The 72089-nt window shown below is 46.8% G+C and overlaps 1 protein-coding gene and 1 pseudogene across 3 annotated transcripts in view; one reads left to right on the plus strand and one right to left on the minus strand.

Annotated features, from left to right (window-relative positions):
• Nucleotides 1-19956: 19956 nt before the first annotated feature.
• On the plus strand, nucleotides 19957-40729 carry LOC144175322 (acid phosphatase type 7-like; annotated as a pseudogene).
• Nucleotides 40730-71099: 30370 nt separating this feature from the next.
• The window catches only part of LOC144174832 (uncharacterized), a 365599-nt gene continuing 364609 nt past the window's right edge, over nucleotides 71100-72089 (minus strand). For all 3 annotated transcript variants that reach the window (XM_077703752.1, XM_077703751.1, XM_077703753.1), the window contains exon 4: nucleotides 71100-72089. This exon is cut by the window's right edge. The gene's annotated coding sequence lies outside the window, so the exon portion shown is untranslated.

Consider the following 72089-nt stretch of genomic DNA (forward strand, 5'->3'; position numbering starts at 1 on the left):
GGTCGGAACACGAACAAGTGCAGCATGCGGCGCACTGCTCCGAATCGATTCAGTTCAAACAACTTCGTCAACAAACTATAAACACTAGCCGCTGTTTGCAACATTTCGCTCACCGGTTAGAAAAAAAATATAGGGGGGCACATTCCAGCATTGAGTCTCGGGAAAGGTCACTGTTTCACGATGCCAGCGAACACTGCAGTGCTTTCGTCGCAGCATGGCATCATTATCCCCTTTAACCCTTTAACCCTCTAATCCTTGGGCACCCTCTAACAGGAACAAACTGCAGATGTAAACAAACATCTCCCCGCGAGGGGGACTCGAGTAAATGCGTCGCATAGGGGGTGGGTGTATTGCGTTAACGTTTAGTGTTTGGGGAGTTGGTGGTAGTGAATGCGTTGTATCAGCAGCTTCTTGACGTAGTTTGAATGAGTCAAGGATATAAGGCGCGTTCGTAGCCTTTCATTCTGTGTCGGTTTTGTGGCGCAGTGGGAAGAGCACCATGTACCTCGCGTTCCGCCCACAGGTAGTGAATGCGTTGTATCAGCAGCTTCTTGACATAGTTTGAATGAGTCAAGGATATAAGGCGCGTTCGTAGCCTTCCATTCCGTGTCCGCTTTGTGGCGCAGTGGGTAGAGCACCATGTACCTTGCGTTCCGCCCGCAGTGTCGTGGGATCGAAACCAGGCGCCGGTAAGTATTATTTTTTTATATAGTGTAGGGGGAGGGGTGCGGACCTGTTGTTGAGAGCGAGGAGGGTAGCGTGATGCGGGAGAGGAGGAGTGGTGGAGCGGGCGCACCTGGAACGGCTGTTGCGGACGCCGAGGCACGCCGACAACGCCGGGGGACATCGTGAGTTAAAGAAATGCTCTGCATTTAAAATAAGAAAATTCTGGATTTCCTCACTCCCAGCTTCGCCTCTATGCCTCGCGACGCCTGTGTTTTCGTTTACCGGACGATTATAGGCGCGCCTCAGCAGCTCACAGCGAAACAATAATGGTTGCATGAAGAAATTCTAAACTCCTTTTCGTGCATGTTTTAAGTGTTCGAAAAAACGGACGACGCGAAACACATGGTATGCGCGCCGTCTTCTCGTAGGCAGCCGTGGGAGGATCCGCCGGCTGCGCCCACTCGATTCCTGAGTGTAACGTCACTTCCGGCCCTTTTTTTCCAGTTCCGATTTGAAAATAGCATTTTTGATTTTCGTTTACGATGCAACGACGCATATTTGGGCCTTGAAATTTTACAGGTAGCACGATTTAAGGTAAAACTACCAGAAAATAGTACATTTAGGGAGCCGAAAATTTCGTTGCAGTTGGCCTTTCAGCACAACAGTCAGCTTGAAATGGTGCGAAAAATTTGGCACACGGGAAAAGCGGAAAATGCTCACACTCCTATCATACTGCACCGCATAAAGAACAGACTTCAGTATAGATTTGAGGAGGGCGTCAATCTTGTTTTTCCAAAACGATGAACAAAAATAAAAGCAACATAAGCCATATCGCACAACACTGTAAGCCAATGCGTGAACAATTTGCTTGCGCACATATACCGGGCAGAGGGATTTTACAGATTATAACAGACAGGACACTTTTCGAAGCTGTGCACAAATAAATGCAGCATGGCTGTTCCAGGACAGGTCACAATCAAAAACTCCCACCTCCCCTCGCGGGAACCCTTGTGTAGATGCGACGCATAGGCGGAGCGGCGAAGGGACCGCGTTTTATAGCGCGCATAACGTTGAGGGGACTGCGTAAGCCGGTCCCAGTCGATGACGACGTTGGCGTACTTGTAAAGCGGCGTGGACTCTAGGTGTTTGAGCCAAACGTGGATGTTGCTTCGCTGGAGAACGGCACACCGGTTATATGCGCAGCGCGCCCGAAGGAGAGGAGACCGCGGAAGAGAGAGTACTGCACATGCGCCGGCCTCAGCGCGTCTGCCGCGGCTATGACGCAATGTGCCGCGGCTATGACGCAACACAGTCCAACACAATCCAATCCAATCCAAGCCAAGCCAAGCCAATCCAAGCCAAGCCAATCCAATCCAATCGAATCCAATCCAATGCCCCTCGCGAGAGAGTGTTCGCTATCGGAGAGGAGAGTGGGTGAGCGGCGGAGAGCGCAGCTGGCGCGACGAGGAGAATGGGGGAGGGGCGGACAGCGCCGACGACGACGCCGGAGGGACAAGGCGAGTGAATGAAATGCTCTGCATATAAAAAGTACGCCTAAGTACTCCACAGTTGATACAGGTGCGATGGGGGAGCAGGATGGGGACAACCTTGGTACAGTCGAACACGGATCTATCGAACACGGATACATCGAATTGCCTTCTATATCGAACAGTGCAAACATTCCCTTGGAAATTCCACGCAAAAGTATAGCCCTGTTCTACGCGTCTATCGAACTCCCCATCACGGGCACATTCGATACATCGAACGCTCCGCCACAAGTGCCCCTGCAAGTGCGCTTCTCCTGGCGGAGTGGAGCGATGATGATGACTTCTCGTGTGCGCTGCCGCGCCCGGTGAGAAGAAGGCGCCCTCGCGTCGCTTGGATGGCCTTCAACGCCTGCTGCTCGCGCGCTAGCATGGGGGCCGGCTGCATGACAGCGGGAACGCGGGGAGTGATTTGGTGGGAAAGGCAATAAAAAAGGAGAAACCGACCAGAAGCACCAGAAGCACTGGGTTTCCGGCATTTTTTTTCTATGTGCTTGAGCGGTTATCAGGGTTGGCTCGCGCAGGGTATCCGATTCGGCGTGAATGTTTATTTTGTCCATGGCACGCGGTTAGGAGCCGTGGTCGCGAAAAATGCCGAGGAATTTGTATTCAACGACGAAAGCGGACATCAATCGACGGGTACCGGACGGTGAAAAGATGTCGGTTGCGGAGGTATTCAAATTCTTGGAACCGGCCCGGCCACAGCCAGGGCGATCCGGAGCGTGTCGTGTGCAAAGCGGGCTTTGTTGGGAAGCTCCAGACGGGAGGTGTGGGGATACCGAAGACGACGGCGCTGACTGCCTCCAGAGTGAATTTTGAGAGCTGCCAGCGTTGCCGTGCGCCATTTTGAATGACGCAACAGCACACGAGTTCGTAAAAGCTGACGACGATGTGCAGGCTGTGGCGGACATCGCCGATGCCGAAAAAGTTATGAACGGCAGTAGCTCATGTGCAGTACATGTACAGTATAACTCCGTCTAAACGACGGACCCGGATGTCAACAAGCGCGCGCTTTCTGAAAGGAGATCGCTATGAAAGCGTGATATCATCTGCGTTTTCTCTCGTAGTTTGTCGTCACTGCGGCAATTTATAAGCATATTGAGTGCAAAAAATCATGGGAACGGCTCGTTGCTATGTTCAAAATACCCCCAGTAACGCAATACTTGTGCCGCACGGAGTAACGTCCGGCTGAGGTGATTAGGCACAGCGGCAACTTCCATTACCGTTCTTAACTTGTACGGAAGTATAGTGGACCTGACGACGTTCGCAGTCGCCCGTCGGCTGCCGAGCTTGCGTCAGTCACCAGATTCGCCACTGTTGTGGCACCGTGTACGACGGATTTTCTCATTTGGACGGCATTGGTAAGTTTGAAGATAGTGCGGTGAACTTTATGACGCAGAAGAAGAAGCAAGCGCACTTCACAGACTTCTTCTATGTTAAATAAAATGCGGTGGTCGTCGCGCTGTGGTTCGACTTTTTCGGGCTGCGAGGAACAGATCGGTAACGAACCGCTTGTCGCGACTTTGAAAAGGTCTCAGGGATGGGCAGAGTAATCAGATAATCTTCAGACACTGAGCATATTTTATATTTCGTATTCTCGATATATCGAACTATTTTGCGGTCTCTTTGGAGTTCGATGTATGCGTGGTTGACTGTATACGCTATCAACGGTGGTTAGGAAGAGAAGAAAAAGACTCTAGGGGGCAACGGTGTTGATGACAATGAGCGTATGTGTTCGTCGATTGGGCACTAATGTTTTCACTTCCCTACATCCCCGTATCACTACATCAAAATGAGTGCTTAGATGTTCTCACAGTTTTTTGTTTTAATCGCAGACAAATGTTCTTGTTGAATGTCGTACGAGAACAGTGTTTGCACTCTGTAGGCAACAAGGCCACTTTTGAGCATTGTTCGGACGAAGGCTGTTAGCGTCACTGGCAGGTCATGCACAAAGGCCGTCTAAGGCCTTTGTGCATGACCTGCATACTCACGTTCCTGCCTGCTTTGGCTTTCGTGTTATTGAGTCTGCTGATTCGCAACTTCCCAAAATGATGTTCCAGCTTCCCGGTAAGTCATCCATAAGAAAGCCATTTTTATTAGCGAATCGAAACACTGCAATTTTCCGGGATCGCGGACAAATCCCGATAGCGGGCCGAAAAAGTGGGGAGCTCAGCTATGAAGTTGTGTGTGGCAGCAGCAGCTGCAAATAAATTATTATATGAGGTACTTTTAGACGGGGTACATTTACTAGCTGTGTTCATTGCCGTGAATTGGGTTGGATTGAATAAACTTAAATTATTTAAGCCGGCAGAACGACGTTTTACGCGCCGCGACGCTGGCCTCGGCGTCGTCCTGGTGGTTAGCTACTATGTTTAGCCGAGGCATGAGCTCGCCGTTGCTGACTCGCTAGCCTCATGCCTCTCGAGCGTCCGCAGGACCTGCTGGACGGCCCAGTGTTGATACTCGTAGGTGTAGCTCCTTGCGGCTTCTGCAAGCCGTGGCGGGATGGCTTTTGACGTCGCTTCTACAGGGTTCATGAAACACAGTCCCACAAGATGTGCTTCTGGTCTGCAGTCTGCCTGCCGCAGAGCTGGCACTTGTCCGTAGGGTACGCCTTCTGATATATTCGGTGCCTCAGAGCCTGGGTAGGTTGGGACCCGGTCTGAAGCTGTCTTAGTAGCACTGGCTCCGCCCTGCTCAACCCCGGGTCCGGAGGTGGGAAGGTCCTAAGAGCCAGGCGGTAGGCTTTGGTGATTTCGCCATAATCCGTCATTCGGTACTTAGCCACGAACCACGTTAGACGGTGAGTTTCGGGGGCGCGGTTGGTTAGTGCTCGCGCCTCCGCGTGTACCGTCTCGTTGCGGTTTGCGTTCTTACTCGACGCGTCATTGCCCGCCTGCGCGGGGTCCACTTGGCTCGAACAGTTATTGGGCCTTGTAGACGTGTATTGTGTATTGCGTAGCACCTGGAAAACATCTTTGCAGACGCGCCCCTTGGCGTAGTTCTGAACTGCCGTTGTTAAGTCGCTGATCACCGACTGGCAGCCTGCGTCGGTAATGGCCAGGGCGATCGCCACCTCCTCTGCGCGTTCTGCCTCGGTGCACTTGACGCTTGCCGCCGTCACAGTGTCTCCTAGTTGCTTCTATGACAACGGCAGCGAAGGCTTCATGTTGATATTCCGCCGCATCTACATAGTGAGCATGCTTATCCTGGGCGTGTATGTCGATGAGGGATTTAGCCATTTCCGCCCTCCTACCCTTGTTGTAGTCGCGGTTCATGTTTTTAGGGGGAAGATCTACCCTGATCCGGTGATGTACCTCGTCCGGTATGGTGAGTTTCTTGTCACCTTCGGTGGGGCGTACATATCCTAGGTCCTCTAGGATCATCCTTCCAGTCTTCGTTGTAGATAGACGTTCGAGCTGGGCCGCACGTTGTGCTTACGCTCTCTTTGAGCGTATTATGGACTCCTAACTTGAGGAAGAGCGGTGTGCTTGTAGATTCAAACAGACCTAGCGCGGAGTTATAGGCCTTCCTAATTATGGCGTTTATCTTATTGCGCCCGTGCTGTAACCAATCGTGGTTGGCCGTGACACGTGATGTGGGTGATCATAAAGCAGTGGACTAGTCTGATCACACTGCCTTACTTCATGCCAGCTTTCCGTGATGTGACTCCTCGGATGAAAGCATCACCGTATATTGGCACGGGAGCTTTGAAGAAGCACAGATTGGAAAAACAAGACCCATTTGCCACTTCGGAGGTTCGGTGTATCTTGCTAACCGCTCGGCCACAAGTCCTGGCCAACAAAAAGTTTTAAAGACGGGTTTAGAATTCAAATTTTGTGTCTTGCATTACGTGCTACGAGGCCGAAGCATAATTATCGAAGGCTTGTAGACTTTAACGCATCTGCAAATGGAAAATTCACAGATACATGTCATCGTTTCTCCAGACCCATACTTGCTCACACATAACACATGGCGCATAACCCTGTGCGAGGTTGACCAATATTGATAAAGCCACTACTTCGCCTGTATATGCAAATGGCCATTTGTACAATCCAGTACCCATACATGGACACAAGACACGTGCCCTAGCTTTTGCTATTTTCTTTTTTAAAGCTATAACTATGGCACTTACTGCACAAAACAATACTTTGCAACCACAAAGCTGCAGGCTCTATCACCTTAGCTTACAGTGACCATCCGCGAATATTTTTATGTAATTCACACCATTCCTGAAAAACGTATTCTATTCACATGCACAAAATTTTACCCTTAGGCAGTTAGTTTAATTGCTTTATCTAGCTCGCGAATCTTTATCTGCGTTGCCCTTGATAGCGCTCCTATACAAATATACGCCCTTGGATGCAAGGCCAAAACTGAGCGCAAATGCCCCACCCCCTTCCGAACGGGCCATGTGGCTCATGGGAGAACTTTATCGGGTTTTGTGAAGTGACTCTTTTCTCCTTCTATATCAGCCCAACGAGAGATATGGAACAGTGCCTCGAAAGAGATTCTCGCAGAAGTTGTTCCTATAGGGATACGGACCATCTGTCAGCAGCTAACGATAATTCCTTAAATCATATTCAGGCAGTCTGAGAACAAGCACACCGAAGCCTTTAAGAAATAGGCTATGAGAACCCGCGTTTGACACAGATACTAAGCGGCCCCTCAGGTGTGCGACCAAACTGGAACGTCTTCGGCATCCGAGCTTCATCTTTGGTAGTGCGGTCGCGCTTTGGTGCCTGCGGATCGTGCCGTCAGGCTATGCGGCCTACACGCAACCTCAACGGGTCCATCCCTCCTATGGAGTAAGAAAGAGAGAGCCTGACGAATTCCCTGATTGAATAAAACTTTATACTTCTCTCACTGTCGTAAGTGTGCTTTACTGAACAACTTCTAGCTCTGCTGGAATCATATCAGCTCAAAAATATAATGAACATATGTACTGCAACTGCAGCTGCATAAACTAAAATGGGGCGGCTGTACATACCACCTAGCAAGTTCCGCCCCCACGGGCGTTGTATTAAAAATCAGTATTCCTTGATATCTTTGCGTCACCCCGCACATCATTAAAAGTAGGCATCGGCTGATTCCGGATTAAGGGTTGTCAGAATAAAAAACACATCAGCCCTGCTCGCGTCGGAAGAACAACCGCCAAAGTTTTGTTCTATATACTATTGGTGTCGTACAGACTCCTAATTGTAACATGATGATTTAGGCCCTCTATTAGGCTCGCTTATTGTGCTTGTATAGTCATGCAATTCTTCGCGCATACAACAGCTGAAGCAGTTGTAAATAAGCACTCCGAGAGCTGTCTCCGCGTGATATGCACTAATATGAACACCAATTTTCCGCAATCATTTCCGCAGCCACCACCGCCACCACCGCTCAAAAGTAATAGAAAAACAGCAAAAATACCAAAAGCCTCAAGCACACTTCCGAGCATCGAAGGACGAAGAAGCGGCATCTAAGAAGGGTCGGTTTATTCAAGTGGAAAGAGACACTACTGCAAGGAGTGAGGATGGCGGCAAAGTAGTATTTTCTGAATGTGAAGAGCGACGAATAAATACGGACAGCCGAACGAGCAAAACACACGGGATCTTCAGCGTTTGTTTCCTTTTACACCGCGGGGGAAAACTGGCGCGATGCACGGACAGTTAGCAAAATGAAGATGGAACCGTTAATTTTTAGTTTTGCGGGCCATATCGCCCGCTGCTCGCCGTTTCTTCAGATCGCTGGCTGTTGATTTAATGGTGTAACTGCTACGTCGTGCAACTGCTGTGCACAGCACCAAAACTAGCTGACACGATGTTCTTAAGTGCAATATTCACTACGCCTCGGCGGACACGGGAAATGTGTTTGCCAGCTGTCCTCGGTTCTTTTTTTTCTCTCTGCTGAATCTCGCCGACATGTGCTTGCGCTATGACAGCTGAGATGGGATACTGTTAGAAGTGATTGAATATTCAGATTAGACGACTGACGCTTTTTATTTAATGTTGGCACTGCTTTGGAACTAGGGATATTTACAACTGTCGGCAAAGCAATGGCGAAAACACTGCTTGAGACGACGACGAGTGCTCGTTGCGTATACCGAGGGGCAAAAACGTGTGGATTGATGTGTTTGTTTTCCCACTGTACTCGTTGATTTGCATAAGCGTTGCTTTCTTCGGCCATTAATTCCTCGTGCGTGTGTGAAGTGTGTACACTGAAGGGTTCTCGGAAGTACTCGTACGTTTATTTAAGCCGTTATTTATGTCCGTGACCCTGCGCATTAACTACAACCAAGAACGCAGTGGGACAGTAAAAGATAATTTCGTGGAATAGTTCCTGTCACGTTCGTAATGGCAACGAAATAAACGTCCATTTGGCACTAAGAGAAAGAAATAAGACCTCGCGTTAGTTTCATGAAACTGAATTCTTGCATCCGCATTTTGTGTTGGTGGGGTTGCGTATGTCATTCATAATATTTTTGACAACAAGCTCAAGTTTTACAGGTTTCACAGAACTCAACATAGAAAATCGCTGAACCGCTAGTTCGTACAAAACCATATATTTGAATAAAGCTCTGAACGCGAGTCTCCCATTGTGCCTGCCATTTTTATCTCTCTTGTGGTGTTCCCCCGCATTGTGTATTCTCTTTCTGTTGCTTTCGCTGTCGTCTTCACGAACATTTTTTTCCCTTTGGGCCGGCATGTGCCGTGTAATGGAGTCGCGTGTATCAGTGGTTGGATGCTTCCCCACGAAGTAAAAGTACGCCTATTCTTACTCCTCTAGTTTTTTTGCTCGTCGACACCAGAACGCTTCCTTACTTTCGTAACTAAAACATTAACACTAGTTACGTTCTGCTGTGCTTCCATCAGGGTAGCGTGTGTGCATTGGGCCCCCGGCAGAACAGTTTTACTTGCAAACGAACATACTGTTGTCTGCTTTTATATTAGGGAATTCACAACACTTTAAAGTGTTTTCCAAATATATTGCGGACGACTTCATTACGCAGGCTCTTGTGGGATCTATACCCAAGAAAAACAAGAATTGCGTTCCGCTTGGCTGAATTTTTAGGCTTTCTTAAAGGGGCCTGAAATTGCTGTATATTTTTACTTTCGGTGTGAGCCAAAGCTGTCTGCCGTGGCCATCAGGGGATGATGCATGCTCATTTAGGAAGAGGAGCTCATAAGGCCCAACGCAAGTCCGAAGTGCATGCGTGCTAAACAAGACCTGAACCAGTCCTTGTCGCTTGGGTACGGCCTAAATCGATACGCTGCAGTACCTGACAGCGCACTAAACTGCCGACTCACCAACTGACCGGCCCCACTCTCCTACGTACAATTTTCTTGGCCGCGTTGTTCTCGACATGCCTTGGCTTAACAAAATTTTCGATGATGGCAGAATGCACTTCTCAATCGGTAACCGAGTCACCAAGAACTCCCGGGATTAGTCATTTTAGAATCACGCTTACGGCTCGGCTGTCCGTCCTAATTAAACCCACAGCACTTCCTAGTGTTTCCCAAGCAAGGAAAACTATTAAGAAAACTTAATGGTAAAGGCTTTCTAGCAAATTTAAGCTTAATTGGAGTTTTAATTGATGAAGTTTGAGAGGAGACGCCTAGGTCTCGTTTGGTAAACCCGTGTCGAATTGACCTGAAATCAGTGCGTGCGAAATGTTCTCAAGCAGTCTAAATTATTTCGTTGCCGTATACTTCGGCCCGCTTCATAGCCCATTTCAGTGTTCAGCATGTTTGAACGATTGCTGTTAAAATGTACTGTGTGGGCGAAGAGGTTGGGAGCTCAACTAACCGAGCTCAGAGGTCAAGTTGGCTCCGTAGTGTTTTAATATTTCGTGCGAAATAAGATTACCTTTTGATGAACTCCGCTCTTTTGAATACCAGCACGGCCAGGGGACAAAAAATGTACTTTCTGACTACTCTAGTGTGTTTAGGATGTTGTCATCTTGTATGGGACATGGTAAGTTAACATCTCTACCCCCAATGGCCACCAACTCCTCTCACTCTCAGTTAACGTTGTATCCTATCAAGAAGCTTGTTTTCCCCCAGCGCTGTTGGGTCGGCCTCACGGTATTTGCTTCGCCAGCAGAAAGCGTACGCCGTCCTTTTAATGCGAATAGTCTGTGCTTGTTAAGTCACGGAACTACACACCCAAATTGCAGTTGAAAAGAAACTGGATAACCATAGGAATCATCTGGCTTCTACTGCTTTATTTCGCAGCCTTCACATATTTCTCCATACGTACCGCTTGCATTGTTACCGCTCTATAATCCTTCACTGCAGTAACGACTCTGTACTCCTTCGTAATCACGACAATAAAAGTATGGATCAAATGCAAGACAGCAATTAAGCAGACATCTACGCTACTATGCGCATGGCTGATAACAATAACCAATGAACTTGGACGACAAAATACAGCTTGCCTGTATAAATCCGCAGTATCGAGTCAGATTTTACATTTTTAGGACGACATGTATCATTAGCGTGTCTGACTTCGATGCTACTCCAAAGCAGGGACCCATACACGGAGCGAAGCTGTAGCGAACACACGCAGACGTGTTCATCAGCCTTATTATACGCTTTTTCGCCCCACTTTCCGTCTTCCTGATCCCCGTTTCCGCATTTCAAGGGGCCTGTAACGAAAACTAACAAAAGCTGTCACCTGAGGGAGCTTTCTATCAGTCCGAAACACACACCGCTGCGATACCCTTTGTTCATATTTTTCGGCGTTCAGGCCGATGGGTTTGATGACATCTTTTGGAACGGGATGTTACCTCACCCGTCCAACTCACAAAAGGCGAAGCCAAAAAAATGGTAACCTTTCCACAATTTTGAAGATGGATGATCACAGAAGCAGAATTCGTGGGTAACTATATCGGGTTATGTTGTGCGGTCTTGCTGCATACATACAGAATAAAGACACTCATAACTTTCATAGAATTATTTCCAAATAAATCCTCATGCAATTTGTTTCGAGATAGTTTGGATCAAACAAGAGTAACAGATGGTTCCTGTACCCATAGCCCTCTCGTACACTGCCATGTGTTTACCATCGCTCGGCAGATCTGGACGCCACTTACTCACTCAAAAAACTTTACCATCCCTTTCTAACAAAAGCTGAGAGAAGCGTGAAAGCTTTATAAGATCAAAAATGCGTCAAAACATTCGCTAAAAAATGTGTAATCTTCGCTGAAATAGCGTCCAGTCGATCTTCAAGCCCTCAAAGACCCAAATGGCAAACGAAGAACGAACTCATGCGACGATTTTTCGCGCACTAAGTAAGCGCATCTACGAACGATCTAAGTGTATATCGGCACCAGGTGTGTCAGATGGAGGTGTACATTGTGCTCCTTCTTCGTGATAGATGAGTGCATCGTCTTACCTAGAATCGGCCCTTTTTCGCGATTTTCAAGTAATCGTTCGGATACAATGGCAGCCCGGTTTCATGCACGCGCCGTGGGTACAAAGATCTTATCAGAGCTTTTCGGTCGTCCAACTATGGGCAAATGTATTAGTTTATTTTATAGGACACACGCCACCGGTCCCTAAGAAAGCTTTCGCTTCAAAATATATTTTTCCGCAGGCAGTCGCTCGCACTCACGCTCACCACACGCACAGGCAGACAGACATGCACAGCCAGCAAAATTTTCGGATTTAAGTAGCCCAAGAACGACTACCGTCTTTCAAATTCTTCGTACAAGAGCGCTCACGTTCGCGAAGCGGTGCTGCTAAGGAAGGAACAGCATTTAAATGAAGGCACGCAAAGCCACCGATTGTCTGGACACCAGTGACGAAGCGGCTGCGCCCCGCTCAGGAAGCACTTCATCTGGCACATTGGCGTTCCACTCAAAGCCCAATGTCGCTATGTCCCGGGGGTCACTGAAATTGTCACTATCAGTTCACGAGGTATATATGTTCGATATAATCTGTATGTGTAGAAGTTTAGGCAAGAGTTTGTTGGAGCCATTTTCAACTGTAGTAATAGGCTTCCAAAAACTTACATGTGCTGACACTTCTATTCTAGCCCTTTCTTGTGACCCACATCCAGTTTTTTTTAAAGTTTCCAGAAATAAAAGCACCAGATAACTGTGCAGCCTTTCGCCCCGTGCTTGTGGGTCACAAACATGGCCGATATGGTGACGTCAGTGCAAGCCATCTATAGGTTAGGGTGATTGGCGAACGCATTCACGGAAGCCAGAGCCTAACAGGGTGCACACTGTGCAGCCAGAAAAGTCTTGATATTTTCCGAACCCCTAAGCAGCAGCTAATGCGGCTATTATTAATTTCCTATTAGCGGAATATACACTGTTTCTATTCAGGGGAAAATGACCATAAAAATTGTAAGCTCACCGGCAATCTTGGTTCCATGCTGATCCATCCTTCAAGCCATCCGGCGGCCCCCAGCTTCCATAAGAAACTTCTTGTGTCATCGTCATCATTAGTCGACGCAAAGTCTAAGGTGGTACACGTTCTCTAAGTTTCTGGGGATCTGTGCAGTCTCCACCATCGCCACTGCGACTGGCGCAAACACGTACCTTACGCGCACAGCAGCCCCCGAGGGGGAAATATTTCCTTGCGGCCAACTTGCCCACCAACATCTGGTTTGCAAATGGTAACCTAAGGAGTTGTTACCTCTTGGTAGCCCCAAACAGCATGAAAGACCTTTTCACCGCAGTTTAGAGGGCGGCGAATACCGACAGAAACGGCCTAGGGCCACCGACGGATATCAATCGTCGTTTAGTCCACAGGGAATGGCCTTGACCACCTCTTCTCTGTCACTGCTACACATGTCCGCGAAACTCACACACCCATCGCGGAAGGTATGCCCAACAAGGTACACGACGTTCCCACGCAGGCAACCACGTAAAAAGGCCCGAAATCGAAGCGTGGCAACGAGGTTATCCGCGTGTCTTAGGGTTGCAGCAGCTGAAGCATCGTCTGCGAGCGAAGGAAACTGGCTCTAGACAGAATGTGAGAGGGAAAAATACTCCCGGCCTCCGCCACTACCGTATCGCAGGTGACGTGGCCAGGCGTTTTGGCGCGGCGGGCGGCGCACCAGCAGCGGCGTTGGGCAGAAAACGCAACTTCACCACATCATGGTATCGCCGGCGTCGGCGCAAGCTGCTCCCAAACTCAAGCATTGCAAGTCATTGCAATTACTGATTAGGGCAACCATTTTCTCGTCGGGACGAAGAGCAAATCGACGGCTCTTGGCCCGCGTTCGGGAAAACTTCGAATATTGTGCTGGATGAAGACGAAACAACAAAAAAGACGCGATAAAGTGGATGTCCAGTGCAGCTGCTGTAAACCACTACACATGCTGACAGCGGAGGGAATGAAATGTTCCTCGTCTCGGCGAGCTTGTCGCTTGCGCTCGGCTTCTCTGGCGGCATATGATGGGTCCAGACGCCTGCGCTCGGCTTCTTGGGCGAGAAATTCTGCGTCCTGCCTAGCCTGACGCATGCGCTAGCCCTCGAATGAAGTCAACCACCTTTCCCTTTCGAGAGCAGCTCCAAACATAATCTTTACAAGAACGTACCGAGGTTCACATTGTTCACAGGCGCCTTATCATCTATCATGTGGCTTTGTTTTTGTGGTTTTTCTTTAAACCCTGGTACTCAAAATATATTACAACATCAGGCACGCGGACAGCATCTGTGCGTGCTACGCGCAAGTAGGTAGTGTTTCACGGTCCCCCACCTCACCCTCTCCCGTGAAGCTGTATCTGTGGTCTGAAAAGCACAAACCTCATCTCTTGTCGCTCCACCCCTTATCCACTACATGCATGGCATCCTCTCGCGTCCCACTTGCCCTACACCCAACTGCCCTTCCTACCCATCAGCACGACACCTTTACTGGGAGTGCCATCCGCCAGACCTACCACGACACCTGCGTTCCCGCATCGCTTCCTGGGAGGACTGGTTGAACCCGGGTCCTGGCGTAGATGTCAAATCGACGCAATCGGATTGGATTGGAAAAACGTTTATTTGACCTGCAGTAAAGCGCGCGCGCTTTAGACGCGGCCTACGTCGTCTTCTACATACAACAGCTGGAATGATAGCGATGATGCTGAAACTACGACATCTGCCACATGTATTTCCGAGTCAATTTTTTTAAGGCCTACTGATTCTATGGAGGTAGAATCACTAATAAGAAAGCTTAAACTAAACGTCGCAGCAGGAATTGATGACATCGGGCCGTCCGAGATAAATTCAATTGCACCGTTTGTCTCCGAAGTTCTAGCATATATAATAAACCTTACCTTGAGCACTGGTGTCTTCCCAAAAAAGTTAAAAGTTGCAAAAGTCACTCCCATATTCAAGAGCGGTGATCCAGAAAACCCATCAAATTACCGCCCTATCTCCGTGCTAACAACGCTATCTAAAATTTTTGAGGGTGTTATTTTGGACAGACTCGTTTCTTTCTTTGATATACACGGTATAATAACAGACAGCCAATACGGTTTTCGGAAAGGGCGTTCGACTGAGCAGGCGTTACTTCTTATCAAGGACGCAATATTAGCTAACATGGAAAATCGAAAATACACGCTTGGACTGTTCTTAGACATTAAGAAAGCCTTTGACTCCATACAGTATGACCTGCTGCTTAATAAGTTGTTCATTTATGGTGTACGTGGAATTGCCCAAGATCTTATTAAGTCATATTTGCAAGACCGTTACCAAACTGTGAATGTTGATGGCACAATGTCTTCAAAATTAATGTTGAAACAGGGTGTCCCACAGGGCTCGATTTTAGGACCGTTCCTCTTCCTTGCATATATAAATGACATTGTTTCGGTACCCAATTCACCACAACTCATAATGTATGCAGATGACACTAATATCTTTTTTACGTCTAATAATCTTGCGTCACTTGAAAGCAGCGTTAACGATTACATGCGACGCCTGTCAAACTGGCTGAAAAATAACAGGTTACAATTGAATGCCAAAAAAACTACGTACATCATATTTCGCCCTATAAATAAACCGTTATGCACCACTTTTAAAGTTATGTTCAATAACCAGCTCCTTGAAAGGGTTAGAGAGCAAAAATTCCTTGGCGTTTGGTTTCAGGAGGAATTATAATGGAAAGCACACACGTTGAACACTTATGGATAGAATTGGCTCGAACTGTTGGCACCCTGTACAAGTTAACAACATTAATTCCGCTTTGGCTAAAAAAACTCCTTTACCGCTTTTTGTTCTATTCGAAGCTCTGTTATGGATTATTAGTATGGGGAACAACGACGTACGGCAATTATAGTAAAATAATTGTGCTACAGAAGAAAGTGCTTAGATGTTTTGAAAACTATCACGGAAACTACCAGAGTCTGCCGACATCTCCCCTGTTTTTGAAACACGATATATTAAAAGCAGACCAGCTTTACTATTTTAAGCTGCTACAGTACATACAACAAAATAACCTTTGCAGGCCAGGCGTAGATCACGATTCAGGTTATTCAATACGACAAAAAAAGAGGAGAATGCCGAAAACCAGGACAAATTATGGCAAACACACAACTGAATATCAAACACTTTCTATACTTAACAAATTAAATGGTAAAATAGATTTCACGCGTTCGGTAAGTGCGTTTAAACAGCACATTAAGAATGTATTGCAGTCACTCGGTCTCCACTACAGCAATTGATATTGCCTTCCATTTTTGTTCACGCAATCTAGCTGAAATTTTCTGGTTTGTTTTCTTGCTTTCTTTTTGTGAATGGCGTTAGCGTGCTTAGCGAAATATTATACACGTGTGTATAGTTATTCACTGTGTCATGAGAAATTCATGTATTATTGTTGTAACAATTTGATCAGTTGTAAGCGTTTTTTTTTTGTTAATTATTATTATTTTTTTGGGTATCGGTTGTATGAACTGCTTTATATTATGATGTGAACTTGCTCGTATATATTTTGGATGTAGTTATTTTCTTGGTGTTCTTTTACTAGACAAGTTGTTCTAGATTTTTTTTTTTGTGGCAAACTTTGCTCTGTACAGATACCCAATTTGTCAATATCTTTTGCGTAAAATGTACACGCAACGTTGTTGAACTGCAGAGGGACAGAGTCCTCGTCAGGCGATTTAGCCTTTAGTCTCTGTCCCTGTAGCACACGATGTATTTTGGTTTCTTCCAATAAAGGATTGATTGATTGATTGATTGATTCTTGGCGCGCCTGCAAGTGTCTCGACTCGCCTTTTCAGGCTCGCCGAGTCCCTGCCTGGCTAACGCCTCGATGATTGATTGATTGATTGATTGTGGGGTTTAACGCGCCGACGCAACGCAGGCGATGAGGCGCACCGTAGTGGAGGACTCCGGATTAAGTTTGACCACCTGGGGATCTTTATCGTGCGCCGAAGTCTCGTACACACGGGCGTTTTTGCTTTTCGCCTCCATCAGAAAAGCGGCCGCCGCGGCCGGGAATCGAACCCGCGACCTCGTGCTCAGCAGCGCAACGCCTTAGCCACTGAGCCACCGCGGCGGGTGCCTCGATGATCCGCTGGATGGCCTTGAGTTGCGTTTCTTGGTCTTCTGTCCGCGTCGCCCATTCGAGCGATGGCGGGAACATCCGTCTTCGTGCTTCATCCGGATGCTTTTTGCAATCCCACAGAATGTGTTCCATGGTGGCTGTTTCGTCACGGCACACCTCGCACTTGTCGTCTGGGTACGCGACCGGGTACACCTTGTGTAGAAGTTCTGGTGACCTACTGCCTTCGTGTCAGTGAGGATTTCTGGGAGCTCTACGGACCAGCCGTCTCCTAAAGAAGAGACTGGGGCACCACGGCCCAGACTAGGGCTGTTTAGAGAATAAAGTTTTTTTTAAAGACGATAGTGTTTCTTGGGCTACTTTAACCAAGAAATTTTGGTCTGTCTGTCTGTTTGTCTGTCTGTCCGTCTGTGACTCGATTCAGCCACCCGACCAAATCAAAACAATGCCTTCGCAATAGTCTTATAGTCACAGCTAAATCTGCCCGTCTAAGACCGGTGTAATGTTCATACTTGTCAACATTGTTGAAGAAGAACAACACATTACGCAAATATAAGACAAAAAATTAATACAGAAGTGATATTTGCAGTGTTCCTTTTAAAAAGTCATACATGCTTGAATTTTTCAAAATAAATACTTCATCGACTGCAGAAAAAAAATTCACTCCGCCGTCGCCTGCTGTCGCCCGCGCAACTATAGCTTCTGGCGCCGTTTGAAAAAAATCAATCGGCAACAGTTACAAAAGGTTCCACTAGATAGGTTCCACGTTCTGCTTGCAACGCACGTGAAGTAGGGAAACGCGGTTCTATAAACATTGAAGTAGGGCGCCTCGATTCACGCGCGTCTTCGCCATACGGCAGCGCTGGCATCGAGACACCCGGTTTGGAGCAGAGGAACGCGGTAAATTTAAAATGATTTAAGCAAACCTTTGGCGTCTTTACCTTGGGAGGAGCGCGACGCAATAGGAAAAAACATGAGAGGAGAGCGGGAAAGCGAAGGGAGGCATTTACTTGGCGAAGACGATAAAGACTATCGTCTTTTGTCGACATTTGCAACGAAAGGAGCAGATACGCGGCCAATTTTTTTCTCTCTCTCCCTCTTTACACGAATACTGAGCTCTATGCTGCACCCTGATTGACCTGACGCATACGCTAGGCGTCCTGTGGCTGACGAATAATTGTAACTAAAGCGTATTGATATGATAAAAAAATGGGAAAAAATTAATGTTCCCTACAAAAATGAAAGCAACCTAAATAAAAACGCGAACAACCCTGCACCAGCTGTGCTATAGCAGGTTAATGCCCTTTGTCGCATTAAACACCGTACATAGCAGGCACGTCACAGGAGGGAGGAGCTTTGCTCCGGTTCAGACTGTCTTGCATGCGTAATCATGTGAACGGCAATTAAACTTCGCCGTTTTATATTTCGGACTATGGATGCGCTAGAAGAATTCTGCCCATTGAAACTGCTTGGAAATATGATTGCGTCTAACTTTCCAATACAAACATTCCTGGTTACTGTAGCCACTAAAAAAAGTACATTAATAAATTTTAGTTAGTTAAGCCTCCGAAATCAATAATTACCTCCTACTTATGTGTCCCCCTGGGTGCATAACCTCACTGCAGAGGTAGTCTTCGCGTAAATCTGAGCTCCTATTTTTTTAAAAAACTTGTCGACTTAGCTTTGATGACCCTGTATAAAAAAAGTCTGCATTATTTTAACTGTGTTCCTGTTGCACGGAGGAAAAACTAAAACAGCCTTATCCTTCAAAGCAAATTAACTCTAGCAACCGTATTACCCGTCTTTTGCCTATCATCCTCGGAATGGTGAAAAAACGTTTCGTTTGTGCGTGCGTTTTGGTTCTTGCTCCAATAATTGCAATAAACTGAATAAGTTCAGAAAATTATTCGTTGACAGGCCGACGCACTCTTTTAACAGAACTGAAAAAGCACGTTTCTTCAACTCGAAAGTTTATTGCTCTAATCGCAGCTCATGCGGAAGCCGTGCTCTTTCTTGGAACAAATTGGGAAGACGAACGTAACACGTCGAGTCATTCGAAAACACACCTTATGCCGCACAGACATGATTTACTGCCTTTACTGCTTCCGTTTCTCCTTCGCAATAATGGCGCTGTTTAAATTTCGGGTGGATATTTAGATTCGATTGCTTGAAACGCACTAGGCGCCCTCACACAGCCATTTGATCCGTAATTAAAGCCTCCAACTTGGTCCGACCAACTTCGCGGGAGAGTAGCGACCGCTGCCGGCACGGCCGGCGAAGCACCGACGAACCCCGCTTATTAATCTCGCATGAGTGGATTTGCCTCGAGCGCATCTTTCATACGGGGGGAGCCAATCATACGGGCTGGCGGCCGCCTTCGCCGGAAGGGCCGCTTCAGACACGTGTCAACTCCGAGATTACTACCGCTAGACGCACGCAGCTTCGCGTGGAGTTTGATTCCCCGACCACTGGCGTGGTGGGATATAGCGGCGGCCGTAAATCCGGTGATAATTCCGCCCTAGGACATAAGCGTCTGCGTAAGCCAACTCCCCTGGCCTGGTCTTTACTTACAACTGATACGCTGCGGCGCTTCCGTCGCGAAGGCACCTAAAAGGTGCCTTCGGCGTTCCTCAAAATTTGAATAATATCGCTTTTCTTTTGCTACGCATCCACGCAAGTCCCGATTTGACACTTGCCTTTTTGAAGGAAATGATTACCTCCAATCTCATTCATTGTTTTTCCTGCGGGCGTTCTCTGTACCGAGCACGTGTATTTTTGCGAGGAGCCATTGGGTACTCTGCGGGGAAAGTCTTACGGGGTGTCGGAAAAGGACCAGGGCCGCCAATCCCGCGAGACCGCATGAGAAATCAACCCCACCAGAATTTTTCCGGCACCCCGTGGGATTTTTCCCCAGGAGAGTTATTGAACCGCCACATTTTATGCTCAATGTAAAAACGATTCGTGCAACCGAAGAGAACACGTTCACTTGCTCCAAACGTGAAAAAATATATCGTAGGGCAAGGCGGCGCCATTAAAATATCTCCCGAGCCCAAGGAATTGGTTGAAAATGCTGCGTATCAGCCGTAAACGTTTTTAGCAAAAGGTTAATGGTAATCAGTACTTGGCTACTGCGCTCGCGATCACACGGTCCCAAGGTCACGTGCGGCAAACCTGTTCGGTCTGTTTGTTTTTAGTCGATACGAGGTTCGCCAAGCTCAACACACACAATACCGGTGAAGGAAAGATGCAAAGATAACATGAATCTCACCCAGGACTCCCAAGAGGCTAACGCCATTGAAAATGCACAGCTGCGTACACAGTGAACGCACAGTCATATACATATAGGAGCGCCGTAGAAAACCTGCCCTTCTCTCACGAAAACAAAGCATTTTTAGGAGCGCTAGCTGTTTCTAAACAGCTAGTGCTTCTATACTAGCACTACTTGTTAGTGCTAGCGTTAGTGTTAGCAGTACTTGCTAGTGCTAATATGCAAATTGCTGCACTACACACGATCTCAGAGAGAGAAAGGCTCAAGGACCAGCGCAGCACTTGATTAAAAACAAATTTCGCATAGAAATCAATCTTAGCTAGTTCGTGTATCGGGACAAAAAAGTGTGAACTGCGTAAATTACATACGCACACAGATAAAGCATACAACGGCCGGAATAGGGCCCGATGTAGAACTAACATGATCTAGAAGGGCTTGTTCGGTGATGTACACAAAAATGTTTGAACTGCGCAATGTACCGACTACCACCAAGATCTTTCACAGAGCAAAGAAAAAAAGGACCGGTAGTTGTGCGCACAGATAATGCCTTGAACCTGCAGAAGCCGGGTTAATTATGTTTAACGGTGCGAAAAACGGACGGAAGAAGAAAACGAACACTTTAAAAGAACGTCCACGTCTATTCGAAGGGTTTTTATTTGTGTATTATTTTGTGAGGTCGTCCTCGTTAATAACATACAAGAGAGAAGGAAGAAAAAGCTTTGAAGCATGAATAAAAGTAACTATAATTGTTTGTTTCTTCGGCACGGAAATTTAGTGTGTACATTATTACCTTTTTTGAAGCTAACGAAGACCAGAGGGTGGTCACCTGGGTAACCTTTGGCGGTTCGAGGACGCCGACCGTTGAGTATGGTGTCAACGGCTTCGCGCACAAAGCCGAAGGCTCAACCACCAAATTTAAGGATGGAGGCAAGAAGAAGAGGGTTCTGTACATCCACAGAGTGCTTCTGAAGAACCTTACGTGCGGTACCCAGTACTCTAAGTTGTTTCTATTGTCTTGCTTCTAATTTCTCGTGCACGCGACAGGATGCCAATATTACAAGCCCTCCTGAGGCATCAGTATTAGTAAATGAAGGTAAAATAAGCAACGGGGTTCCCCTGATGTAAGTTTCAATATGGAGTAACGTTAAGAAGCGACATCACCTATTTGCCTGGCTTCAGTCACACCACCAATTTCGTCGTAGGCTGACCTGTAAACCGAACCAGAATGACGTTGTTACGCGGAGGGTATCACGTGGGTCTCGCTGGTGACGGAGCTTTATTACAGAGGATACGGATCATGTAAATAATCACTCATCAGCTGCTAAGTGGTTCTTCGGTGTAAGCTCTCTTGTTTGCCAAAGCACACTGCACAATGCCATCAATGGCATCGGCTTTAGAGCAGCTGCAACCTAGAATTATCGTAACTTTTCTATTACCAGTGACATATACGTTTAACGTCTGAATGTGAATTGCAAAGTACTGCTGGGACAATGCTCCTGCGTTTTGTTGAAGTAGCGATTGCGGGAAATATTGTGCTAATCTACCACTGTGGCAGCGCTGACGGCTGGAGCGCAATCTACAAATTCAAGGTGGCTCCCCAAAACTCCAGCAGTGCTACCCTTGCTGTTTACGGCGACCTTGCGCCAATGGTCGCTCTCTGTCCGCGCTGCAACGGGAAGCTCAGATCGGCAACATTGACGCCGTTCTAGATGCTGGTAAGTGGCCACAGGAAAGTGCCCTTTGAGGAAAGGATATCTTGGCAAACCCTGACCGGTTTTTGTGACGAATTTTCGATGCCGCCCCTTTTCTTTGAAGCAGTCTTCAGGGCAATTGCAACATGATTTTTGCTAAAACAAACACAATGCAAACTCGACGTACATATATGCAAGACTTTTTAGTTATTTTTCTCTACAAACAAACGTGAAAAGTAGTTATAAATGAGCTGTCTCTAGTGCAAAGACCACAAGGAGTTATAGATCACCTTTTCCAGTTGAACGGCCGTATTTTGTCAATAACAGTTGATATCTTTGCGTATACGGTGTGCACGTTAATTGCTTTGTTTTTTAGTCTTTCAAATGCCAATCTAGACATTTAGGTCACCAAGATGAACCTCGCGCAAACTGAATAAGTAGCGCACGTTTAAGCTATCTCTTAAGGGTCATTTGCCTGAAACACTTTTACAATGCTGTCACGCGATCCTTTTGTCTCTTTTAGGTGACTGCTTACGACATGCACTCGGTAAGTTGCTCCTTTCAGTGTAAGGTGCCTCTTTCATTAAGTTGCTCTGCAGAGTGTGTAAAGAGCCGCCAAAAGCTGCACAGATTAACCTAAAATACTGCCAACAAGTTTAGGAATAGAGGGCGGCGCAGAAAGCCTAGCGTTTATCAATTCCACTTGCAGCATTCACGTCGGCAGTGTTGGATCTTTGGCTAGCACAGAAAATCCCTCATCGCTCTCGGAAGATAGAGAAGCGGACGCGCCGCAGATAAAGAGTTCACGACGATGGTCCTGAAATGTGAATGGAACCCGTTGGCATCATCTGTCTTCCGGAATATACGTCTCTTTGTAAAGACAAATGGTTTTTGCTGGCAGCCGCCCATGCAAATGAATGCGCAGTGTCCTCATTAATTTCTTTCATCCACCGCATTCTGTATACCACGACTAAATTAATATGTCTAGCGCGCAGAGGATGAAGATCAAAGCACAGGCGTAGGCTATACACAGTGTCATTGCAGGATCGGCATCCATTAATAGGCACTTCAACCTCTATTCGTAAAGAAACGATGGTATGTTAGCATGTCGAGCAAAAGGAACCCGCTTCGCCCGTATCGGCAAAATACAGTGGCACACTGCGTTCTGTAATTTTTCTTCGGGGAAATTTTCCTTAGAATTCTTTGCAAGGAAAACGAAGTGAAGCCAGTTATTGATGCCTCTTGAGAACGCTCGAACTGACCAATATAAAAAGCACTGGCAGTTTATTACAACCTTTACATTTGCATTATTTCAAGCAAACGCTGACATTGCAGTGTTTTTCTGTCAAATAAGGGAGGACTACGGCGTGTAGAACCGGTGCAGCAGCCTCGTCGTAACTTGCACGTGCACCACGTCAGTGCTTCTCCCGCTGTGATTTTATGCATCGAAGAAAACCACGTTTCATTGTTTAGTTAGGGCTAACTGTTGTCTTTATCGTGACAGTAACTTTCTTATCTAATTAGATAAACATACAAGTAAATATTTGTTGTGTTATGCAGAGCCTAACTACTGCGAACAGGCTTTAACAGTGATCTTGGAAGATGTGAGTCATTCCCAAGGAAGGTGAATTTGGTCCTTCTTGGAGGGCTGAGTCTTTGGCTCTACGCCACAGCCAATTTAGGGCAGACTTCCCGCCCAGGCTGTTTGAGGGTGCTACGTAATTACATCGCGATTAACATGGTGTCATCATTCAGGAAAAAAAAACACAATAACGACTTCAAGGTGCGGCAATCTTGTCCAGTTGAGAAGCCAAACTTACAAAAGCTGTTCTCCACAAGCTGGAATTATACATGCTGTTCTGAGAATAAAAAAAGAACAAATTATTGTACTAGCGAAGTCAACAGCCGAACATATTTTTCTACTCTTTCTAAATTTGTCTTGATCACATTGTTGTCTAAGCAGTCTATCAAAAATTTCATTCAACAGCGAGCTTCGACCGTTCTTCTTGTCGGCGGCTTATAACAGAGTCAAGTGGCAAAACAGGCCAGTGTGCACGATCGTGCAAAACGCCCTCTCCAGTCCACTGGTTGTCCTTTAGCGGCATATTCCCTGCGATAACATCCACGCGGGGTATATACAACGCTACAGCGACCACATCCGCATCGGCATGCGCGATCTTCAATATTTGTTACATATCGTTTGCCCGCGCGCTGCTACAGAATGTAGAAGCTAATAAGGCTAACTTGTCAGGGTAATCTATCTAGCGCAACTGAGGGGGCTGTTGTTGCTCGTTGCGCAGTGGCAACATAAGCAATCATGGAACTATAAACTGCAAACGCAGGATGTGGATCGCGCTAAACAACAGCATTAGCTGACGACTGTTGCGCAAGAGAGGGCTTTTGCGCGTCCGTTCATTCGTGTTTACGTCGCCGCTTGACGCCTTGTGAAGGCGCTGACATATCGATCGGCGAACACTCCCATGATACTACCGGGATTTAAAGAGAAGCTTTCTGTCTCACTGAAGGCGTCCATGTGAACCACACAATGCACTGAAGCAAAGCCAGCTTTTTCGCATGACTACCTGATCACAATTGAACAGAAGAAAAAAAAAAACCCTTCCCGTTGTCGGAAACAAATCTGCTTTCCTCGCGTTATGAAGCCGACGCCTATCTGCTTCCGCCATTCCAACATGGTCATGGAAGTTTCGATTTGGAGAGGGGCGCACAGACATGCAAAATTAGACATAAATATTATGCACCCCTGAGCATAACGACGGTGACGGTTGAACGCAAAGCCTTCTTCGTGCAAAATACAATGGCGAAGGGTCAAAGTCAAGGCCGCTGCGAACAAAAGTCACAACTGCGGGCGAGTCACAGTCGAAGCTCAACAAGTCAAAGTCTAAACTCAGACGACAACCAAGGAATCTCTCACGAGGAATCTTCGCGTTCAACCAATGTAGTCGTTAGATGGAGGGGTGGAGGATTTTTTGGGGAGCTCTCTGGGTGCGCATTGTACATTTCTCTATACGTCGAATCTCACGGCATTTTTTAAAGAGGCTGTACTCAACTCACAATGATCGCGAAACACGCTTTTTTATAAACATGCGTTAAGAGTGTACTCGCTCTATAAATCTTCGTCCATCTTTCATTATGAAATAGAAATGCATTTATTATTTATTTTTACGGCATTTGCTTCTTTTTTTTCAGTGCTTGCGGATTTGGCAGTCCCACAACCTTTCAATTGCGCGGAACGTTTTTTAACTTGTATATTGGATAAAGTGGATTTCCTGAGTAACGAACAATTAGGTTCGATGCTGTGTTAATGAGAAACCTAAGGGTAGTGAGGTACAGTTTGTGATCCGTGAATGTCTTTTCAACAGAACAATGAGAAAGTAGAAGACGTGTTCATGCGTCTGATTGAACCCATGGCTGCCTAAGTTCCGTACATGACAGCTGTGCGAAATCACGAGGAAGAATAGTAAGTATACAAGAAGGTGCCGTAAGGCTAGCCAAAGTTTTCGGGCTACAATAGCGCCGCAAAACTACCATGACGCTCACAAGAGCTGATCTTACTAAATAATGCCATCCCAACTACTTTTGTTTAGCATAAATGTCAGGACCAATTACTCGCTCGTACACCATCGCTGTAACCCGTAACCGATAATGAAGGAACTTTCCGGGGTCCGCTGACAACAAAAAAATGCTACCAGCAAGAAACAAAGCAGTGAGACTCCGTTCGTAATAGGGAGCAGCCACAAACAGCAGTAAAAACATTCTGCAGAAATTCAGAGAATTATCTACTAATGCGTACCATTCTTTTGCCGCCTGTCTTGAGCTTGAGTGTGAGTTTTTTCCAGCCAAATTTTTGGTTGTTTGTAAATCCTGCTCGACCAGTTATCTCCAATTACGCTATGATAACGACTGCAGGTGGAACTTTTGTGAAATCTGCATTATTGTGGAAATGCCATGCGGTGAACGTTTTGACATTTTCCGTAAGTTTTTTTATATTTTTGTTATTTTCTAGTTTTTCAAAATTCGTTATCTTCATCTACGTTATTCTAATGATTACATTTGGAGATTTCGTGAAATCAGCATTATTTTGGCAATGCAGGGTGTTACACGGTTCGCCATTTTACGTAATTCTTTTATATTTTGTTTAATTCTAGTTTTTCAAAATTTCGGTTGACCAATTATCTCCGTTTACGCTATTACAACGATTACAGGTGGAACTTTCGCGAAATCTGCATTGTTGTGGAAATGCCATGTGGTAGACGTTTTGACATTTTCCGTAATTTTTTTATATATTTTATATTTTTAGTTTTTCAAAATTTCGTTCGACAAGCTTTCTTCATTTACGTTATTCTAGCTATTACAATTGGAACTTTCACAAATCTGCATTTTTGGGAAAATGCAGGGCGTTAGACGCTCCTGGCTGGGGGGGTGGGGGGGGGGTACTCGGCAAAGAATGCTACGCATTAAAATAATTTCATAGAGTTGACAGCGATGAGCCATTTAATGATAATGAAACCGTGTTAATTTGACATCACCATCTAATCTGAACTGCAAAATGTCAGGGCTCTACATAGAAAATCCGGCATATCGAATGTAGACCTATAAAATGATGTTCAGAGAGAGTATATTTAGCCCACAACGTCAAACAGCATCACTGAGAGGCCTTTTTTACTTTTTAAGACCTAGCTGCACAGAAAGAAGTCAGCAATTCATTAGCAACTACTAACAACTTAGCAGTCACCAGACTAACGAAAAACCCTGATGCCTAATGGCTAACGACTCAACTGGCTAATGTAAATTAGATCGAAGCAAGCTATTACATTATATTTAGGTGTGTGTGTGTTCCTTTTTTACAACCAAAATTGTGTGTTCGTCCCCCAGCAACTTCTCAAACTACAATAGTCGCTTCACTATGATAGAAAAATCTGGAAATGTGAACAGCTTCTTTTACAGGTGAGAGGCCCTTCGCAAATAAGCTTGATAAAGTGCTACGTAAAATGGCCTTTTATTTATTGAGAAAAAAGGCAGTTCACCCTTGTATCACTTTATTCTTGTGTAATGTGTGCGGTAAAAGTGCTGTAATCATCCTTCGCGGCTTCGAGGGTGCACCGAAAAAACTTGCGTTGAACACCTATTTTGTTTTTTTTAATGATAAAAACTAATAGTATTCCGAACCAAAGCAATCTGTGTTATGTTTATATCGTCATGCCACTATTCTGGATTCTATCCATCTACACATTCTGCGGCTCTCCGAGTTGTTGCGTTGAACACCTCTTTTGTTTTTTTAATGATAAAAACTAACAGTATTCCGAACCAAACCAATCTGTCTTATGTTTATATCGTCATGCCACTATTCCAGCTTCTTTCTATCCATCTACATATTCTACGGCTCTCGGAGTTGTAACATCAGCTTAGCAAATACATAGCTGCCTGTTGATTTCCAAGTACGTGCTTTTTATTCTGCAGAATAGGATATAAAAGAGACGGATTTAAAAGAAGATGCTTAAAGTACAATGTTTTGTTCTCCCTAAAAATATACAGAAGAGCCTTCTCTTTGTTCAACTTACTGACAAAAAGGTATTTTCAATGGTGTTTTATATTCAAGGTGTTGAATTCAGCTTTCCACAAGAGTGAGACTTCTTCAGTTACTAAAACGGCATAAAAAAGAGAAGAAAGTGCATCGAGGCTAAGCGCCTGTTATTTCATTTGGAGCATGCAAAACGCGTCAAAAAAGATCCTTGACTGGAGTGCCCTAAGTGCACTCATTTCAAACAATGCGTCACCTGAATAACGTTGATACAGGCTTGAACGTCCAACATTCAAGCATTTTGTTCCTTACTCGCAGAACCTAAGGCATCGCTGTATCAAGAATACCATAAAAAGGCAAAACTGCACCAAGCCGGCAACCAACACAACTATAAATTTCTCCCAAAATGCTGATTTGATATCTTGAACACCTCTCGAGGGTGCACAAAAGGCATAAAAATAAGTAAATAAATAGAATAAATATTACCCAATACAAAACTAAAATCATGTCACGGGAAGATTATTGCTCCACCCGTCGTCTGTCATCAGGCTGGTAGAACAAGAGCATGTGGAACGATATTCCCCGTCCACCTTGAAATTTCCGGCCCTGCCAACTTAAGCTGTATGCCAATGCGGCGAAAACAAAATAGCAAAAGAGCTTTGAGTAGGCCGTGGAATTTTCAAAAGACTTTGACGCCACTATTAATCGAGTGGTAAGATGAGATATCGAGCATTTGAAATTGTGACCATAACAGAGTGTCTAAAAAGGGCATATCATTTATTAAGTTTATTCTAGAAAAGGTCACGTATGAGCTGAAGAAGGAAACCAATAGGAGCTTAGAAGGACAAGCTGTAATATGGTGCAACAAAAGCAAGCATTCACCGAACTACCGTAAAGTTCCGAAAGAACGCCCTCCCAAAGTAGAGAGATATCAAGTGGAAAATACGGGATGGGCAAACTTTCGGGTCAGGTGCGAAAAAATTACAAAAACGTGGCCGCACCGCCAACCAAAACTGCGGAGATATCAAGAACAGATACCATATCAGTGAACCTTCGGAGCGAGTGCGGGAAGCCCAAATAATTGACCGCATCAACACATGAACATTGATTCTCGCTAATTTTGTTCGCTCATCAGCGCTGAAGCCATCGACTTTAGGGGGAGGGCTATCTTTGCGGTCCTTTAGTAAATTGAGTATTTCGCTCTTAAAGGGGGTGGGCGGTGTTTAAGGAGAGGGCGTTATCTCGGAACTTTTCGGTATATAATAACAAATGAAAACACAAAGGGCGGTTCAATAACATCACAAGCAATTCTCTAACGGAAAGCAAAACGAGCAAAGAATGCGTATGCTTCAATTTTTCTCATTGGCGTAGATGCTGGTTCCGTAATCTCACCAGTTTGCCAGGGCCGCTCAATCCCCGCTTCCAGTTTCTGCGGCCTCACCGGACCCGGCGCTAGCCGCCCCACACGACCAGAGAGTGGTGTCCTTTTGCTCCACGGACATCACGCCCCGTGAACTGCAAGCCGCCCTGAATCGCTGCCCCAAGAGGCGGAGCGCTCCTGGTATGGACGGGGTGACGTACCAGATGCTGCGGAACCTGGACGTGACTCAGCTGGAACCGCTTATCCGACTGTTCAATCGGGTCTGGCAGACTGGTGTGCTCCCGCCACACTGGCTCGGGGGGCTCATCTCGCCAATTCTCAAGGTCGGCAAGCCCCCGACAGAGCCAGAGTCCTGCCGGCCCGTGTCTCTGACGTCGGCTGCTGGGAAGGTCACGGAGAGTGCAGCCCTGGCCCGTCTTGAGTGGATCGCGGACCACAGCAGCGTCTTCCGGGAGCAGCAAAGTGGCTTCAGGTGGCACCGCTGCGTGGCTGACTCCCTGGGGGACGTCATCTCCATGCTGGAACAGGCCCGCCACGACAAGGAGGTGGCCTTCCGGCTCCTGCTGGACATGCTGAGCATTCGATATTGTCGTCCACGGGGCCATCCTGGAGGCCCTGGACAGCATGGGCGTTCCTGCGTGACCGGACCCTGCGGGTGAAGGTCGGCCTGAAGACCAGCAGTCCTCGAGACGTCCACTTCAGGGTGCCCCAGCGAAGCGTGCTGAGCCCGTTCCTTTTCAACTTGGCACTGGCTCCTCTCCCCGACTGCATCTCTCCAGGCTTGCGACACGAAGTGGAGGTGGCGTTGTACACTGACGACGTGTCACTCTGGAACCATGGCCCTACCAAAGACTGCCACACAGTCAAGGTATGCCTCCAGGAGACTCTGGGAGCAGTTGCAGTCTCCCTGGAGAGTCGTGGCCTGCAGCTCTCGGAGGCCGAAACGGAGGCCCATTTGCTACACCCAGTAGGATGCAGGGCTCGACGGGCAACACCGTCCATCACACTCAACGGACGTCCTCTTCCCTGGCGGCGGACCGTGAAGTACCTGGGGCTGCTCATTGACTGCCGCCTCACATGGCTGCCAGCTGCCAAGGCCCTCCGGGCACGCAGCGCACGGGTGCTCCAAGGGGTGCGGCAGCTTCTGGCTCGAGGCAATGGCTGCTCACACCAAGTGGCGCAGCGCGTGTTCCACGGCATGGCCTCCGCAGCTGTGTTGTGCGCGCTTCCACTGGCCTACCTGGAAACTCGACACTGGCAGGAGCTGGATATTGACCAGCACCGCGCCATCCACCTCTGCCGGGGCCTCCCCAACACGTCCCCGGTGGAGGTCACTTGACCAGAGGCGGGCACCTGGCCCATCGAGATGCGGGCCTTGCAGGCGGGGCTGTGGCACACCCAGCGCCTGCTGACCGCACGCGACAGGGCTGCGCTCCTGCAGAGGCTCCGTAGCCGGCCCAGCTCGCACATGGGAGCGCTGCTCACTATCTTCGAGGAGGGCATCGAGGTTCCGAACTGACCTCGCCTGGAGCCGCCACCACCAGACACCGGGGACGCCCTGCAGATCACCACGACACTCCGCGGGATCCGCAACAAGCGGACCACACCACCCCAGGCTATCTACCACGAGGCGGCCACCCTGTTGCAGGATGAGCTGAGCAGATACCTGCATCTCTTCACGGACGGCTCCATCCAGCACAGCAAGTGCGAGGGGGCGGCTGCGTGCGTGGTGCCTGAGCTGGGAGCCAGCTGGAGCTGCCGCCTGCCCTTCCCCACTTCCCCCTTCGCCACACGGGCGGAGCTGGCAGCACTGCACCTGGCCGCCGACCTCCTCCTCAAGAGGGGGCCCCATAACCACCCCGCGGCAATCATCCTCAGCCTGCTGTGGCTGCACGCGGCCGATCAGCCCACGAACAGCAGCGGCTACCCGAAGCGCTTCCTTGCAACCAAGCTGCGCACTGTGGCCTCCCGAGGCTGCGACCTGCGGCTCCGCTGGCTGCCGGGCCACAGTGGCATCCGGGGCAACTAAGACGCCGACTCCCGAGCCAGGGAGGCCCACGAGGAGGGCACCCCAGCCTCCCAAGACGTCACCGCGTTCGACGACGCCTGCACTGTCTGGCCCGTATGAGGCAGACGATGCACCCCGACCCTCGGGTCGTGAGCGGCCTGGCGCTCCGACCGTTGCCCAGTGGCCTGGCGCCCCGACCCCGTCGCCCTCTGCCTGCTTCTCCGCATGCGGCTCGACTTATGCCATGTAGCGGAGCGTCTGCACCGACATGGGCGCAAGGACTCCCCTACATGTGTGGACTGGCCGGAACCACAGACGATGGAGCACCAACTCTGATTCTGCCCCCACCACGCAGGGCCGAGAGAAGAGCTCCACCAAGCGCTCTAGCGTCGAGGCCTTCCCAGCGCCGGCATGGAGGACCTTCTGTTCCCGAAGGGGCCTGCTGCGACCCAACGGGAAGTCTTCGCCCATCTGTTCCATTAGCTGTAGACGACCGGCGTCACGCAGCGGCTGTAGCCCGGAGTGCAATGATTGACTGATGTGTCCGGACTGACAGCTTTCTAGGACTGACAGCTCTCTTCATACCTTCCTCTCTCTCTCTCTCTCTCTCTCTCTACTTTATCATATCACTCCCCCTCTACTTCCCTTCCCCTGCACTGGAATGTATGCAGGTGAACTCCCTGCCGAACTCAAAATATCCCCAGTGCATTTCCTTTCCTTTTTCTGTCGCAAACCACAACCATCACCACCACCTATTGAACATACAAAGACGGTATTAACATTTCTTGAAGACACTGAACACGACACAACACGGTAAATCCTGCGGCGTCTGATTTGTTAGCCTGGCTGCTTGGGCCAGTTTCAAGTGTGTTTCTGTTTGTATATTCATGTTTGTAAAGATACAGCATGTTGGTCGTAGCAAAGCAGGCGGCTAGTCTGACTAACCTGGACAGCTACGTAAGGAGTTTTCTTTCTCTCTTTTTTTCTCTCTCTCCGGCAAAGGCGCCTCGTTGAACTGGGTTGATTCAATAAGATTTTAGGAAGCATTTGCTGTTGTTTTTTCCTGCACGAACGCCAATATTCAAGCATCTAGCTGATACGTATTTTCGATACACTGGTGTAATGGTTGATTGATTTCTTGACTTAATAGCTTGAGTTACTCACTGATTGATTTTTATTGATGTATATATATGGATATATTGCAAATAAAAACAGATGAATTCTTATAGATTACGTTATTTGTTTAATTATGTAAATGAATATTCAATTTTCGGCGGCATTTCTTCGTGCCGGACGTACAGTCGAGTTGCTTGTGGATCAATAGAGATCATTTCAAGATCGCCAAAGTGCGCTGAAATCATGACACACCGGCCTTTCAATTTTTTCACCTTCATAAAAAAAAACTATCACCACGGCCGGGACGAACACTCGTCCTCGGGCTCAATAGCGCAGCGCCATAGCCACTGATTCCCCACAGCGGATGCAAACGTGTGACTGCTTAAAATTTTGTCTGAATGAATAAGCAACAATAAATTTAAAAAATATAGATCTCTAAGCACACGCGTGCACAGTAATGAACATTCCCGTTGCAAATGTTTTCGTATATGTACGTTCTTTTTTTGTGTGTATCCTTGAGACATGCAGTATAGTTTTCATCTACACGCTGTCTTTATTCTAGCATCGCGACTGAAGCATCCTTCTTTTCGCAGCTTCGACATTGGGCCGGCGCATATTATAAGCTACTCCACAGAGTTCTACTTCTTCCTCAAATAGGGTTGGCGTCAGGTTCCGCAGCAGTACTATTGGCTGGAGAAAGATTTGCAGGTATGCGCTCTTTTATATCACACTCACTCACTCATGCACACACAGTAAAAACGAAGGAAGAAATAGAGAGCGCAAAGAAATGTTTGCTGACTGCGGATAAATTTACCTGACAAAGTCTATACGCAGTATGGCTACACTGATGCGTCTGTTTTAAAAACATTGGGGGTTAGCTTCGGCTGGCATTTGTGTGTGCTCAAAGTTCCTTGTGCCATTGGCCCCTGTTCTTCGTCCTTGGTCGGATCCAGCTAAAGTTGCGCGGGCTGCACGGCTCTTTCGGGTCTCGGCAGTTTTGAGAGGACTTCTATTGCCTGGCTCTGTGTATGTGCCATCACATCTTGGGTGCGTCACGCGACATCTTTTCATCTTTATTTTTTACTGTTTTTTGTCTTCTCTTCTGGCGTTGCAAGCTAGCCGCAATGGTGCGGATAACGTTGTCGTCACTAATAAACAGATTCTCTCTCTCTCTTTCTCATCGTTCAGTAAGAAGTTTGGTAGCGCGTCTTTACGTCAAGACAGACTCAAAGCATGGCTTCGCAGGTTTCAACGCTCTCGCCTCATGACGAAGTCCCCTACAGAGTACATGCCTCCCTTATATTACCCTCTAAGCTGTCGGCGCACACAGTTTTAGCTTTAGCAGAAGGTGAGATGTAGGATAGCGAGATTTAGAGAAGACTGTGTGATAGTAAAATGTTTCTGTTTGCAGTCTTTGGAGTGTATCTGTCGGTAATTTGAGAGTGAGCGGTGTCGTCGAAGATGTTTTTCTGTGTGTGAAGTGTGGGAGTATAGAGTTGTAAGAGGGGCCGACAGGTGCTGGATTGAGGGTTATGGGTTTAAAGCCGCTGGGGGTATCTCGTCTAGAACTTAAAAATTACCGGGTGGCAACTTCGTGGGTGGCAGTGTGAGCTGCCTCGTTCCCTGAGCGGCTCGGGGCCCAGACGATGGTGATTTTAATGTCAGCGGGAAGCTTTCATTGAAGGTGATCAAATTTGAAAAACATTTGATAAAACTAAGAAAGGTGATAAAAAGGTAAGACGTCAGTTTTAAAGAACACGTTTCGAGGTCCTAAAAGGCAACTTTAAGGCCACCGCACAGTTATTCAAGGCCAATATTCAGTCCCCTGCCCGAAAATTACCCATTTGTTGGCGGGAATGTACAGGCGATAAGTTATTAGCTGAGTTTAGCCTTCTCCTACTGAGTTTTGTATCATGCCACGGCCGGTCTCAAGAACACGAGACCACCAGGCGCCAGATGTGTGATGATTGAACACTTAATATAGAAACAAGAAACAGCTATATACCCTCCCTATGGCAGATGCTGTGAGATTTCAAATTGCATTCTGCGGCGAAGCGTTGAAGGCATCACAGTACACAATCTTTCCACCGTCGTTCCAGGAAAAGTTTTATTTTCAAGGCCCACTGCACTGCAGAAACGCAAAAAATCTTTAAATGGTCGTTGTTTTTATAAATAAAATTGTTTCGCCTTGAACGCAATCAATGCATCTCTGTCATTGTCTGTCTGTCTGTCTGTCTGTCTGTCTGTCTGTCTGTCTGTCTGTCTGTCTGTCTGTCTGTCTGTCTGTCTGTCTGTCTGTCTGTCTGTCTGTCTGTCTGTCTGTCATTTGTATACTGTCTGCCATTGTATACCAGACCCAAAAACAGTAGAATATTTGTTTAAGAGTTCAAGCGAGCGAACGTGTGGGCTGTTTTCCCGTAAATGTAGTTTCGATTAGATCTCATTGACAGACACAAAGGCTCTCACTTCTGGCGTTCCTGCGTTTCTAAAGCTTAAAGAAATAGGCTTCCGCGAAGGTAATTACCATAAAGCTCTTCTCTATTTCCTCATTTAGGAAGCACACCTGCCGGGAAACAGAGCCAGAAATGCCGTGGATCATGACAATATCGCACAGGCCGATGTAGTGCAGCAACGCTGACTTCAGAGAATACTATTCAGAAGCAAGCATTGTACGTTTTGCACTCCTCCTCTCAATTTCCACGCACGCCTATTCGATTAAGCTAGCTTCACTCCCTGCCTTATTTCGCTTGTTATTTCTTTCGCAACATAGAAAAATGATTAAAAGGAACAAGAAGCTGGTGCTGGGCCTTCTTAGTGGGATTGTTGCTCCCGACTTGATGAAGACTGGTCGGTGGTCTTTTATGCACATGGAGAATTTAAGATTGCCGTAGTAATTTCTTTGCGTTTGGCTTTGGGCTTTTCCTTTTTATTTTTATAGTATTCGTTTGCTAGATGGCTATGTCCCTCGTCTTGCTCCATCACGGAACCTGCGTGGCGCTGCGTTTTGCAGAAAACATGCTTAATGTTCCGGAAAAGAGAGATTGGAAACGCGTTGCCCGCAACTCACGTCGGCTTCAATTAGGTGCGTCCGCCATTTACGAGTACGGCCATAAAACCCAGGGCACTTGCCTCCTTAGGGTTTTTGTTTGTTTGTTTGTTTGTTTTTCAGACGCTATGCCGTCTTCCAGTGCCGTCTGTTGGCCTGAACGAGAACGTGAATAAACACCATGCCGAATTATGCTTTATTTTTTAACACGGGCGTCGTTACTTGCCTGCTGCCGCAACATAATTCCCCCACGGCCCTTATTGCTTTCCTAGGCGCATTCAGTTATTACTCGCATCACAAATTCGCACCCGTGAGTACTATTTTCCTTCGCTTGTCACATATTGTCCTGGAGTTTAAGAACACGCGTTTGTCTTCGTATGTCGCTTAATGGCGGCTACAAGCAAATTAAGGAGGTAATGGACGCCATTTAGAGAACATGTTTTGTTGGCGCTGGGGATGTTTTACAGTTGTAAGCACTTGACGTGATGCTGAAAATAGCCCTCACGTCATTTCCACCTAAGGGAAAGATATGATTCGGAAGGCTTATGTGCTGTGTTCGGCATCACAACTCCGTCTTTCAAAGGTGGTGCTTTTTAACAATGTTTCCTTTTTATAATTGATGTCGGCCGCTGATCTTTCCTCCGTAACAGAGACGAGCGCTCAAATAGAATTTGACCCATTAAATGAAAAAAAAAAAAAAACACAAAGAACATATTCTGGCCGTGTGTGAGGAAATGTGTCTCCAGGAGTGTCTTTATTCTGACAAGAATACACTTTACTTTCCATTCCACATAGGCCCGCAAGTGTTTCCCACTGACCAATAAATACGGCCTGGAGAAGTTGCTTTTCAAGTATGGTGTGGACCTGCTGTTTACCGGACATCAACACTAGTACGAGCGCTCGTGGCCTGTCTACGACGGCAAGGTTGGTTTCGGGCTGTGGATACTGAACCTTGCCCCAGCTATGTACGAAAAGTTGGGAGGCTGAGATGCACGAAATTAGTTTAACGAACGCATTCGCGGGTAAAACTACACGGAGTTATCCCCTTACGGTTTTATGGTATGAGCTGCTAGATAGGACGTAATTCACCGCTTAACTGCATGAGAAATTGCTTTTGTATGCAAACCCTCCTGTGCTCGGCCGCCACAAACACGGGGATGAGGCAAGTTCAACACACTTATCAATGAATTAGAAATCAAAGTTTAGATTATCTAGAATGCATGGGCAACGATATTCATTATGAATTCAAGAATGTGTGAATTTGTAGAATTTGCGTCGGCATATCACACTATACATTCCGGTACTATTAGCCTGCAAATGAATATCAGTCTCACTGTTAGCAAGAGTTCTTGAATGCGTATGCCCATAAATTCTTGAAAATATGAATGGGAAGAATACTACTCATCGTCAAAAATGTTACACATTGAAAAGCAGAAACTGCGATATAAACGGCCGATTAGTCCAGTCGCAACGTAAAAACGCCAACTCTAGTGAGCAATTTCAATGAAAATAAATTGAATTCACAACACGCCTGTGTTGCAAACTGTCCAGATTAACAAGAACACTTTTTGGGTCATAACAAACCAAATATAAGTTATTTACCGTGAATAAAACACATAATATATTTTCACGAATTGTAAAAGAACTTCGCCTTTTCAAAATACGATATTGTGCCTGGCTTCAGAAAAAAAAGTATACCCATAGGTCGGTATGCTGACAAAGTCCAATCACACAATTTTTTTTTTCTGCGTACGTATCTAAGCTTTCATAGTGGGGCAGTGGTAAGAGTCAAAAGCCCAGGCAATTGTTGACAGGTTAGGCCGCTACCATACACGTTCATGAGCGGTGGGCTTTGTCATATTCATGAAATTCTTTACCCACGCCAACTCCTTCAAAAGATGAATGACCCCTGGCTTGTTTTCCTGCCATAACTTCAGGGTCATTTTTTTTTTGCGTTGGCTTCCAATCATGTTATTACTTCTTAGTAAGCTCAAGTTATCGTAACTGCGGTTTTAGTGATGCTGTTCGGCCCAAGTGACAAATCAAAAAGGAAATAAGTGTTCCCTATATTGCCATTATTATGCTATGGATTAAAAATCAGATGTGCCAGAACGTAGATTGATAGTTTTGATAAAACGAACAACCTGGTTCACCTTAGTTTAAAAGAAAGAAGACCAGATATTGACGACGGAAAAAAGTATTTATGTTACTTTCAGCGGTTAAATCCCCTGAAACCTGTAAAACAACACGTACGCATCCCTACTGAATTCATTTTGGTATTTTGGAGCGTCAGTACGTTCCCCAACATGAGGGACATCTGAAGCCTTTGTTCATGGCTACTACATGCCCTCAAAACACGGGTGTTTTGACTGGTTTTTTGCCTTGTGCTCAATATTTTCCCCTTGAATGACAGCAGTTTAAACGCATACAGGTGTTAGTACACGTCCCCAACGTGCAATGTTAAAGCCATGCATCGAAGGAAGTGACATTAACTATGTTTCGTTTTTTGCAGGTTTACCATGGAAGCGGAAACAATCCATACTATAACCCGGAAGCGCCCATACACGTCGTCACGGGAGCTGCCGTAAGTGTCATTCGTTCAAGGTTTCCTTTTCCTCTTTGTTGAACACGCGTTATGTTCTTTCCCTTTTATCTCGTGTTATTGGAAACATGCGTGAGACTGAATGTAACCGTACTAGACCTTGGTGAAATAGAACAGGTGTAACAATATTGCTTGACATCACAGAATTAGCGTTTCTTAAAACCTAAACAACTGAGTTTTATTGGTCAGCCAAACGAGACGGGTAATCCAAATCACTCGCGTTGCCCATAAATAGTCTAGGGGCCTCTTGAGCAGTTGTGAATGTTTATATCGGCGGAGAAAGTTTACCCAGAGTCCTTCAATGCCTAAAAAGCATTGAAGGACTCTGGTTTAACCTAAGCCAAAGTCCTTGATCTTGGATTGGTGTGAGCAGCGTTCATAATTGCGGCCAGCGGGAGAGGCGATAAGGGTAGACAAGTAAGTTTATGAGAGGAGCTGACAGAGAATCATTTCCTAAAGAGAGAGACTATCATTTTGCAGAATATATCATCCTGATGATGGTGATAATTGCAGAAGACACGTTTCATCTTCAGCCTGAGCGCAGGCAGGGCCCCCGCGAAGAAATTTCTTGATAATAGATTGCTTTCGTATATCTGAAACCGACCAGAACACTTAACAAAATCTTAAGTTGTCGCGGAGAACAATAAGACTGGTGGGGAAATCGACAGGAACCACGCTATATGGAAGCCTCAAAACAGCGCCAAAGATCATGGAGGAGACAACGTTTAAACAGAGTGCAAATTGCGACTCCTTCGTTGTAACAGTTTTCAGATTTACAATATCAATGCCCGGAAATAGTTGCGAAGAGAAAACTAACTGTATAGTGTCAGCTTAAGCCTGGAAAAGAGAAAGTGGTGGAATGGTTGTAAGGGCACTGACAGAGAATACTGCTACCACTTCGGTGCCACACACCCACTATGCCAGTGGCAATAATATGAAAAACCGGACCTGAGACCTCTCCAATGGCTTTCACCTTCCGTGTATTACAGAAAGGTTGCTCGCTCCCCCTGTTTTGTTCATCTATCCGACTGCATGTGCGGGCTTACATCCAACTAGCACACACTAAACTTTCAACTCCAGCTTTACAGGATCGAAAAGCAGATGGAGCTATCGTGGTTGAGTTAACTAAAGCGAAGCTTTCTACGTCTCACGAACGTCGTATGTCACGTCGAAAATGCACTGCTGGAAAGCCAACTTTCTCTGACGACGATGATGCTCGATTGTGAAGTGAAAGAAAAACAAAACGCTTTCTCTGGCTTTAATCGATCCGGGGTCCCTCGCGTTATGAAGCCGAAGCCTATCCAACTGCGCCACTCGGACACTGACGAAACAGCTTGGATTTGGAGAGGGGTGCTTGGACGTGCACAATTAGACAGATCCCTCCGTCTAACGATGACGATGGGTGAACGCGAAGCTTTGTTGGTGTAAAATTGAATGGCGAGGAATCAGTTCAAAGCCGCTGCTATCAAAAGTCCAAAATGCGTGCCAGTCAAAGTCAAAGCTCAAATAGTCAAAGTCCAAACCGCCTGCGAGTCAAAGTTCAAAGTCCGGCGACAACCAAGTATTCTTCCTGAGGAAGCTTCGCGTTCAAGCATCGTCGTTGTCAGACGGAGAGGTGCATAATTTGTTTTTTGCATCCGGAGTTGACCCTTCAGGGGAAACAAAAATGAAGCGGAAGCAGGTGCCACAATTTAAAAACACTCGCTTCTCATCCCACATGCGTTTCCTCGTAACAATGGCGTGTTCTAATTTTGGAGAGATTCGCGAGAAGAAATCTTAAAATGATAAGGGCACCCTTTCCCCTTTTAATTTGTTTTCTGTTGTCGTACCACATTTGGAATTAAGAGCTACGTGCCATTTCGTTCACAGTTTCTAGTAATATATGACTTTTATTGCAAATTCTGGTACAAAAGCGACTGAAAGACATTCACCGAAATATATTCTTAATTAAGGACATTCCGGATGTCAGTTGGTGAAACTCGCGCCGGCGAGAACGCGATAATCGTTGCGATAATTTTCGTTGTGCCTACACGTTTTTCCTAAATAAATCCGTGTTTCTTGTGCGTAAATGAATACTGAAGCGGAATTCGCGAAACTCCTAGTTATGGCGGAGTTTTACTCACGCAATGCTTTATTCCCCTATTCAGCCGATGTCTGGAACCTGAGTGCATTTGCAAGGCTTATAGAACCCACATAACGAACGGCTAAACTGAATACCGGAATTTTAAATGCGGCTTTTAGATCCGGCGCTGGGCACATGCAGTGTGTCGTCACAGTTAACGTCACAAAACCGACGAGGAGAATGGTTAAATGTCACTTTTGGCTGCACTTTTTCAGTGAGAAAGTGGGCATAATAGATACAAAACATTTACAAAAAAGCGGACACCCTCTAGTCTTGAAGCTTATTAAGTAATCAGGCGATACATACTTCAGCGCCAATTTAAATGTCGTCAGTTTGGCGAAATAAGGGTTAATTAATTATCCACGGATTATTTTTTTATTAAGCACAATTTGGAAGGAGCAGCGGCTGTTGGCGTGCTTTTAGATCTATATTTTCGATTGGTGCTTATGAGTGTTCGTACAAATATAACTTCAAAATTTATCAAGGTTAACTGACTATCCTTTTTCGGGAGGGGAGCGGAGCGTTTGGAGAGCGTTGCTTCCAAGTTGTCGTTCACCGTTACGTTGCAAGAGAAAGAAAATCAAATTCTAGTTTTGCGCGCGGAAACACAACGTGGTCTTAAAAGAGCGCCATAGTGTTGAGAACGAATTAATTTAGACAACCTGCGGTTCTTCAATTTTCTCCGACACCTCATTTGCACTGGAGATTTTGTTGTCACTCCCCATCATAAAAACAACGCACGATAAAGTAAAGAACCCGCTATATTGCACTGAGCAGTAAGCCTGCATCTGAAAAGGTTGCAAACAAGGCAAAATATACTCAATATCAAGTTATCCTGTTGCAGACGACTGTGTCTTTACTCCTTCCGCTACAAAGGTTGTAATCTTGTTAGTTACCATGCAGGGCAACGTGGAAGAGCTTTCTGAATTCGTCCAGGACCCAAAACCTTGACTCAAAGACCCAAAATATTAGACTACGGTTTCACAAAACTTCGCTTGGTCAACAGGACTCACATCGAGCTTCAGCAGATATCGACAGGAAACGTAAGGCGTTCAGAGAGTAATGCCTCGAGCATCACTCGCTTTCTGTAGCTCAATCTGTGCTGACTTAGTCCAATCTGCTTCGTTTCAGAAGCCACGTGTCGTCGACTCGGCGTTCATCGTAAAGGACAAGCCAAGGACTTTCTGAACAAGGACGATGTCTGCTCCTCTGTTCAAATTGATCGTCCGAACGACATGGGAATCATCGCTGCTGCACGACTCGCTTTGTCAGAATTTTTTGAGAAGGCTGCTTCATGACCCAAGCCCAGAAAGAGTTTGGAATAAACATGGTAGGAAAGCTGAACGAACCAACAAATAAACAAATAAAAGGTTGAATAAATACTTGAATGTCTTCACCGCCTCTGCTGAGTACGTTCCCCGCTATGTATACATATAGTTGCCATGACTTCTGAAATTGACATACTAGACATACAATGGATCGTACCAACGTTGATCGTGTGTCAGAGCCACTTTTTTACAACTTGACCAGCGGGTTGTAAATGGCTACAATATTAATTTTGCTAGGTCTACATTCAGTTCCCTCGGATGGCATGTGCCGACGGCTTTCTTCATTTGCAAACACCGCGGGCATTCGTGCTGAAACGGCTGTTACGAGCGTTCTTTTGGTTTACATATTGCTGCATCTTGACCCCTTCTGTAACTTAGTTTCCCCACATAAATCCCACGATGGAAAGAATGCAATCTATAGGAGGAATGTTCGCGTGGTAGTTTGGACGGCGGGAAAACACGGTAATTGTTGCCTCTTTCGTCACAACTACCGTTAGTACGCACGCGCATGAATGTGCAACAAATACGCACACGCCCACATACACACAAACATACATGCAAGTATACACACTTTCGTGCGTATTTTGTGCGCAGCTGCTAATTTACCCGTAAATTGGCAGCTGTGGCACCGCTCACGCGGCAAGACGACCTATCTCCGTAGCTTGGGCAGCAACAAAAATAGCTCGTTTTGCCGCCTGAGCGGCCCCACAGCTGCAACTTTACGGGTAAATTCCAAATATGTTACCAAATATGTTACCAAATATCGCGCTTGCAACTACCTCCTACTGCTATGCAAAAATACGCAATTCGTTTTTATTGTAACCACTTTAAAGTAATGCAGCCTGTAAAAGCAATCTCTCCAATTTTCCTAACAGTTTCATGACAAAGGAAAAATAAAAGACGTACCAATTGTTACGGCTGTCAGAAAAAAAGCCCGAACACCGTTTCCCGTCATCGAATCGAAAGTTCAAGTTCTCAAAGGTTACCTAACGTTTCACCGGCGCGCACGGCGAAGTCATGTAGATTGAACGAAACACGCCGGGCTGCCATTGCTTATTTCGCGTTCATTTTTTCATTCGGCATCCACCATTATTCCCATGCGGTTCTCTGGTTTGTCTCGAATAACGACCAATCCCTTCCGTACTGCCGAAGTGGGGCAACTGACGGAGACCTAAAGCCGATAAGCCGCGAAAATATTTAAGACTTGGCGGGTGGGAATGTGGGGCCGCGCCCTGGAATCTCACAGTCGCTTAGGAACTGTGCTTCGGAACTTTTGGAGGTAGAGGATTAACTCTGGCAGGACAAATGCCGTTGTCGCTCGTTGCGAAACGCCTAGCAGAATTCTAGACGCTATTAATAATGAATTAGTTCTGTAGGGAGCGGGCACACTGACATTTCTTGTCCCTGTCTGCCTCAAAACTGATGCTCTTCTTCGTGCATTTGGCGATTCGCGCGTTAGGGCAGGGCGCTGCTAGGTTGCACAAAAACTCACCTTACGGGGAACTTCGAGTCATGTCTTTTCTCCACTTTTCTTTTATTAGGACGCTGCCCTTTTAGCAATACGTGGGTCGTGAGAGAACGCCCATGACGCAGCGTTTTTACTTCTTGGTCTGTTGCGCAACCTTCCCTGGAAGCTTAGCTTTAATCAATAATCAAACGACAGGGGAAATTAATCAAAAGCTGGTGCAGCCTCTGCAGTGGACTTGCCGTGAAGAACCGATGATACGTAACAATAGTATATGAAGGGGTCTGCACCCTCCACCCAACAACACTTTCAGATTTTTTTAAGCCTCGGGGTGGAATGGGGAGTGGGGAGAGGGAGGGAATGTGTTAACGAGGCCACTAAATCATCCCGTCATTAAATACGAGCACGGAAAACTGTGTTTCCATTGCAAACTGCACAACGTACTGGAACTTTGATGTCTGCTCATCCCACGACGATTAGCCATTTTGCATCCATTTGGCGATTTGTAAAACAACAGCAGAAAGAAAGCAAACTAATTCTAAGGTCTAAAAGTAGCATCTCGAAGTTCGTTTACTTTTTGTTTTGAATTGGTTCTTTGCTTAAGTTTTCCTCTTTTATTCGTTTTTTTTTCTTTGTTTTTTTTTTTTTTTTTTTACTTTCCGCAAACACACACTCTCTCTCCCTCATTTCAGGGTTCGCCACACTCTCCCCCTTACCCCGAAGTCACTTCCTGTGTACGCAACTGGTATAGAACATCTAGATAGTCTGTGCTAACTGCTTACAACCGTAGCACTTCCCGGAAAAGACATACCATAGCACATCCACTAGGAGAAATTTTATTCGATGTGACGCTCTCTAGCTCAATTAGTGTCCACTGCGCAGAACTTTACCTTTCAAAAAAGACAGAAGGGTTCGCCATCGAGCAGCGTTAGAGCGATGAACCTCGGGACGATGCACTTCTCTTGTGCAGGCCACAGCACCTTTGTAATTAAAAATTCGGGCTAACACGCCACAGATACCCCTCGGGTAAAGTGTTCGCCGTTGCGAAAGACAAGGGGATAATTTAGATCGCCCGCGGGTCTTTAACGCGTGCCGCGCTCAGGCACACCCAACATCACCTCGCGTTCACTGGTGCGACGCCTTGGCAACTGAGCCATCGCGGCGGGCCACAACGGTGCCATAGCAGAGCGAAGTAATTTGCGGCGGGTAGTTATTTTTTAATGACTGCTCTCGTTTGGTAGGGAAGAAATTGAGAACGTTGGCCAAGTCAACGCTCCCGATTAAGTTCGCCGCACCCAACTGCTTCGGGGCAAACTAAACCATTTAGGCGTGCGTATAGTTCGTAACCCGCACCAAATGTCAAGAGTTCACGACTGTTCTCGTACTTTGTTTAAATCATGATAGAACAAAGAATGGAAAAATAAAAAAAACTATATATATATATATATATATATGGTCCCCTTTACCCCGAGTATTCCGCGTGGCCTTGGCGTATACCACCCCCAAGTGCAGGAAACAAACACTACCATAACATAAATACCTGAGAAAGTGGTGGGGAAACAGCTCCGGCGGTAGCGTAGTGGTCACCGCACCGGACGCGTATTCTGGAGGTCGTGGGTTCCAATCCCAGGGCATTTTTAGATGCGACTGCATCTCATTCACTCGCCTTGTCCCTCCATACGGCGTCGTTGTCCGTCCACACCCCTCCCCCATTCTCCACGCCGCGCGAGCTGCGCTCTCCGCCACTCACCCCCTCTCCTCTCTGATAGCGAACACTCTCTCGCGAGGGGCATTGGATTGGATTCGATGGGCTTGGCTTGGCTTGGCTTGGATTGGGTTGGATTGGATTGGATTTGGATTGGATTGGATTAAAGTGGATTGTGTTGCGTCATAGCCGCGCCACGTTGCGTCATAGCCGCGGCAGGGGGTTCACGGCACGTTTCACGCCATGGGAGAATCAACCTAACAACGGAACCCCCTATGCGTCGCATCTACACAGGGGTTCCCGCGAGGGGAGGTGGGAGTAATTTTCACCCCTTTCTTATATATATATATATATATATATATATATATATATATATATATATATATATATATATATATATACATACAGTTAACTCCCGTTAAGACAACTCGAAGGGACCATGATAATTTTTTCTTGTTATGAGAACTTCGTCTTATCACAAGCCCCTCCCCCCGCCCCCCCCCCAAAAAAAAGAATCCGCAAGACGCCCAGGTGCATTCAAATATCTTACTTCAGTACGGTAAATGACACAGTTTTACAAAGAAGGAAGAAAACAAAAAAATCTGCAGAAATTCAGAGAATTATCTCTAATGCGTAGCATTCTTATGCCACCTGTCTTGAGTGCGAGGTCTTTCCAGCCAATTTTTTTCTTTTTTCTAAATCCTTTCCTACCATTTATCTCTAATTACGCTATTATAACGATTACAGGTGGAACTTCCGCGAAATCTGCATCCTTGTGGAAATGTCTTGCGTTATACGGTATGCCATTTTCCGTATTTTTTTATATTTTTCTTATTTTGTAGTTTTTTAAAATAACGTCCTGCCGATAATCTCCATTTATGTTATTATAAGGATTACATTTAGAATTTTTGCGATATCTGCACTATTGTGGAAATTCAGGGCGTTACACGGTTCTCCATCTTCCGTAATTATTGGATATTTTTCTGATTTTTCTAGTTTTTCAAAATTTCGTTCGAACAATTATGTCCATTTGCGCTATTATAAAGATTATTATGGGAACTTTCGCGAAATCTTCATTATTGTAGAAATGCCATGCGGTATACTTTTTGACATTTCCCGTAATTATTTTATTATTTCTTATTTTTTAGTTTTTCATAATTTAGTCCGACCAAGTATATCCATTTACGTTATGACAACGATCACATTTGTTAATTTTCCGATATCTGTAATATTCCTTAACTGCAGGGCCTTACAAGTTTCACCATTTTCCGTAATGATTTGATAGTTTTCTCATTTTTTTAGTTTTTCAAAATTTCGTTCGACCAATTACAGTACAATCTTGGTAAACGGAAATCGCTTAAACGGAACAGCCGCTTAAACGGAACAGTAGCCTGTAAGTTGGTTGGTTTTGTATTCAGACAACGTAAAACAACTCTCGGTAATCGGAACTAAAATTTCCGCGTCACCGTGTAAACGGAACCAGAAATTGAACTTCTTATGAAACCCATTGTCATGATAATCAGCTTTCCATGGTTCCGGCTGTTTCGTTATTGTTTTTTTTTTTATTCCTCCATGTGTCTTTTTTTTTTCGCCTCGTTGGCCTCGTAAGCCTGGTCTCGTTAGTGTTCTGCCGTGATAGCGCAACAAATGCAACATCGCAGTTCTTGTTCCAGTCGTTCGGTCTCGATTTAAGACGCCGAGATTACAGGGCTCAGCTCGTGCTTCCTCGTCCGTGTCATCGTGGTGCTATTCACGCTTCATTACCGCGTTGCCGTCTTCTAAATTCGGTGTCTCGTAAGACCTCGCGAAGTTGAAACCTCCAGCCTCCGTGAAGATGCAGTTGCAAGGACTAAAACAAAAGTAATGGGTGCATTTTGTACTACATGACGACTCATTGTTGCCAAATAAACTTCGTGAATGCTGTGCCTAAACCTCCTTAGTTTTCTTGCTTTCTAAAAAACTATCGGCTACATTCACTTTTTAGTGCTTACAGTTCCATGAAATGGTATTAAGAGTGTGTATGCACATAAATTTGCACCTTAACACATCTGTCTTAGTAAACGGAACTCCTGTTAAACGGAACTAATTTTTTCGGTCCCTTGAAGTTCCATTTATCGAGAGTCTACTGTATGTCTATTTACGATATTATAACGATTACAGGTGGAACTTCCGCGAAATTTGCAATATTGTGGAAATGCCGTGCGGCTTAAGTTTCGACATTTTCCGTATTTTTTTTATTTTTATTTTTTTTTTCTCGTTTTTCAAAATTTTGTCTGACCAATTATCTCCAGTTACGTTACTGTAAGGATTACATTTGGAACTTTCCCGAAATCTGCATTATTGTGGAAATGCAGTGCGCGAAACAGTTCGCCATTTCCCCGATCTATGTTATATTTTTCTTATTTTTTATTTTTTCAAAATTTATTTGGGCTAATTATGGCCATTCACGCTATTATATTGATTACAGGTGGAACTTTCATGATATCTGCATTATTGTGGGAATGTCATACGGTATACATTTTGACGTTTTACGTAATTTTTTAATCATTTCCTTATTTTTAGTTTTTCAAAATTTAGTACGACCATTTATCTCCATTTACATTATTACAACGATTACGTTTGTAACTATTTCAAAATATGCATTATTTCGGAAATGAGGGGCGTTACACGGTTCACCATTTTCCGTAATTATTGTACATGTCTTATTTTTTAGTTTTTTTACAACTCCGTCCGACCATATATCCCCATTTACGCTATTATAATGATTACAGGTAGAACTTTCGCGAATTATTGTGGAAATGCGGGGCGTCCCACGTTTAGGTATTTACCGTAGTTTTTTTTTCTTATTTTATAGTTTTAAAAATTTCTTGTGACCAGTTTTCTCCACTTACGCCATTATAGCGATTACCGGTGCAACTTCCGCGATATCTGCATTTTTGTGGAAACGCAGGTCGTTACACGGCCCAGCCTGTGTGGGTACTCGGCAAAGAATGCTACACATTAAAGTCATCTGAGTGCGCAACTTGATAGAAGACTGTTTTCAAGTGCTCTTCCTTGGTTTTGTCCAGTAGAAGTGGTGACGGAGGGCGTACACCCGCCACCTCAAGCGACAACGCAGTAGCGACAGAGAGGGAACTCCTCGCATTCTCGGCGGTGACGCGGTGGGACTCGCGACGCGAACCAACGGGAACTTACATGCTCCCGCTGAGAAACGGCATTGACCAGGAGAGCTGCTACGCTCGTGAGCAGGAAGTCTGCGTCGTCGCTTTTTTTTTTTAGGGGCGAAACACCTTAGGGACTATGGTTGCCGGAGTTTCCTATCCTCGTCTCCTTTAGTCGCGGTACTAAAACACCGGGGCCCCCGTTTTCCAACGCCTCGCGCAAGAACATAACGCATACTAAAAGAAAAGGGTATAATGAATAAAACCGGTTCAAAATAAACTAACAGGATTTAAATATTTGTGGAACCTTCCCTGCCCACTTCAGCAATCGTCAAGAACAAGCAGAACCTCTCTGTAGACGGGTTATTTGTGATACACTCAAATACCCACCGGTTCTCGACGCTAGGCGTGATCGGGTCGGGTGGGGTTGAAGCAAGAAAAGGTGTACCTGCCTGGTGCCGGGGCCTTGTTGGTCACCAAGGACGAGCACCCAGGCCGACGCACGGGCCTTGCACGGCGCTCGCGTTGACCCCTGCCACTAGCCCAAACTGGGGCAGATGGAGCATGCAAATTGCTTAAATTCGGTTCAACCTAAGAGAGGGCGCCACCGCCTCAGAAAGCGCGCGATGGCTCCTCCCACCAGCACTTCTCCGGAGCACAATCAGCGTGCGCCGCGTGGCAAGATAGAGACTTACAATCTTTGAATACACTTACACACTGCATGCTTCTCCCATCCCCAGGTTTCACGTCAGTGGAAACGGCCCGTTTCTTTTCTTTCCTATCGGCTGCATATGTTATTGTTCCCCGCCGTTGATAATCTTACCCTCGGGTCTCCGGGGTGGTCGAGTGGTTAGGTTACCAGTTTCACGGCGTAAAGATCCCGGGTTCAATTCTCGGGACCTCGCCAGCCGCATTGTTTCCTTGAATCTACGAGGTTATTTTGGGGCAACGGACGGACGAACCTCGGCCTAACCAGCTCTGCTGTTGAAAGAGCAGCGACGCAACTGATGATGATAACAATTAACAAATAATTATGACATCCTCACCAATTCAAGGGGCCTGTCATAGCAGGATAAACCGCAACTCTTTTCTTTCGTCTCTTTTTAAGCCAGAGAGCTGAAGGCTGCAGTTGATTTTCTTCCACCAGGACCCACTAAGATATAAATATAAGCGCATCCCTTACTTTTTTTATCCTCCTAGTTTTGCGCCTCTCTAGTTCAGAGAAGAGTGGCGGGAAAACTCGCTCTCGCTCTTCTTTCTTTGCTTTGCTGCTGGTTCCGCCGGTTGAAGGGTGGGAGAGTGACAGCTTTATCCGCGTGTCTTCTCTTTTTTTTCACGCTCGCTCCATTCTCCGTGGCGCGAATTCGATTGATTGTGGGGGTTTAACGCGCCGACGCAACGCAGGCGATGAGGCGCGCCGTAGTGGAGGGCTCCGGATTAATTCTGACCACCTGGGGATCTTTATCGTGCGCCGAAATCTCGTACACACGGGCGTTTTTGCTTTTCGCCTCCATCAGAAAAGCGGCCGCCGCGGCCGGGAAGTGGCGCGAATTCGTTTCGCGCAATAGTTTTCGTTTACTTTTGTTTCCCTGTGGTTGTGGGAATGCCCCGCCGCACGTGGCCTGGACTGCCGTGTTCGCTACCCATAAACGCCAGCAGCGGTGGTCAAGTTGTTCATCTTAGCCGAAAATGGCATGCAAGGCTGTTCTTGTTAAGCAGATTTTTTTTTTTTGCGTTGGGTCTACGGAAAACCAAACAAGTGTTATATATATATACAAACAATATATATATATATATATATATATATATATATATATATATATATATATATATATATATAGTAAGGAAATGAGGGGCTCGTTGAGGAACCTAACCACACCCCTATGCCTCCTTCGGCGTTGTAGACTGCCGACCTATGTTTCTGTATTTCCTCAACGAGCCCCTCATTTCCTTACTATATTATTATGCGAAAGCCTAGCGAGGGTCTCGGTTCTGGCAGCCTTGATGCCTAGGTAGCATAAGAGGGCTTCCCGCCAGTTACCCACTCATGACAGGCTGTAGACGTTTGAGTCACGCCCCGGGGGTTGAAAAGAAGGTCCCCTTCTCCCCGTGTAGTCAGAGTGGCGCTGGCTACCACCGTCAAGCGTCAGATACACTTCTAGTAAATATAAATAGCCCGGAAAGTGAAGGAGAACACAGTCGCCCAGATAGCCGAATTGGTAAGGCATTCGAGATCTAATCGAAAGGCGTGGGTTCGGTCCCCACTCTGGGCGCGTGTTTTTCTTTCTTTCTTTCTTCCTTATATTTAAAAAAAAATCTTAACTTCATTACCGTAGTAAAAAATAGAGCCTAACCACACCCCTATGCCTCCTTCGGCGTTGTAGACTGCCGACCTATGTTTCTGTATTTCCTCAACGAGCCCCTCATTTCCTTACTATATTATTATGCGAAAGCCTAGCGAGGGTCTCGGTTCTGGCAGCCTTGATGCCTAGGTAGCAAAGAGGGCTTCCCGCCAGTTACCCACTCATGACAGGCTGTAGACGTTTGAGTCACGCCCCGGGGGTTGAAAAGAAGGGCTCCTTCTCCCCGTGTAGTCAGAGTGGCGCTGGCTACCACCCTCAAGCGTCAGATACACTTCTAGTAAATATAAATAGCCCGGAAAGTGAAGGAGAACACAGTCGCCCGGATAGCCGAATTGGTAAGGCATTCGAGATCTAATCGAAAGGCGTGGGTTCGGTCCCCACTCTGGGCGCGTGTTTTTCTTTCTTTCTTTCTTCCTTATATTTAAAAAAAAAATCTTAACTTCATTAACCGTAGTACAAAATAGAGCCTAACCACACCCCTATGCCTCCTTCGGCGTTGTAGTCTGCCGACCTATGTTTCTGTATATTTATATATATATATATATATATATATATATATATATATATATATATATATATATATATATATATATATACAGAAAGAAATGCCGGCAGTCTACAACGCCAAAAAAGGCATAGGGGAATGGGTAGACTATTTTTTACCGTTAGTGACGTTACGTTATTATTATTTTTATTATTATTATTACGTAGCCCGAATTGGTAAGGCATTCGAGATCTAATCGAAAGGCGTGGGTTCGGTCCCCACTCTGGGCGCATGTTTTTCTTTCTTTCTTTCTTTCTACGTAATAATAATAATAATAAAATAATAATAATGTAACGTCACTAACGGTAAAAAATAGTCTAACCATTCCCCTCTGCCTTTTTTTGGCGTTGTAGAATGCCGGCATTTCTGTATTTCCTAACTAGCTCCTCATTTCCAAACCCTATATATATATATATATATATATATATATATATATATATATATATATATATATATATATATATATATATATATATATATATATATATATATATTGAGAGGCTCTGGGAGTCGCCAGGCGGGAGTCTTTATTCGTGCGTGCGTGCGGGGCGGGTCATAGGAGTCAGGAGGGGGCGAATAGCGACGGGTAGCTGGTGGAAACAAGGGTTGTCCATAACGGCGTGGGCTGTTATCACGGCGTGCGTTCATAGCGTAACTGTATCGCTCGTCCTGCTGGCGCCGTCGACAAAAACGTGAAATATGGCCCCGGATGCCACAGTAGTAACAAACTGGCCGTGAAGGGCGCCAGACGGAATAAGACTGCGGAGTAGAAGAGACCGTAGAAATGGGAGCCACGTGCGCGCAGGATTGCCCCACGTGCGTTAGCGGCGTCGACGTTTGCATGGCCGGTGGCAGTGTGGAAGCAGAAGCCGCAGGACATGTGCAGGAGTGCTCAGCCTTGTACGGAGGATCGGACTTAACAGCGGCCAGCTCATCCCTGATGAGATCACGCAGGCCGGGAACCAAGCTTTCTTGTGGAGCTGCGAGCACCGTAGTACTCGGAGGCTGGTGGCGGTTGTCTGGGAGATTGTGCGAGACGTGTCCTTCAAGCTCCTCGCGAATGATCAGCCGAATCATGGCGCGCAAGTCGAAGTCCTTTGAGAAGCCTTCGCCCCCCATGGCTGGCTGCACCCTCATAGATTGCAGGTCTTCAAGTCGTTTGCATGCGGCTATGACGTCCTGCACGCGTGAATGGTTCTGCAGGGCAAGTGCCTGAAAAGCAAACGGGGCAATTCCCTTCAGAATATGCCGAACCCGGTCTTCTTCCGACATGCTGCCGTCCACTTGTCGACACAGGGCCAAGACATCCTCGATGTAGGACGTAAAGGTCTCCATGGGATGTTGCACGCGCTCATTGAGTTTTTCTTGGCAGCTTCAGCGCGCGTGGAGGATGTGCCGAAAATTCGACGCAAGTCAGTGGTAAATTTGTCCCAATCGGTGAAATATTCGCGATGATTAAAAAACCAAGTTTTAGCCACCTTGGTCAGGCGGAAGGGCACCTCCGCTAGCTTGTAAGAGTCATCCCATCGATTGAAAGCACTCACGCGGTTGTAGGAGTCGAGCCACTCTTCGACGTCGTCACCGCGGAGGCCAGCGAAAGATGGAGGATCGCGCTGGGGGCTGGTGATAGTAAAGGTAGGCTGGATCGGGGCTGCAGCGTTGCTGCCCGAGCGGCTGCTCTCGTGCTGCATGGTGCTGGTGGGCAGTAGCAAACGACGACCTGATCGTAGCTCCAGTGGTGCGGAAGCGAGAGGTAGACTGCGGGATCAAAGCACCTTCCACCACTTGAGAGGCTCTGGGAGTCGCCAGGCGGGAGTCTTTATTCGTGCGGTCACAGCGCCAGGAAGGCTCAGCAAGAAAGGCGATGTCGATGACACTGCCGCCACCGAGATGAAGATGATGCGATGATAATAGGATGCACACCCAGGAAAGGGCGATTGTCCACTTGCTAAAATATAACCTGTACAGCTTCTCACAATATATATATAAGTACTCGCGAAGTTGAGGCCACTAGCCTCCGTGAAGGTGAAGTTGCAAGGACTCAAACAAGATTAATTGATGCATTTTGTAGTGAACAGCCACTCATTGTTGCCAAATCAACTTTGTGAATGCTGTGCCTAAACCTCTTGTAGTTTTCCTGCTTTTTGAAAAACTATCAGCTACAGTCTCCTTCTAGTGCTTAGAGTTCCATGAAATGGCATTAAGAGTGTGTATGCACATAAGTTTGCACTTTAACACATCTATTTCAGTAAACGAAACTCCTGTTTAACGGAACTAATTTTTTCGGTCCATTGAAGTTCCGTTTATCGAGAGTCTACTGTATATAGTATAAACATTTTGGTAGCACGACGGATCTTGCTTACGCCGTGCTTTTTATTGAAGACTTCGAAATTTCCTGCAAACTACGCGCGAAGTCTACCCGACATGACTATTATTCGGGCTAGCAGTCTTGCTAGGGGTGGGGCAGGGGATAGCAGGACTCATGGAAAATGAACAAAGGCTTTCTGTGTGGGTAAAGGCTGGCCCAATTTTTAACATGCAAGTATCTTATGCCCTGGTAGACCAAGTTCTCAGTGACGTCATATCCATCACGGAAGTGACGTCACCAGAAAAAGTCCCCTTGACGCGGCGGCGCCAGGATTCGAGCCCACGAACTCTCTCGCCTCTCGCCACAACGGGGAGGTACGCGGCGCTCTGCCTACTGTGCTATGAACAGAGACGTGGGCAGCTCTACGAACGCGCATTATTTCCTTCCCTGTGACTCATTCAGATGGCGCTGCCGTCTAGAAGAGGCGAAGCGAAGTAGCGCATCATGACGATAATGAGCGCCGATAGTTGGCGTCTCGATGACAGCGCCTTCGTGTACGGGGGACGTGCGTGAACTGAGGCAATATAGGCACCCTCCACTGTAGCGTTGTTCCTATGACCCTTATGTGTTTCAAGCTGCTGTTTCTGTGCATGTCATTTTTAGTTTTATTTTCCGGAATAAACCGGTTATTTTTTTGTTACTCGCGTGTCGCGTACCGTTAATCGTGTTAATCGCGTACCGTTGATTAGTCGATTAGGCATGACAGGATTTTGAGTGGCGGAACACACAAAATGAGCGCGACTTGTTCCAAGTGAAGGAAGGGGGGGGGGGGGGGCAGGGGGGCAAAACTTTTCGAGTTATATGCAGGAAATAACACTTAAATGTGCTTCAACTGAACGTATGCTGGTGATCGTACAAACGTATCATTTAAGCCAAAACGGGGGCTGGTCGCGCCGTACCTCTCTTGCTGGTGGCGTTCTTGTTTCCGGAGGCCTTCGGCACGGGGGGCCAGTTGCTCCGTGTATATTTCCTCGCACTGGTCACCGAGGTCGCCGCTAGCCGGCTGGCCCTCCCATCCCTGCGCCTGAATGTACGTTGGATCAATATCTGAATCAATTAACTGTAGTCCAAAACACAAGGCACGCCGGAAGACATACAAGGTTCATGTTAAAAATTTCTACGGTAAGCTGTAGTCCAGGTTCGGGAGAAACAGCGCTGAGCTTAGGCTTTGGTCTCCGCAATAAATTCGATGGGGTTTCGTCTGGTGGGTTTTAATTGTCCAGGACACCATCTCAAAAGCGGGGTTTTCAGCAGAACACCTTTGCCAGTCTTTCTCGTTGTAATTAAACCCGAAAATTTTGGTCTGTCTGTCTGTCTGTCTGTCTGTCTGTCTGTCTGTCTGTCTGTCTGTCTGTCTGTCTGTCTGTCTGTCTGTCTTTCCCTGGTTTCAGCCATTAAGCCTAGAACTAATAGTGTGCTTGAACGAGAAATTTATACCGGCAAAGCCTTTCTAAACCACTAAATCTAGTAACATATTCATACTAGTAAACATCGTTGAACAAGAAGAAAACAGGCATGTTTGAGGCAAAAGATGAATGCATATCTGGTACTAGACCTTGCTATTAAATCGAAAATAGATGTGTGATATTTGCGATCGCAAATAAACAATATCCGTTGAAAACAATGTATTGGCCCAAAGTGCAAAATCACCTTTCAGTTCGGTGTGTACGGCGCAAATCGATACCTGCTGCTTGGCGTTCAGGGAGCACTTCTTTTGTTTTTGGGTGCCGGGTTGAACTGTTGAAACCCCAAGATGCGTCATTAGGCCTAACGTTAGGCCTTACGCAGAGCAACGCTATTCTCATCCTGCATCGTCCTGTGGGCAAGGGTTCTTCATGTTCACTTCACAATATGACGTTAGGCCTATTTACGTCACGCTCTCGCACGCCTGCGTCACTTCCCCCCTCTGCTGCACACCAACCTTTAGCGGAGGGGGGCTTACCGAGCTGTCGCCAAGCTTCAAAGGAAAGCCTTTTAATTTTGTTACACTTCACCCACAATCGCCATTATCGTCATAGGAAGTTGGCTTTCCTGCAGGGCGTATTCGCGTAACAGACGTCACAAGTGAGAGCTCTAAAGCTTCGCTTTAAAAGGGTTTGTGCCCGAGCCTAGGGCTCGTGGCGGCCTTCCAAATCCAACAGTAACGAAATTTGGTTCAAATAGATGGCGCACGAGCAGCGGAACGCGGGAAAAATTAGTTGACCTGAGCAATCCTCCACCGTGTTTATCGTGAGTAGTGGGCGGAAGAGAGAAGAGAGGCATTTACGTGGCACGGACACAGAATATATCCTCTTCCGAGGACATCTGCCCCAAAGTGGGCAGACACGCAGCCATTTTTTTTTTTTTTTTCAAAATAAATCTGAGCAGCTTCGCATTTATCATGGCCGATTTATTTTGGCCAACCTCTCACTCGACTCGCGCCCCTTTTTTTTCGCACCGTGGTTATTAAAGGTCACTAAAAAAGGAGGATACCACTTTCTCGTGATGTGAAAAGACCCGCCCACTCAAAACGGCCACATGAAAAGCATCGTCCGCCACCACGCCACCAAACTTGCGCATGACGGCGGTATACCGCTCCTGAGATGTTCCCTCCTTCAAGCGAAGCCGGGGCAATTTCATATGGGTGCCTATTCATTCCGGAGCAAAGGGGTTTAGAGGCGACGCTTTGGCGAGATAGAGTCCGTCAAAGGGCAAAGCCTCGGCGACGCCGTCACCGCAGCTGTCCAGTTCACACGGGACGCAAGGCTTCTAACGTGACGCACGCTCCGGGCTAAGACATAGGCTTGCTTTCGTCTTCTACCAACACCTACTCGCTGCGAAGGTCCCCATAACTAGTCTGTATTCCCTCCACTAAACATACGGTTGAGCAGACCATTCTTTGGCAATGACATGCCGCCATGTCGACACAACTCCCATAGCAGCATCTGTACAGCGGCCTTGGCGCAGCGACTCTAGCCAGGCATTCTCGTCTAGTTGGCGACCATACGAGGTGTCGGCGGCCGCTTGCGAGCGGGGCAGGGGGAAATTTAAAGGAAGATTACCCCGCGGTGAGACGACAGAGTTGGGCTCAAATAGCGCGTGAACTTTAGTTTTGTTTTGTTTTTGTCCTTTGTTCCTTCACATTGGCCTTGCTAGAATATGGGAAACACATTACCGTCCACACGGTGCTATCGCTAGCTTATGCGTGACTTTTTTTTTTGTTTGGCATAAATTTTGCGGGTTTTAAACAAGCTGCATATCGATGACGTGTTTTGCCTGGCCTGTATAAAATTTTTGCTTCGATTATAATATAACAATGGCAAGGACGAACCAGAGAGGACACCACGAGGGCTCAACGGTGTGTTTTTTTTTTTTTTTTTGAAAGAGACCGGAACTTTAGGCAAAATGCCAATTTCTTGCCTTGAGTCCGCATCGAGCGTCTTTGACATATCAGCATGAATAAAGGGAAAAGAAACATTTTAAGCAATCCTTTATTGTGTGTGTTAGTTCCTATTTCGAAGTTTTTCCCTATATGGGCTTTTTAGCACCTAGAAATGCCCTTTTAGGGGTGAAGCCTCTTAGGGGCTCGGGCTGTTGGTGTCTCCTGTAATTGTCGTAATCGTCGTCCCATGTAGTCACGGTACTATAACACCGGAAAACTCGTTTGCTCCTCGCGCTAGACCGTAACGCGTCTCGTTTAAGCCTCGCGCTAGAACGTAACGCATACTAAAAAAACTCCCACCTCCCCTCGCGGGAACCCCTGTGTAGATGCGACGCATAGGCGGAGCGGCGAAGGGAACGCGTTTTATAGCGCGCATAACGTTGAGGGGACTGCGTAAGCTGGTCCCAGTCGATGGCGACGTTGGCGTACTTGTAAAGCGGCGTGGACTCTAGGTGTTTGAGCCAAGCGTGGATGTTGCTTCGCCGGAGAACGGCACACCGGTTATATGCGCAGCGCGCCCGAAGGAGAGGAAACCGCGGAAGAGAGAGTACTGCACATGTGCCGGCCCCAGCGCGTCTGCCGCGGCTATGACGCAACACAATCCAACACAATCCACTTTAATCCAATCCAATCGAAATCCAATCCAACCGAATCCAAGCCAAGCCAAGCCAAGCCAAGCCAAGCCAAGCCAAGCCAATCCAATCAAATCAAATCAAATCCAATTCAAAGCCCCTCGCGCGAGAGCGTTCGTTATCGGAGAGGAGAGGGGGTGAGCGGCGGAGAGCGCAGCTCGCGCGGCGAGGAGAATGGCAGAGGGGTGGACAACGCCGACAACAACGACGACGACGCCGGAGGGACAAGGCGAGTGAATCAGATGCTCTGCATCTAAAAAAAAATTCCGGGCCATCTGCACTAACCTGAAACCTGGTGAGGGGCGAAGCATGCACTTTATGAGTGTATTCTTGGCGCCTTGGCGTTCTTCCAAACAGAGATGAAACCGTTTGTGTGAGTGGGGAGGGGGGGGAGGAGGGGGTATACAGCTTGGCTGCAAAGGTCTCTTGTCTTTGAAGCAAGAAGCTCTCTAGCGGGAGGCAAAAACGAGTGTCCCGGTGTTTGTTTGGTACGCGTTACATTGTAGCGCGACAGACAGACAGACAGACAGACAGACAGACAGACAGACAGACAGACAGACAGACAGACAGACAGACAGAAAAAATTTATTTCGGTTAATGCCATTCAGGTGGCATCCACTCACCAGCGACCTTCTCAGCCCTGTCGATTATCCGGACCTGAAGATCCGGATCGGAGCTAAGGAGCGCGGCCTCCCAGTGCTCCTCAGTGGTAATTAGTGGGAACGCAGCCTGGGAGAATGCCCATAATATGTGGGATACGGTGGCGTGTTCACCGCACAGGTGGCAGGCTACGGTTGGGCAGAGACTTCAATGTACGTGGGTAAGACGGGCTGGGTTGGGGAAAGTGTTCGTTTTTTTTTTTGTGCGAGGCTTTTAGCCACGCACACTGCACATACCCCACGCGAGGTTGAGTGCTACGTCGCTCGAGAAAGATAATCCAGACCATGGGAAGCAATATCCACCCGCAGAAGCACAACGTCGCATTTCATCGCGAAACAAAGGCGTCCACAACACACACCCCATCGCCTCCTCACACACACACACAGCGTCGGTCGCTGGCTTGGCTTAGCTGCAAGCTTCGTTCGGACAGTCAGCGATATTACGACGATACAGATCTGCGTGAGGGCGACGTGCTAACCACTCGACGTATTTAAAAACACAGAATCAAAGAACTTGGTTCATCCGAAGCAAATTACTGTCCACAGAAGAGCGCAACCGTGGATGGTTGTCGCGCTACTTGCCGCCATTTCAGAAACGCAAGCAGCCTCACGTACGCACGTTATTTTGCTGACCACCATTCACAAGATATGGGTGTAGCTTGTCAGAACACGGGTGCACGCTGCTCGAGTGCGGCGCTGGTTTGCTGATAAAGCGATCCGAACCGGCGCGTTTTGTGCACGGGTTCTGTATCGGTAAAATGTTTTTTTCACATGCCGCCGGTAGGAATTACCACCGCCGTAAACTAAGACCCGGCACCAGCGGGGCCACATCTGAGACGGCGCTTTTTGAATAAACAGCGCGCGGTGCATCAAAGGGAACGAGTGCGCGATCCTCCCCGTGCGGCTGCGAGTTCACCGCCGATAGCAACTGCAGCAACGTACACCGCGAAAGGGCAAGGCCAGGCCGCACACATGCGGCCAGGTCTTTCGTTCGCTTTTCCAGCCCTGAGCGGAGTGCGGGATTCATGGTGTCAACGAAGATGAAAAAGCCAAAAGAGCTTGCCCGTAGCAGACGTCAGTCTGAGGAGCGCAATAGCGGAAGTACGTCACCGCTGAGGAGCACAGCATCATGGGAGGAAAGGCTCGCACGCCGTCAACAGCGAAGAAAAAGTTGAAACGAGGAGGAAATGCGGCGCGACGATAATGCGCGGTTTTTTATTTACGATTTCTCAGCTAATACTCATCGCTGTAACAAAATTCTTGCGGGAGGAGATTGCTAAATACATTGCTTTATTTGGTTACATGTACATCCATGCATCGGTGGAAGGTATTTCAGGACACCTTTAATAACTTTTTATGTTATATGGGACTTTTTTGTGTTTACAAGCCCATGCTCTCCTAGGAGTGCTCTCTCTTCAGAATCCTGCAGCTGGGCGATTGTCTCACGCCCTTTGCGAGTAGAAAAATGCGCGCCGTGCCAAACGCACCGAGACTCCTAAACCGTGGTCAAGCTGCCGCCACCTCGACCGGATGTCCCGAGCAACTAAGCCGCTAAATGCCCATACGCAGCGACACCGTAACCAGCCTGGCCGCCGGTTGGGCTTGACGTCACCCCTGTCTGCGCCAGCTCTTCCGTCCTAAGTTGTTCTGTTTCGCTGTGTCTAGACATCAACGGCGAAAACTTTTTCCGACATGCCCCGCTGATAACGCAATATTAATAACAGAAAAAACGGGCAGTCTACACTCACGTGAAATCTGGGGAGCGGCGAAGCCTCCAGTGTGAAAGTGTATGATGCTGTTTCGATGATGCCATTTCGATTTGTGGTGCGGTTTCGAAGTTTTGATGAAGTGTATGATGCTGTTTCGATGATGCCATTTCGATTTGTGGTGCGGTTTCGAAGTTTTGATGAAGTGTATTATGCGGTTTCGATGCTCAGCGCTCGGCGTCTTAGGGAATTGGCCATAGGTGTTTTCGCCCACGGAGGTGAAACCGTTGGGGGGCAGAAGTACACAGCTTTGCTGTAAAAGTCTCGTGTCTTTGAAGCACGAAGCGTTCTAGCGCGAGGCGTCGGAAAACGAATGCCCTGGTGTGTTCTTTTAGTACGCGTTTCGCTCAACCGCGAGGTGTTCGAAAACAAGTGTCAGAGTGTTTCAGTACCGTGACTACATGAGACGCCGACAGTCCGAGCCCCTAAGGCCTAAAACAAGCAACGATGGAAATAATTCGACAGAGCCACGCATGTGCCACTCAAGGCCAAAGATGCCTCCCGGTAAGTAACCACGTGAACCTCTGGCACACGGAAGTTTCAAGGTGACAGTACGAATACGTGCACATGCAGCTCTCTATCACGGGTACACCGCCGGTCTACAAGATGCAGCACGTGTAGCACAAAGAAGGAACGAGGGACAGAGGTTACAAAAGATCCTGTCGGCACTTTTTTGAGTAGTCTGGTCGCGACAGCCGTTATCTGCCGTGCAGGCGATTTTCAAAGGCGTCTGAAACCTAGCTTATTAACGTTAAATCTCTGCATATAGTGCACAGTACTGAATGGTGTTTCATCGGCAGTTTTGGAGCCATCCACTTCTTCGGGTCAGAATGACGCAACAGTTTATCCGGAATAATACGCTGCTTTAATACGCTGAAAATACTGAAAATACGCTGAGGAAGTGAGTGGGAACTGAGCCTACATGTACCCAAACGACTGTGTTTCACGCCTTTCTATGCGCAAATGGCAATTTTCGGTGCGTATTATAGCGCCTAAAACCTCCATTTTTCGTGACTAAAGATCTGGTCTCTAGTCATGAAGGAAGAATTTCAAGACGACTGCAACTGGTAAATTCATATTCCCCTCCCTCAATCGCTCCGCTGACCCCATAACCATATAAGCAGTTCTCCATTTCGTCTCCTTTCACCTGCTTCTAATATTCGACCCCGAAGTGGCACTCCTCCACCTCCATTCCCCTCGCTTTTCGAGTCCCCTTCTACAGGTCCGCTTTCAGCTACACTTTTTTTCTCCCCCCCCCCCCCCCTCTCCAGCTGCACGCCTACTCCTTCCCTTTTTTATCTCAGTCCCTCTCGAATTGCGTCTCCTTCTTCCACTTCACCCTTTCTACCAAGTCCTCCGTTCCCTCTCTGCTCTGTTATCCATACCTCTCGCATTCTCCCGCCTTAATTCCCCTCCCTCTATTTTGTTACACTAGTCCTGCCTAGCCTTCAAGCATAACCTGCCGCATAATATTTGCCAGGAATACATGATTGTGGAGGTGGTGGGGGGGGGGGGGGGGGTCCCATTGTTCCCGGCGCCTTATCATCTATAATGCGGTTTCGATGCTTGTTTTGCATGTGTTTTTAACGAACACTAAGCTCTATGCTGTATGCCGGATTAAACAGACGATTAAACTGATGCGCTCGGCGTCTTAAGCGAGAACTGCTGGGTCCTGCTTGGTTTTTTTGTTTTTACGACACGAAATTTTCCGACCAACTAGAGGCTAACAGCCTCGCTGTAATACGGTAACCAGTATTTCGGCCGAAATATCTACCATGAATGCGACCATTGCGTAAAGTTGGGGACCAATCAGGCTGCCATTTTGCCAAAAACGATTTTAAGAACGGCCATTCATTATTGCAACAGTCTGTATAAGTCTGCATTCAAATCGTCCTGTAAATTAAAATCCGCTCCGTTTGTCCCGGTCTGTTCGTGCTCATATGTCATTTCATCTAAGATATGTAAATATTGAGTACGCAGCAAAATTAAACTGCGAATCGTGTAAAATTGGCGATTTTGGAGAAATAAACTCCAATAAAAAACAAATTTTTGCTAGGGGGAAATTTACGGAAATTTTATGAATTTTACGAAATTAAACTTCGACAACGCAGGGGCCTACCTATTATCAATCAATTAAAAGACGAGAAACAATTACAGCCCTCCCCACCTCCCGTTTTTTATGGGCTCCTTGAATGGCTGTATATGCTTAAAAAACACTGAAGTAAATTTGTCTAGCTTCGGTTTTTTCTTCATTGCATAGACTGGCTCAAATAAACACAGTTTTCACGTTTATCCCGTCGCTAAGGTGATATTTATTTTATAAAGCCTTAAGGAAGAAAAAACTACCATGCGCGGTCTGCGGCTGTCTCACCAACTAAAGCAGATACGTACGTCCATACGAGGTAATTGGAGGATGTCCAAGATTAGTATTCAAATCAGTTTCGGTTTCTGTTCTCTGAAACAACGTGCTTAGCATCCGACGTTGCCGTTGGCTGGGCATTCTCGATATCTCAGTAAACGGCATACCGCGCTTCTGCCATGTTGTCGGCTGTAAAATTCGTCAGATAAGCCTGCCAGCACGGCTTGGAATCGTAACGATGACTAGCCGGGGCGTACGCAGTGGATGAACGTCCATCGCGTCACCCGAGACGCTCAAATTCGATGCGCTTTTCCCTCAACTTTGGAACTTTCCTGGAGGGTACCTGTATCGTAAGAGGCGTGTGATTAATTGTAGGGTTTAACGCGCCAACGCAGCGCATGCGCGATGAGGCGAGCCGTAGTGGAGGCCTCCGGATTAATTTTGGCCACCTGGGAATCTTTAACATGCGCCTAGGCTTGTGCGAATATTCGGGCGCTTCGAATATTCGAACGAATATTACAGTATTCGAATTCGCTTCGACTCGAATTTAAAATTTCCGATATTTCGAAGTATTCGGGATGAACGAATATCAAAACTTCGTTCAAGTTTCGGTTTCGTTAGGCAAGCCGCAGTGCCATCGACATCAGTCCTACATCTTGACTGCATGTGGAGCCAAGACAAGCTAAGCCACATTCAAAGCGTTGTCGCTTCGTCGCAGCCTTCGCGCATGTTCGGCAGGGTAGTCGAGACTCCTGTTTCCTTGTTTCAAACAATGAAATTGTTCCCACTGCAACAATGGGAAAAATTTCGGCTCTCGCGAACGGGTCTGCGCGGCCCGGCGGATGATACAAACGAGCCGGCGAAGCGTCCGACTGACGAACGAGCGAGAGACGGTGACGTACGGGCTCTTTCTCCAGGAACGGCCGGGCTGTTGTTTTCTGTTCGCGAAAACGCGCCGCGGACTCCACAGGCGCGCTGACGCCGCCGCAAAACCACCCGCACGCGGCCGGCCGGCCGCGGCAACCAGGCGGCACCTTCGGTAGCGAAGTGGTGCGGGGCGCTCGAGCCACCGCTTCTAACCGCTACTTAAGATACCGCTCAAAGCACAGACGAAGTTTCTTGTGCTGTAAACGAGCTAACAATGTGGGCGAAAATGGTGCTATAAAAAATCATCCGCGCCGCGAGTGAAAGCGCCTATGAAATATCTGCCGGGGTGCTAAGCCTAAACATCTCCTGTGGAGCCAGCCAGCTGTCTCGAGCGCTTCGAAACTGCCGCCCTGAGGTGCACGCCTTCCCATTGGCGCCAGGCTCCTGCCATTGCCACGCGCGTCATTTTCTGACAGAGGCACAGGCGACCGCGAGCGCGGAATCGCCGAGGCGGGCGTTAAAATCGCGCGCGCAACGCCGACGCGCATGAATCGCGTGCAAAAACGCTCCTGTAGTGAGCTTGGGCACCGCGAGTGAATAGACGAAAGTCCAGAAATTACCGCTCGGCGACATGGAGGTTAAGAACAAGCAGAAAAACGTCACGGATTTCTCCATGCGAAAGTAAGAAAAGAATTAAACGAAAACTTTTTTCAGTGCTCAATTTCTTGGTCTGTGTTGGTTCATACGAATTTCGGATGATACGAATATTTTTCGCGGTCCCGCGATATTCGTATCATCGAGATTTTACTGTAGAACTTTTTTACCGGAATGTCTCAGTGACACCTGACAGCTATTCGAATTCGCTTCGAAAGTATTCGACCCCTAGGACTATTCGCTTCGAATTCGCTTCGAACTAAAATATCACTATTCGCACAAGCCTACATGCGCCGAAATCTCGTACACACGGGCGTTTTTGCTTTTCGCATCCATCAGAAAAGCGGCCGCCGCGGCTGGGAATCGAACCGCGACCTCGTGCTCAGCAGCACGACGCCTTAGCCACTGAGGCACCGCGGCGGGTAAGAGGCGTGTTCGCACCTGGCCAAGGGTCGGCTGATTCGCGACTGTGCCCTGAAGCAGTCGGTGCTTATGCAGCACCACGCCAACGAGAACTCGCCAGCGCGTCAGTGTTAGTCTGCACACGTTAAGTAAACTCACTCGTGGAGCAGCTTACGTTACAGCGCAAAAATGGTTAATGCAGTAGATTAAACATTGCCCAAAAACAAATAAATCAACTTTTAAAAAATGCGCTATCGTGGATTCGAACTTGAGAATTGCAAAACAATAGACCTAATCATCCAGAACACTAAGCCTTAAGCCGGTTTTTGTTTTTTTCCAGGTGGTATTTATTGTACTACAGGGCAATGTAGAAAATAACATTTACAACACATATTTATCACTATGTACACAAACCAATCAGTTAATTCCAAGATGAAAAACAAAACTAAACGCAATGAATAATAATGTACATTTGGTTTAAAACAGGAGTAACCGTAGACAACTAGTAAGCAGGGGTCGCCAGTCAAGCCTAGGATCATGTTGGTCGTAAACATCTTTAAGACTAATACTTTGGCGGTAGTGTGATGTGGAAGAAACTAGAGGCTCAGCATGCCTATCCAGCATTCCCGTTTTCCATAAACGATGCAGAGTGATAAAAAGAAAAAAAAACAACCATATGGCACAGCGCTGTCAGGAATGGAAATATAGAGGATATATTGTATACTCTGCTTACATTTTTATTTGGTTTTAGCATTCCAAGCAGCTTAGATGACTATTTCTTGAATAGCACTCGTGCGGCGAGTTTCCCCCGAATTCCCACAAATATGTCATCTCAAGCGACTGCATTCCTTTGGCAGAAAAGCGATTGAAAATGTGTGGTCGTGCTGCTGGCCGCTGTTATAGTTCACCCAGTGCAAGAAGTGCTTCCCACATCTTGGTGTTACGCTGTAAATAAAAGTTCCGGGTGATTTTATTGCTCAGAACCTATATTAACTTCGCCCACTCTTCTTCCGCCTTTAATTGGCCTTGGATTTTTCTTCCAGCGTACTAGTCAGCGAAGTGTCTGCTTGTGCGGAGCTATTTTGACATAGAGCTTGATACAGTGTACAAACTAACAAAATAAAATTACATTCTTCCAGGTACAAACGTGTCGTGGCTTAGTTTTAACTGAGCAAAAAAAATTGCGAGGACCTGCCGGCGGCCGGCCGACTAAACGCTGGGCTGACTGATTCTGTCAGAGGGTCGGCGATTCGTGCAGCAGCGCAGTCAAGCCAAGCCATCTCGTTTGAGCGTCATACGAAACGTCATAGGAAATCGGCGAGGGGGATGCAGAGAGATGTACAGCACTTTCGATTGATTTCTCTACTGAATAAAGTCGCGCAAACGCAGCGTTAGTAGTCGAAATATGGCCTAGAAACTCCAGACTACAGCTTGCGCTAGTAATTCCGCAATATTTACGAATCACTTCAATGTCCGTTTAAAGGCTTCCGTTTTAAATCGGCCATTACAAATGAAGTCTACATTGCAGCTGCTGTTAAGCTGTTGATCGTTTATCTCATTTGTACAGTAAATCTCACAATTCAACTTTGAATACGCACTGAAATGGATTTTGATTGTTGCGGCTCTTTGACCACGACTACAGTGTCAATCGAATATTGGTCATAAACGGAGGTCTGTTAAGAGAGAGAGATAGAGAGAGAGAGAGAGAGAGAGAGAGAGAGAGAGAGAGAGAGAGAGAGAGAGAGAGAGAGAGAGAGAGAGAGAGAGAGAGAGAGAGAGAGAGAGAGAGAGAGAGAGAGAGAGAGAGAGAGAGAGAGAGAGAGAGAGAGAATTTATTGAAATGAAAAAACACAGAAAGGTCGGCCTGATGGTAGTATATCTGGCCAGCTATTCTGTGTGTGGGAAGGGAAAGGGGATGAAAGAGCGTGGATAGAGGACGAGAGAGATGAAGTTGGCGGAGAAATGAATAAATGGCTATGTATAGAAGATGCCTATACCGATACGGTGTATGCGTTAAAGTTAAGCCGGACGGGCCTCAACTACAATATCTCTGAGAGGCCGCTGCTGCGCAGAAATGTCAGCACAGCTTTAAATGCCTTGTGGGAACGCTTCGCGTCTGGCCAAGGTCCCAGCAGCACTTCCTCTGACACCACACGACAGTCCAAACGGGCCAATGTTCTCGCTAATTGTTCTCGAGGATGCGCATAGCGTGGACAGTGGCAGAGACCATGCGAAATAGTCTCTGGTACATGGCATGTCTCACAGTCGGGGTCACTCGTAAAGCCAATGAGGTGCTTGTAGCGACGGGTAAAGGCTACGCCAAGCCGTAGTAGGTGAAACAGCGTGGCGTAGTTACGCTGAATACCAGGAGGTAACCGAAACTTGCAGTCGGGGTTAGGAAAACACGCGAGCTGACTGATCAATCTGCGCGCCAATTCTTGCAAGTTTAAACCAAAACGCGAAGATTTCAATATGTATTTAAACGATACAAATGCCTTCAGGGCACTAGTGGAATTTGCGAAACAGGGGCCTCATTCCTAATAGAAGAACGTCTTCTGAAAGTGCACTGCCAGTGACTATCTCGAAAGAAGAAATAGCCTGCTTGGTCTTTTTTGCAAAGTCTTTTTTGCAAAGGTCATCCGCCAACATAAGTGGTACTTCAAGGCTCGCCAAATAATTCATTTATACGAATAAAGTAGCAGGCATTAGTGCTGTCTGTGTTCGTCGCTTCTCTCCCTCAGTCTTGTTTTTGCACTGTTCCGTTGTAGCTGCCCTCTAATCCATGCTACCCGATATTAGTTAGCGTGGGAGTATCGCAGTCCAGTTCTGCGCGGAGCTCTTGTTATGAGTTTTAAAATTCGGGTAACCTGTATGAATCCTTCGTGGCGTATCTTGCAGTCCAAAGACGTTCACTCGCACGTGCATTTGACTACGATCCTTACCTGGGGATCCCTGTTGACGTGGACACTTGCAATCAGAAAGGCGGAACTGGCATGCGGCGTTTCTTTCACAGGCCACGTGCGCTTGTTTGGAGCTTACTGTCCCGGTCGCTTACTCAAGGCACTCGTACCAACAAAAATTCCACGGGAACTTGAATCGCCAGGCGTTCAAGGCGAACGCCTGGCGATTATCAAAGGCTTCTGTACTGCTACACCGTGTTTCCGTCTATTTATTCCCTTTTCCTTCTTTGTCTTTTGATAGGAATCGCTCCGGCAGGCAGGCAGACAGAAATACATAGCTTGCATGTGGCGTCACCACGCCCCTTCTGCAGTACTGCTCTATTGCTGGTCGAGATAAGAGCGGCAGATAAGTTCACAGCCTTCCGCCGTGCAACTAGAGCTCCAAGAAAGCCGCTACAGTGACGTCACTGCAAGCTAGGTACTCACGAGGCACCTTCTCCACATTCAGAACTCTCCTCCGCGTGCAATATTCTACTCACGCGCCATCACGTTCACCTGTCACCGGTCCCACATCAGGTTAATTGTTGATCCATTCTGGCGAGAGCGCAATGGCGCAATGGTAGCCCACTTTGGCGCAATGGCGCAATCGGAGTTGGCGCAATGATGAATGGTAGTCGGGCTGGCGCAATGGTAGCCCAGTCAGCTTTTGTTTGGAGACCTGGGTTCAAATCCGACATAAACCCAAACGAGTTTTATTTATTCATAATATCGTTACAGCGTTTGCCATGTTGGTACCATTCATATTGATGCGCGACGACTACGGTCACTTTTAGCTATTTATGGGGCAACTAAGGCTTCCGCTTTATTAAACGGCGCCCCGTTTTGCAGTGCAGTATTTGGTCACAGTACACTGGCAACAATAGGCGTGAGCAGCACCTGCCTCTTAGTTTGGTGAGTGCACCGCAACAGATCATGGTAACTAACGCAAAACGATTACACTGTGCTTCTTCTTGTTGCATTCTGTCGGGCAATTGTCTGCTATTAGAACAATTAAGATTACGCTGCGGCACCCTTGACACAAATAAATTTCGTCAGCGCGTGTTATAACTCACACGTCGGCTAACTGGTGCTAACGCTAGCCTTCAGGGAAAACGGGTAACTGCAGTACCTCTAGCAAAAATTGGCGCGTGTGGCGTACTGGGCGAGGGAATCTGGGTGACACCTACGCGCTGAAAGAATTATGGGCATCCAAATGTGCGGACTATGCGCATTAAATGCTTTCGTTTTGCCTATTTTTACGAACCCCGGGCAACGTCCGCCTCTAGGCAGTAGTTTGTTCCGACAAAGCGAACCCCCTGCGAACTGGCGCCAAATACAAATACTGACCACACTTTAGTTTTGGTGCATGTTGAAAAGCTGGACTTTCATATGAACCTGTTCTGCCTCTACGGAACAGCGGGCATTTTATGTTTCGCATGGTTACTTGGGGAATAAAACAATTTAGGGTATGTTTTTGACGCCAGTTCACAACGGGTTCGTTTTATCGGAACAAATTACTGCCTAGAAACGGAAGTTGCCTGGGGCTTGTAAAAGTAGGTAAAATGGAAGCATTTCACGCGCATAGTCCGCGCATTACGCCGCCTCTAATTTTTCTAGCGCAAAGAGCGCATTCAGCTTCTCTCACTCAACAGGTCATACGCGCCAATTTTTTTTGTATTCTTTCACTATTTTTTGTGTGTGCGTTTGCTGCAGTGCAGATACCTTAGCCACGTATCCAGCCCTTCTGAAGGCAAACATAACTCGAAAGAAAACATGCCTAAGGTGTTCGCCATTATTCGGTTGGATGCTTTCCACGCGGCCTCTCGTAAAACTTGTACCGAGCTATAAGAGCTCCTGCACCACGCGACTGTGGCGTTCGCCTACTCCCAGATGCATCGACTCTTCCGTTGAGGCATCACTCTTTATTTTCATCGATGCATGAGTATTTTGTGGGCTTTTGGGATAGAACGGGCCTCGCCTGTAGTAAAGAAGAGGAAAAAGTGGTTCGGGGAGGAACTCGAACTATGTTTATATACGAGTCAGTGGTAGTTCCTTGAGAAAGTTTTGGGATGCTGGCTTCTTACACACAATCTATGCACTCCGACAAACAAAAACTGGAAGCACAAATCGCAACCGATAACAAGAAACAACAACCAAATACACCGTAATGTTCATTTTAGGCGCCGACGTCGTTTAGCGGGAGCCAAGCGCGTAGTTCATGTCCTATGCCCGGAACCACGATGACAGGGAGAAAGCAAAGCGGGACATATGCTTGTTCCTTTTATTGTTGCAGGCCTTTCAGTAGGAATTCTCCACTGGAATGGAACGTAAACAATGGGTTGGAGGGTTTGTTCTTGCCCTTGCAGGTCACCACCCATGTACAGCTACTGTTTGGAGGGAATTGATGGTGATGCATATGCGCCTGCGCTCTCAACTGCACTCACCAGCGCCGTATTGAAGCCATGCCGTCTCCAATTGTAGTGGTTATTATTTCACTTCTACAAAATCAATCGATTTTTTCGTTATTGTATCTATATGCGCAAATTTCCCAAACAAGGTACAGAGAACTGTTAAGGCTACAAATACCTTTCATGTGGGTTCTTTTCAATCAGAAGCCCAGAAACAGTATTAAAATCTCTGATTTTTCTTATTTGCAGGCGACCCATTCTTACTGTTAAATTTGAGTTCTACGGCATATAGGCAATTGAAAATTAATTTAAACTAAATTTATGAAGCTATTAGCAGAACTGTATAGGGCTCTGTGGAAGAAAATCCCGGGCCATCTCCACTAACGTGAAACCTGGCGGGGCGAAGCATGCAGTGTTTCTGTGTATTCTTGGCGCCTTGGCGTTTTTGCCCATGGCGATTAAACCGTTGGGAGGGTAGAGGTGCACAACTTTGCAAGAAGTCTTGTGTCTTTGAAGCACGAAGCGCTCTAGCTCGAGGCGTCGGAAAATGAATGTGTCGGTGTGTTATTTTAGTACGCGTTTTCCCCAAGGAAATGAAACGTTTTAGCGCTAGGAGGTGGAAAACGAGTGTCCCGGTGTTTTAGTACCGTGACTATATGATATTACGACGACATGAGACGACAACGACATTAGACGCCGACAGCCCGAGCCCCTAACGGGCTTCGTCCTTAAAATTTCAAACACCATTTTGATTGTGCTATGGCTGGAGGAGGAGTGGGTTCTATCTCTACGCGAGATTTCAAAATTCTTCGGCCATGGCTTCATTTTATCTCTAGACTTACTCCCTATTCACGAAGCCATTGGTGAAGCCCGGTTTCTGAGAACGTCCTAATTCTAATATTTTAGAGTGTCGATTCATTTAGTGAAACGGAAGCAAGACTGGCTTTCGATTACGCACAATTTCAAAGCAGCCAAACGTAAGACAGCGTGAGATTAGATAACAGTAATATGTTCATAGTTGCTCAACGTCAAAGTAAAGCCAAGTATGTGGGTGCAAATCTATATTTCTTTAATAACACTGAGAGCTTCCTGTTCTGGTCAAATAGTTGGCCTTATAATAGAGGAAGAGAATCTTTGAAGACGCTAGTTGATGTCAGGGAGTGTGGTGCTGATTCCGTGTAAGACAAACACTCTAAGCGTAACTAGGCGGGCGCTACTTGCGGCACAAGATTCAACATTGCAGGCCCACGCCAGCGCGTGGTATTAAATGGTGACCTTGAAGAAGACTGTAGGTAGTAGGAGCTGCTAAAGAAGGCTCGTAATCCTTGAGAAACAGTCCTTTTGGGGGGTGCATAAGCTTAAATATTTCTTATTGATTACAACCTTCTCACTGTCACACTGAATCTGCGTAGGTATTCGAATCAAGAAAAACACTTCCGCTGATTCTCTCCAGTTTTACGTTCCAGCCGTTACAAACATGCCAATTGAAATTACCTAGTTTTTTGATAAGCACAGCAACAATGCTTCGTTAAAGTGGTGGTTTAAAGTGAAACTTGGTGCTCAGAGATGTGCATCGAACGTATCCTTAATGTAATTGTATGCGCGTGTTCCTTCATATTCCTTTGTTTGCCGCGGCGTTCGTCCACGCACAAAGCGCCAGCTATAACCTTGATTTGATGTTGAACAGAATTAGGAGCGTTGGGAACACAATATCCCTGTATCGGAGAGTAGCAGTTGCATCAGTGTTGTACTTACGCCAGGGCAACAGAAGCCGGAGGGCTGCACGAAAACGATGTTTATTCCCAAGGCGGTTAATGTACGCCCAAATGTGGAACGGCAATCTCAATGATGTGGATGCGGCACACTTTGAGATTGTTTGAAGTTGCACGCGGGGTTTAGGGTCTGTTTTTTAGGACGTGAAGATGGTAATTTCGAGTGCTGCGATTGGTTGATTGATTCATTGAGTCTTTTATTGGAGCAAGGAGGGCGTTTTGTGCATTTTTAGGAACATAAAAACTGGGGAGGAGGCCTTTGCATTCCCCAATCAAGTCTACCCGTATACCGAATTGTAGAACACCGCCTGCTTCACCCGTAATTCCGTGCGAAGACCGTCTACGTTGCCTGCGCAATCCGTTCAGTGCAAAATGCTCCCAGTTTCCAACACAATACACATTCTTTCTTGTTACCGTCATTGTTTTTGTGTGTAAAATTGAATTGGTAAAGAGGATGACAGTCGCACACTCCACCAAACACAGGTTCTTAAATGCTTGCGAGCCCGCCACCGTTGAGATGTTCCCAACGAGGCAGGCAGGTGCCGGTGACAGCCGAAGACACGTAATGGGACCTTGTCTGCGTATACATCGGCCTCCCCTGTGCCGTGTATATGACAACACCCCAAATCAGTCCTCGCTGTCTTTCGTCTGGAGGGTACAGTGCCAACTGCGGTAAGACGGTCGGCGCAGCAGATGAGCAGTGTCAGCACTTGAGAACCCCGCGTCGCGCGCCCGTATAACCGGCACCAGCCCCTGCCATTCGCTGGCGGCGGTTGCTGTGACGAAAGAAGAGCATACAGTCGCACACGTCGTATCGCATGAACAGAACAAAATTCTCAATTTTATTGAAACGGTAAAGACGAACTCGCTACAACTGTGACAGCAACCCTATGGCCTACTACGTGTTCGGGATGCGCGCACAATCCTACGTGTACACAAAACGACTGTACAGAACAAGGGCTCGAACGAGAACAGCATGCAGCGCCTACGTGTATTGTAATAGACTCTGAAAACACTGGGCGGGTGTCCCGTCGCAACTATCGGCTGACGCACCAGCGAACGGCGGCGGCGCAGAGAGACCATTCAAAACAGATGCCGCTCAAGAACAGGCGCGGTGACGAACGAACGAGGTATTCGCGGCGAGTCATTTTCTTTCCCCATGAATATACATCAACAAAAGGAGTTGGTCGATTTCTGCATAAGTTTCTGCCTTTTCTTTGCATACAATCAAAACACTGCACACAGTCCTGGAGAAGAAAGACGTATCTCGAAGGACGCCCGGTGTCGCATTGTCCTGTTTCGTTTCTTCGGGGCGAAACCGTGGGAGCAACTTTGGCAATCCTGAAGATTCTATTTTCTGTTGCGACATGCACTTCGCGCAGAGAAACGTAATGCCGGGAGTCTGAGGGGCAGTCAATAAGTAACTCGAAAAACAAAGCGCAGTGCACGCCAGTGCTGTACAAAAGAATAACGGACGACGATGTAGATGAGATGGACACGGAATGTTAAAATAACGAATTCTGAATATCAAGAAAAATATTCACGCTACATTTAACTCATAACAACGAAAAAAATCACGTTCCGATGTTTTCAACGAGAACATTCTGAAGAATGGAATGCATTCCTGTTTTGTGCAAATGAGTTAAGATGTAAATCAAAACAGTACGCTAAGAAAATCAGGACGAGCCGTCAACCTTCCAACTTACTATTGTAGCTACAAATTATATTTTTACGCCGAAAAATATTTATTGTGCAAAGTTTATTGCTCATTACTGAGGGAGGTTGGCTTGAAAACGAAAACAAA

The sequence above is a fragment of the Haemaphysalis longicornis genome, unplaced genomic scaffold (genome assembly GCF_048455015.1).
Source record: "Haemaphysalis longicornis isolate Haplotype H1 unplaced genomic scaffold, Haemaphysalis longicornis Haplotype H1 scaffold_3, whole genome shotgun sequence".
Lineage (NCBI taxonomy): Eukaryota > Metazoa > Arthropoda > Arachnida > Ixodida > Ixodidae > Haemaphysalis > Haemaphysalis longicornis.